Source organism: Nansenia antarctica (genome assembly GCF_963989245.1).
Source record: "Nansenia antarctica genome assembly, chromosome: 2".
NCBI classification, from domain to species: Eukaryota; Metazoa; Chordata; class Actinopteri; order Argentiniformes; family Microstomatidae; genus Nansenia; species Nansenia antarctica.
Window position 1 is genome coordinate 14,529,348 of NC_137675.1, and position 62,951 is coordinate 14,592,298.

Consider the following 62,951-nt stretch of genomic DNA (forward strand, 5'->3'; position numbering starts at 1 on the left):
AAATAATTAAATATAGTCGTTTCATAAACCTGTTGTTAAAATGGTACGCTGCAACTTAAGTTCCTCCCCGACAGGTAATGACTGTAACACAAGCGGTAGTCACGTCACATTTAAATCACGTTCATTTACGTTCATTTACGCACGCACGTCAGCTAGGCCTGTCAGTATACCGCAAAGATGGACAGATGGCTAAAACGACCAGCTACAGTAACGGTCAGATCAGAGGCAGATCAGACGGCCAGATCAGAGAAAGATCAGACGGTCAGATCAGAGAAAAAAAGAAAAAAAGGACCCCGCTATTATTTGGAAACATATGTTTTGTGGGGATTTACATGTACATCGGCTGATCCACCACAGCCACAGTGCTTTTTCTGCGGCGAAGTCCTGGCTAATAATTCAATGAAGCCAGCCCATTTACAGCGACACCAGAGCACCAAACACATAGCAACTGTTGGTAAAACTGACGACTTTTTCAAGCGAAAACTGTCAGAGTTCAAGTCAAGTCAGGCTACACTGAAAAAAGCGGCAAGTGTGTCAAGCAAAGCACTGGAGGCGTCCTATGCTGTTTCATTACTAGTGGCTAAGTCAAAAACCCCACATTCAATCGCCGAAGATCTGATTTTGCCTGCCGCTGTGATTTTGGCTCAAACTATGCTGGACAAGAAAGCAGCTGACACGCTCAAGTTGGTACCATTATCTAACAATACCGTCTCCCGTCGGATTGATGATATGTCCATAAATATTGTCGGACAAGTGGTGGATAAAATGAAGCAAGCAGGTCAGTTCGCTTTGCAATTAGATGAAATGACCTAGGTTAGTGGGGAGGCTCAGCTGCTGGCTTTTGTGCGTTATAAAGAAGAGTCGGACATAAATTAGCATATCTTGTTTTGCAAGACGCTGCCAGGAAAGACAACTGGCGAGGAAATATTTCTGATTATTGACAGCTTCTTCAAAGACAACGATCTGGAGTGGAAATCCTGCAGTCACATCTGTACCGATGGAGCGGCAGCAATAGGGTTGGGTATCGTTTGGGTTTTATCCGGTACCGGTTACTAACCGATACTTTAAAAACGGTACCGGTACCAAAACGGTACTTAATTCGGTACTTTTGATTTTTTTAAATGACATATATATATATATATATATAATAATAACACGGTCGACAACATTAAACAGCTTTTCACTTTTTTATTGCTGAGGCACAATAACCACAGTTACACCTACAACCACAGTTACACCTACAACCACATTTACAACAACTACAACCACAGTTACACCTACAACCACAGTTACACCTACAACCACAGTTACACCTACAACCACAGTTACACCTACAACCACAGTTACTCCTACAACCACAGTTACACCTACAACCACAGTACCACAGTTACACCTACAACCACAGTTACTCCTACAACCACAGTTACACCTACAACCACAGTTACACCTACAACCACAGTTACAACCACAGTTACAACCACAGTTACACCTACAACCACAGTTACTCCTACAACCACAGTTACACCTACAACCACAGTTACACCTACAACCACAGTTACACCTACAACCACAGTTACATTGTTGAGCCAACAATATAAACATCCCCCGTCCCTTTCCTGGTTAAATAAAACAAAACAAGAAATCATAGAGGGCGAATGTCCACTGTCCCCCTCTTTAAATAAATAAACGGAAACATTATTACTAACCTGAGGAAATGCTGTCATCATCATCCTCAATGGGAATGGCGATCTCCGCCTCCCCCTCTCCGGAGGTGCTTGCTGCTGCTGAGATGCTTGCCGCCGAAGGGCGGGTGAACTTGCGCAAGCTGTCAAACACGGAGCACCCTTCTACCCTTAAATGTATCGCGTGCGTTGTCAGGTGTTTCATCAAGTTCGATGTGTTGCCTGCTTTACACGCGAATGATTTAAAACATTTTGAGCACTTCGCGTTGTTTTCATCGAGTCGGGTGAAATGCAGCCACACTTTAGAACGCTTCATTGCGGTCTTCGGCATTCTCGGTGACCTCGTAGCTAGGCTAGCTAGCGAAATTAGATAATATGATTATGATTATTATGATGATAATAATAATATCAATACAATAATACAATCACTAACTATATTACTACACTTACTATAAACTCACTCTTCTTCTTCTCAACACAACTGCTCACCTCACTACCACGACACACACTGATTGGAAATTGGAAACAGGCGATGTCACTTACGTCACGACTCAAGTCACGTGTGGTTGCATGTCACCGGACACCAGGGGATTTTTTTTTGTTGAAAAGTACCGAAATGAGGAACCGAAATCTCCTTTGCGATTCGGTACGGGTACATACCGAATGTAAAGTAACCGGTACCTACCGGTACCGATTTTCGGTACCCAACCCTAGGCAGCAATGACGGGTAAGGTGCGTGGGCTGCTTGGGCGTGTGATGAAGGTGAACCCCGAAATTAAGTGGATATACTGTATTATTCACCGGGAGGCACTCGCCAGCAAAAGGATGAGCCCCGAGTTAAGTGCAGTTATGGATGACGCAGTTAAGGTGATTAACTTCATTCAGTCCCGGCCAATGAACCACAGACTGTTTCAAACTCTGTCATGACAGCGGGTCAGAGCATGAGCAGCTACTGCTTCTCACAGACGTTCGCTGGCTGTCTCGTGGCAAAACGCTGCTGCGGCTCTATGAATTGCGCATCGAGGTGTTTGCTTTCCTGACAGAAAACGACCACCCTCTTGCAGCCCTGTTTGAGGATGCAGTGTGGGTTGCGCAGCTGGCATATCTTGCTGATGTCTTCACTAAGCTGAATGAGCTCAACCTTTCACTTCAGGGCAAGTACTCACACATCCTTAACATGTATGACAAAGTGAATGGATTCATAAAGAAGGTTAAATTATGGGAGAGGAAATGTAAGGATGGAGATGTGAGCTGTTTCCCACTGCTTGATGGCCATCTCGCCACCACTGATGCTGACAGAGGTCCTGTGGTGAAAATAGTTAAAGCACATCTGTCCAAACTTGACACTGACTTCAACCAGTACTTTCATGACATTGAAACAAAGTCAGAAAAACTGGACTGGGTGAGGAACCCATTCAGAGTGAATGACAGGAGCAGCAGCAGCCTTCCTGCAAGCCTGCAGGAAAATCTGATGGACATGTCCTCTGATCGTGGGTTGAAGATGGCACATGCTGACAAGTCATTGACAGAGTTTTGGTGTGATGTTGAAAAGGAATATCCAGTGCTGGGAAAGTGTGCATTGAATGAACTTTTGCCTTTTGGATCTACATATGTGTGTGAAGTGACCTTCTCAGCTTTGACCCACATCAAAACCAAGCCAAGGAACAGACTGAGTGTGGAGAGCAGCCTGGTGACTGCTGTTGCCACACTGCCTCCAGAACTGTCAAAGATTATAAAAGAGAAGCAACCTCAAGTGTCTCATTAAAGCTCAACTGATGAAAAAAAGAATTGCAACTGCTACTGGGTGAGTCTATTTTTCACAATGGTGTAAATATCTATGTATTAAAGGGGAGTGGTTCAAATGATTTCATTAATAATCAGTAGAGCTAGATAAGAAGTTTAAGTGTGTGTGTGTGTGTGTGTGTGTGTGTGTGTGTGATAAGTTTTATCCTGTCTCATCTTGTCTGTTTCCTCTCCCCATCAGTCAAGACTCTGGGATGAGAAAAGGATGACATCACTGCACCTCAGACAGAAGCCAAAGAGGAGCAGGAGAAAGGGAAAAGAAACAGATATCAAATCAAATTCATTATTATTTATTATTTATTTTTCTATTTTCAGTGAGTGTGTGGGCATGTGGTAACAATTAACCATTGAGGTGGCCAGGTGGCACATGTATTGGCCAATTAGCTCATGTAGTCTAATTTTGAATGGCAATGTTTTGAAATGGCAAACATGTGACTTTATGTCAGATTGTTGTGTGCAGAAAACCGTGTTCAGTGCATTTAAAAAGTGCCATTTTGAATAGCAAAATGTGTGTAAAGCAGAAAATGTGTTTAGAGTTTTGGAGACATGAGAAGAGGTTTTGCTCTCTGTGTGTCAGTAATAAATGTTATATTTGCAAGTTAGAGTTTAATTGATTTTTTTTGGGAAATAATCAACACGCATGAGTGAGGGGGTACTTCTGGCATGGCAAAACAGCTCAAGGGGTACACAAGACAAAAAAGGTTGGGAACCACTACTCTAGACTACCTGCCTCTCTAACCTCTAGACTACCTGCCTCTCTAACCTCTAGACTACCTGCCTCTCTAACCTCTAGACTACCTGCCTCTCTAACCTCTAGGCTACCTGCCTCTCCAACCTCTAGGCTACCTGCCTCTCTAACCTCTAGACTACCTGCCTCTCTAACCTCTAGGCTACCTGCCTCTCTAACCTCTAGGCTACCTGCCTCTCTAACCTCTAGGCTACCTGCCTCTCTAACCTCTAGACTACCTGCCTCTCTAACCTCTAGACTACCTGCCTCTCTAACCTCTAGACTACCTGCCTCTCTAACCTCTAGACTACCTGCCTCTCTAACCTCTAGACTACCTGCCTCTCTAACCTCTAGACTACCTGCCTCTCTAACCTCTAGACTACCTGCCTCTCTAACCTCTAGACTACCTGCCTCTCTAACCTCTAGACTACCTGCCTCTCTAACCTCTAGACTACCGCCGCCTCTATTTATGCTAATGAGGCATTTTATTCTAATTCTCGAGAATAGCCCTAAGCTGAGAACACCTGCAAACGTTTACCGTCTCACACACTCTTCATCTTTGAGATAATTGCTGGAAGCCAGGAGACTAGCGTGCGACTGGCAGGCCATGCAGGTTTACTGAAGTTCCTGAAAGTTGCTCGGTAGGATTCCTTCTGGTTGAATATCGCGGGCAGTAAGTCAAAGCTGCTCCTCTAAGGCTACGCCGTGACAGCCACATAAATCCAGAGACTGTCACATACAGTAGAAACTAAGTACTTACATACAGCAGGTATTTTGATGAATGAATGGATGGATGTCACGAAAGCATTTTGAGTAGTACTCTCAAGCCTCTTTCAGATGTACCAAGGCCAACACCCTCCCAACATTTAAATTTAAACAGGCCCTCAAAACCAAACCCACCTCTTCAAGGTCGATGTTCACTAGCATGACTAGAATGTTGTCATGTTCACTAGCATGACTAGAATGTTGTCATGGTTCACTAGCATGACTAGAATGTTGTCATGGTTCACTAGCATGACTAGAATGTTGTCATGTTCACTAGCATGACTAGAATGTTGTCATGTTCACTAGCATGACTAGAATGTTGTCATGGTTCACTAGCATGACTAGAATGTTGTCATGGTTCACTAGCATGACTAGAATGTTGTCATGTTCACTAGCATGACTAGAATGTTGTCATGTTTACTAGCATGACTAGAATGTTGTCATGTTCACTAGCATGACTAGAATGTTGTCATGTTCACTAGCATGACTAGAATGTTGTCATGGTTCACTAGCATGACTAGAATGTTGTCATGGTTCACTAGCATGACTAGAATGTTGTCATGTTCACTAGCATGACTAGAATGTTGTCATGGTTCACTAGCATGACTAGAATGTTGTTATGTTCACTTGCATGACTAGAATGTTGTCATGGTTCACTAGCATGACTAGAATGTTGTCATGTTCACTAGCATGACTAGAATGTTGTCATGTTCACTAGCATGACTAGAATGTTGTCATGGTTCACTAGCATGACTAGAATGTTGTCATGTTCACTAGCATGACTAGAATGTTGTCGTGGTTCACTAGCATGACTAGAATGTTGTTGTGGTTCACTAGCATGACTAGAATGTTGTCATGTTCACTAGCATGACTAGAATGTTGTCATGTTCACTAGCATGACTAGAATGTTGTCATGTTCACTAGCATGACTAGAATGTTGTTGTGGTTCACTAGCATGACTAGAATGTTGTTATGGTTCACTAGCATGACTAGAATGTTGTCATGTTCACTAGCATCATTGATCATCAACATCAACATGGGAAATTGTGAATTAATGTAACAGGTTGTATTTATTAGTCAGTTGGGATTTATTAGTGTGAAATATGTAAATAACTTGAATCATTATTCTCTGTTCTATAAAATAAAGGGATCCTCTTGAACTCCCCCCCCCCAAAAAAATAAACAAATAAATAAATAAATAAATAAAAAATAAATAATAAGGCTATGCCTATGCTATGGCTAGTTGTGTTACCAAGTTGGCTAATTGAATTGTAATCATCTGCTTTTGTAGGTGCATTGTCTGAAAAAAACGGATGCTTCAACGTCAGCCGACACCTCACGACAAACAACCATTGGTGACACGCTGACTAAGAAGCTTACGGAAAGCAGAAAGCAAGCCATAAGCAAGGCTTTAGTTTCGTTTATTGCGGAAGACATGAGACCTATAAATATCGTGCAAGGGAAAGGGTTTAAACGCCTAATCGAAACACTGGAGCCAGCGTATACTTTGCCGACACGAGAGGCTCTCTCCTATGCACTTACAGATCAGCACAGATGCATACGGGATGAAGTGCGCAGCGACATTGAGAAGTGCTCTGCAATTAGTTTCACAACGGATATATGGACCAGTCTACAGATGGAAGCGTACATGACGGTGACAGCTCATATGATAAATAATGACTGGGGAATGAAGAACTGTGTGTTAGAGACCAAGTCAATGGAGGAGAGTCACACAGCTGAAAATATTGCACAGAGACTTGGAGAGGCGGTCGATGCATATGCTATACCTGCAGAGAAAAGAGTTGCAGTTGTGCACGACAATGCTGCTAATATGATTCTGTGCACTCAGAAGCTGCAGGAGGAGGAGGCGTGGGGGACTGTCAGGGGGGTGCGCTGTGCTGGACACACACTTCAGCTTTGCGTTAATGCAGCACTAAGACACGACCCTGTACACCGTACCGTGGCTGCTGCAAGGCGACTTGTGGCGCACTTTAAGAAAAGTGCGAAAGCAACTGCGGCGTTAAAAGAAAAACAGAACGTACAACAAGTTTCAAACCACAAACTCATCCAAGAAGTCGCAACACGCTGGAACTCGACGTGTTTCATGCTGGAGCGTCTTCTCGAACAACGGTGGCCCATTTCAGCTGTCCTGTCCTACCTAAAAACCCACACCACCCCCCTGATGGACACTTATCAATTTGCCTATCGTGCCAACAGATCTGTTGAGGATGCTGTCAATCTAGCTCTCCATCACACACTACTTCATCTGGAATCACCCAACACCTACGCCCGCATCCTATTCATTGACTTTAGCTCAGCCTTCAATACAATAGACCCGGTCAATCTTTTCAACAAACTGGTGGACATGAACATTGACCCCTGCATCTGCCACTGGATACGGAGCTTCCTGTGGAAAAGACGACAGTGGGTCAAGATGAACAGCCTTTCATCTCGACCCCTGACCCTCAGCACAGGCGCCCCCCAGGGATGCGTCCTCTCACCCTGGCTCTTCTCCCTCTACACCAACCACCTGATATCTCTCCACAGCTCAGTCACCTTTATGAAATATGCGGATGACACTACCATAATCGGACTCATAACAAACAATAATGAAGACCATTACCGCGAGCAGATTGCTTCACTTGGTGCCTCAACAACAACCTCCAGCTCAACTCATCAAAAACACAAGAAATCATCGTAGACTTCAGGCACAGCCCCCCCCCCCGCAAAAAAAACCATCAACATCCTTGGAGAACCCATAACCATAACGGACTCCTTCAAATTCCTTGGCACTCACATCAGCAACTCCCTCAAATGGAACACCAACACAGACTTCATCACCAAAAAAGCCCACCAACGACTATTCTTTCTCAGACAGCTCAAAAAATTCAAAGTAAAACAAAAACTCCTCCTTCAGTTCTACACCGCCATCATTGAGAGCATACTCACCTCATCCATCACAGTTTGGTACGGCAGCTCGGACAGTAAATCATGGAAAAAAACTACAGCGAATAGTAAGAAAATCATCTAAGATCATCGGCACCCCTCTCCCATCAGTTGAATCACTATATCTCAAACGCACCACAAATAGAGCACATAAAATTATCTCTGACCCCTCCCACCCTGCTCACCACCTGTTTCAACTGTTGCCCTCTGGACGGCGCTACCGATCCCTGGCCACCAAAACATCCCGCTTCAAAAACAGTTTTTTCCCCTCTGCCATAAGGACTCTCAACACCTGACTCACTGCACTGTATAAATTGTAAATTGTAAATATGTTCTGTCTTGTGGTTATGTGTGTTCATGTCATGTACAAGAGACGGAGGAGAAGAAAAGAAATGGGGAGTCAGACCACAGAACACACAGCAACACCTGAATCCACCAATAGGAGAGAAGAAGAAGGCACCGGCACTGCTGCGTTCTTGGATTGTAAGACTTCCTGTCGCACATTCCTCACGAGAGGTTACCGTGGGATCAACAGGAAGCTGGGAGGAGGAAGAGGAGGAAGTGGATGTAGTCGGGGTCAATAGCCCTTCCCCTGTCCCTTTCATCACGCTGCCTGGGGCCTGGGGGAAAGGGCTGAGTTCTGAGTTCTGAGGAGGAGGAGATTGATGTGATAGGTGGAGAGTTTGACCATGGTCCCTCCATTGCTACCCTGTCCTCTCTGCTGTGAGGGAGACAAATGCCTGCTGTAACGCCCGCCTGCCTCCCCAGTCACAGGAGAGAGTAGTTATTGACATGATGTTGATCCCAAGTGTTCACAAGGGAGCAATGTACATATTTGTCTGTTGACCCGTTCTGTATGTGTGTGTGTGATGCGTGATCAAGGCACAGGGTTATTACGTGTCTTTGTCTACGTGTCTAAAGTTACAAATACGGAGAGATCAACATGTTAACCTACAAAGACACATTTGGAACTCAAGAGCTGTTCACCCTTTTCAGCACTGTGGTTGTGTGTTTTACTCAGTATGTCAGTTGTTCAGTTTGTTCCAAATTCCTAATTATTATTATTATTAGTCTATGATGTGCTTCCAAGCCCGTCAAATCTGCACACATGGGCCATAGCAGAGACACCAGCATGCCAACTGTGTTCCAAGCGAGGAACCCTGGAACTCATCCTCAGCTGCTGTACAAGGGCCCTTGGAGATGGACAGTACAGGTGGAGGCATGACCAAGTCCTGAAGACCATTGCTGAAGCCATCAGCGCAGGACTTGTGTGGGCAAAGCAGTTCCGACCCTCCAAGAAAACCATCGCCTTTGTCAGAGCTGGGGAGCAGCCAACCCCTGCCAGGAAAACATCTGCAGGCATCTTGACCTCTGCAAGAGACTGGCAGCTGTTGGTTGACCTTGAACATCAGCTGAAGTTCCCCAGCCACATTGTAGTCACCACCCTGCGACCAGACATTGTTCTCTTGTCTGAGTCCACCAGGCAAGCAGTGCTGCTGGAACTGACAGTCCCGTGGGAAGACCGCTTGGAAGAAGCCTTTGAGAGGAAGCTCTTTTAGTGTTGACAGAAGCTTTATTCCCAGAGGCTTTGGTGAAATCACATCTGCACAGCTGCACCACTTTTGTGATGCTAGTGAAGTAGGTTATGGCGCCGTATCCTACCTCCAGCTCACAAACTGTAAGGATGAAGTCTGTGTGACCTTTGCCTTTGGAAAAGCCAAAGTAGCACCTCTTAAGTGTACAACCATCCCCAGAATGGAGCTGGCAGCAGCAGTCTTAGCTGCACGATTAGATCATATGTTGAAAGCAGAGTTGCAATTGTCATTAGCAAATTCCATCTTCTGGTCAGACAGTATGACAGTTCTGCAATATATTGCAAACACAAGTAAAAGATTCAAGACTTATGTGGCTAATCGAATCTCAGTGATTCGCTCTCTATCAAAGGTAGAGCAATGGAGGCACATCTCTTCTAAGGAGAACCCAGCTGATGCAGCTTCACGTGGCTTATCAGCCAAGGTCTTTCTTCAGACCAAAGCATGGATCAAAGGGCCGGAGTTCCTTTGTAAGCCCGCTCAATGGCCAAGTTCACCTGGAAAATTGGATGTCATTCTAGAAGATGACCCTGAAATAAAGCAGGAAGCTTCTGTTCATGTCACCTCTGTTCAGCCAGTGCAAGAGTCTTGTCCAACCAGTAAGCTGCTTTCGTACTTCTCCAAATGGACAGACCTGAAACGAGCAGTAGCATGGCTTTTAAGATTCAAACACGTACTTAAGCAGAGGGCCAATGAAAGGAAACAAGTACAGTATATCAGTGACCTATTTTGGAAACGATGGGTGAAGGAATACCTCCCCCTAATGCAAAAACGCCAAAAGTGGAATAGACCCCATCGAAACTCTTCAGTTGGCGATCTAGTCCTCATAGTTGATGAGTCTGCCCCCAGGAATTCATGGTCTATGGCAGTGGTTCCCAACCGGGGGTACGCGGACCCCTAGGGGTACGTGAGGGGATTGCAGGGGGTACGTGGAAATATTTTTAATTATAATTTATTTCCCCTTCCAAAAAAATAAATAAATATACAAGTCATTTCATAAACCTGTTGTTAAAATGGTACGCTGCAACTTAAGTTCCTCCCCGACAGGTGAGGACTGTAACACAAGTGGTAGTCACGTCACATTTAAATCATGTTCACGACCATTTTCGCGCGCAAGTCAGCTAGGCCTGTCAGTATACCGCAAAGATGGACAGATGGTTAAAACGACCAGCTACAGTAACGGTCAAGAAAACTGAGGCAAAAAAGAAAAAAGGACCCCGCTATTATCTGGAAACATATGTTTTGTGGGGATTTACATGTACACCGGCTGATCCACCACAGCCACAGTGCTTTTTCTGCGGCGAAGTCCTGGCTAATAATTCAATGAAGCCATCCCATTTACAGCGACACCAGAGCACCAAACACCTAGCAACTGTTGGTAAAACTGACGACTTTTTCAAGCGAAACTGTCAGAGTTCAAGTCAAGTCAGGCTACACTGAAGAAAGCGGCAAGTGTGTCAAGCAAAGCACTGGAGGCGTCCTATGCTGTTTCATTACTGGTGGCTAAGTAAAAAAACAAACATTCAATCGCCGAAGATCTGATTTTGCCTGCCGCTATGATTTTGGCTAAAACTATGCTGGACAAGAAAGCAGCTGACACGATCAAGTTGGTACCATTATCAAACAATACCGTCTCCCGTCGGATTGATGATATGTCCATAAATATTGTCGGACAAGTGGTGGATAAAATGAAGCAAGCAGGTCAGTTCGCTTTGCAATTAGATGAAATGACCGACGTTAGTGGGGAGGCTCAGCTGCTGACTTTTGTGCGTTATAAAGAAGAGTCGGACATAAATGAGCATATCTTGTTTTGCAAGACGCTGCCAGGAAAGACAACTGGCGAGGGAATATTTTTGATTATTGACAGCTTCTTCAAAGACAACGATCTGGAGTGGAAATCCTGCAGTCACATCTGTACCGATGGAGCGCCAGCAATGACGGGTAAGGTGCGTGGGCTGCTTGGGCGTGTGATGAAGGTGATCCCCGAAATTAAGTGGATATACTGTATTATTCACCAGGAGGCACTCGCCAGCAAAAGGATGAGCCCCGAGTTAAGTGCAGTTATGGATGACGCAGTTAAGGTGATTAACTTCATTCAGTCCCGGCCAATGAACCACAGACTGTTTCAAACTCTTTGTCATGGCAGCGGGTCAGAGCATGAGCAGCTACTGCTTCACACAGACGTTCGCTGGCTGTCTCGTGGCAGTGTGTGTGTGTGTGTGTGTGTGTCAGTGTGTGTGTATGTGTGTGTGTGTGTGTGTGTGTGTGTGTGTGTGTGGTGAATGAATTAACCATTGAGGTGTTTGGCCAGGTGGCACATGTATTGGCCAATTAGCTCATGTAGTCTAATTTTGAATGGCAGTGTTTTGAAATGGCAAACATGTGACTTTATGTCAGATTGTTGTGTCTTAGGCAGAGAACCGTGTTAAGTACATTTAAAAAGTGCCATTTTGAATAGCAAAATGTGTGTAAAGCAGAAAATGTGTTTAGAGTTTTGGAGACTTGAGAAGAGGTTTTGCTCTCTGTGTGTGTCTGTTTAAATAATTGTGCTATGCATGTCATTTTATTGTGTTAGCAATTTGAAAAAACTGTAATAGCACACATGTGCTGTGGACAGATAGGCTAGTTAAAAGTCCCAGTGCTGTTATACTGTATATCGGCACTCATGGAATGCCTCTTGTCCAATCAAATTACTTGGTCGGAACTAACTGTTGTATAATAAATGTTATATTTGCAAGTTAGTGTTTAATTGAACATTTTTGGAAATAATCAACACGCATGAGTGAGGGGGTACTTCTGGCATGGCAAAACAGCTCAAGGGGTACACAAGACAAAAAAGGTTGGGAACCACTGGTCTATGGGACGCATTACAGACACTACAAAGGATTCTAGGGGTTGTGCGTAAAGTGCGTGTTAAGACGCAAACAAATGAATTAGAAAGGCCTATTACAAAATTATGCCTTTTGCTTGAAGCAGAATAAATTGCTCTTCAGTTATTGTTTTTGGAATTTGTAGTTAAGAATATTAAAATAAAAAATAAAAAAAGAAATTTGTTTGTAAGCACATTTGAATTAATCCTGTATGCAGGGCCGCCCCTAGGCATAGGCGAACTAGGCCTACAGAGCATTAGTGAATGGAGAGAAAATCAAGAGAAGCTGGGTTGTATATTCCAAGAAAAAAAATAGTCTTTACTGCTTCTGCTGCAAGCTGTTCTCACAAAAAGAATACAAACTCAACAGTGATGGACTTGATGACTGGAAGATGTAGGTCCGCTGCATCAAAAAAGGAAACAATGACAGCGAAAAAGAAACTGATATGACTTTCAGAAAAGTAATGAGATTGCTGAAACTCAAAAAAGAGGAGACTTCAGAAAGGCCAGAACCACAACAGAAGATGAAAACCTTAATCAAGTGAACTCGATTCAAGTCAAGTTTGAGGAGAGCTAGGGATCTAGACCTTCAATCAAACAAACAAGAACTAACATAAATAAAAGGGAAAGTACCAAGCTTTCTTTTTCTCTCTCGAATATTGTGGGTGCAATACACTGGGTCTGTGCTTGATACATGCAACTACACACACTTCTCCTAGGTGTAATTGTTATGCACTTAGAGGTATAAATAGGTTAGAAGTCACAATTCAATTCCAATTCAAACAATTGAATTGTTTGACGGAAATGTGACGGAATTATATACAGTACACGGAATTATTCAAAACAATTATTAGTAGGTGCTGTACAATATAGTACAGTCCTACTAGTACACCTACTATAGTAGTACAGTACACCAATACACTTGTACACTGTACACTTGTACTTGTATTTAAATAAAAATTAAAGGAGCATTACATGCTTGAAATACAATTAATTGTTTAATAATAATACAATAACAATAATTTTGTCCAGTCCATTTTTGGAGTTCTGTGTGGAATGAATCATATCAGATTTGGCTTTTCTGTGTTGTTCCAATGTAAACAAAATAAATAAACATGTGAATACCAAAGCATTTGTAATTGCAACAATTTTCGGGGAGAAGTGGTGCACATTACATTATTAACTGTACATAGCTCATAACTGTATATACCTCTAAACTACCGTACACACCTTACTGTACCTATCACTAGTTTGAATTGGTGTACACTAGTACAATTGTACAGTACAATATAGTACAGTCCTGCACTGTACTATATTAATATTAACGAAATGTTTCCGTCACAATTCAATTCCAATTCAAACTTTTGGAGAAAAAAAAAATGGGGGGGGGCATCAAATCATACTCTCGCCTAGGGCACCTGAATGCCTAGGGGCGGCCCTGCCTGTATGTAAAAGAAATGATGTACAGTAGATCAGACATTGGAATGTTATATTATTTTGGAAATGGACAAATTTGTGCTTAAATGTTTATGTTGAAATCGTTTTGCCTCATTCTAGGCATGTGCTAGTATGGACATTCTACTGGAAGATATTTTTTAGTTTTTCACCCCCTCTTTTTTGATCAAACTCTCTTGGACTATGCACATACAAATGGACTTTTATTATAAAAAACAAAAAAATACTGTACAATGATATGATATGTTCTAATTGAGAATTATGTGTAATAACAATGTATGATGGCATTTGTTTGGTAGATAGCCATAACGTAGGACTTAATAATTTTCAGTTTTACAAAAATTAGGGGCCGGAATGTTATGGCCAATTTTACTTTAGGCTTTTATTTTGGGTGATTTGCGTTTAATGTTTTGAGTTATATTTATATTTCATGATTAATGTTTATTTTATGTTTTTGGTTATTTATGTAAAGAATAGCCTTATGTTTTTGGTTATAGAAGTATTAATGTTTTAGTCTTAATTGAGTGTCACGTGGTCAGGTGGCCCAGGTGTATTTATGGAGTCAATTAGCAGCACCTGGGTGGATGGAAATAGGTTAGACTGGCAACACCATTATTTTGACCACGACCACTCCTTTCTGTAATTACAGAATTTACCGTTCGCTTTAAGACTTTTCGTTTCGTTTGAATACTTTGGATTACTTTTGGACAATACATATTTTACATTTTTACAACTTACAAGGAAAGCGTGGCGTGCGTGATTATCCAGCCCAGACTATTACTGTTTTCATTCGCATGGTGGAATTGGCGGCTACAGCTGAAGAACAGATATCAAGCCTTGCAAGATCTAAGCAGGGACGAAGAAGACCAGCAAGACCAATGGGAAAGGATAAGGGAAACCCTCATAACAACATGTAAGGAAGTGATTGGAATAAAGAAGAGAAACCATAAAGAGTGGATATCAGCAGAAACACTACGCAACAGGAGAGGAGACAGAAAAAGACAGAAGTTAACAACAGCAGGTATCTCTTCCATCAACGCACTACCCTGGAGCGTCATTTGTACCGCTGGACTAAGTTCGATGTTTCTGCGCTCGACTATTCCGAGTCAAGCCTAGCCAGCGCAGTTGTGGCCACTTCGCCGCTAGCACCCAGCATCAAAGTCAATACTCTCCGTGTATAAAGCACCGACAGCATCCCAGAGGAGCCAAGTACTTTCTTTTCTCGACACTCAGCTTCAACCAGGCTCCACCAACAACAGTCAACCAGGCTCCACCAACAACAGTCAACCAGGCTCCACCAACAACAGTCAACCAGGAGCCCCCAGCAGCCCCCAGCAGGTGACCAGGAGCCAGTGGGTGTCTAGGCCCAGCGTCCAGCCCGTGTCTACCAGCACCATGCAGCCAGCGGCCAGTGACGCTGACAAGGTCCAGTCAGTGACTCCTGAAACGGTCAGCGGGAACACTGAGGTGGCGACCAACACAGATCAGCCAGAGACCATCAAGTCTGAGCAGCCTGCTGAGTCTCAGAGTAAAGTCATGGTGAGAGTGAAGACCCCAGACTCCCGGGTGGTGGGTGATGACAGAGCCGCTCCCCAGAGACGTGGCCAGCCACAGGCTAGGACGGTGATCCAGCAGTGCTCCCAGGCCAAGCTGAAGGTCAAACCTCCAGGGAGGGGGGCTGAGGACTTGCCTGAGGAATGGGTGGAGATTCAAGAAGGAATGGTGATCTACGTGTGTTTCTTCAAAGACGCCACGAAAGACATCGTTCCAAAAATGGTGGACACTCTACTCAACACCAAGCTGTTCCGTGACGCCCGGATGCGGCAGGCGTCTGTGCTGGAGCTCCCAGGCAGCGTGCTCATCCTCCCCCAGGACTAGGGTTGGGTATCGTTTGGGTTTTATCCGGTACCGGTTACTAACCGATACTTTAAAAACGGTACCGGTACCAAAACGGTACTTAATTCGGTACTTTTGATTTTTTTAAATGACATATATATATATATATATATATAATAATAACACGGTCGACAACATTAAACAGCTTTTCACTTTTTTATTGCTGAGGCACAATAACCACAGTTACACCTACAACCACAGTTACACCTACAACCACATTTACAACAACTACAACCACAGTTACACCTACAACCACAGTTACACCTACAACCACAGTTACACCTACAACCACAGTTACACCTACAACCACAGTTACTCCTACAACCACAGTTACACCTACAACCACAGTACCACAGTTACACCTACAACCACAGTTACTCCTACAACCACAGTTACACCTACAACCACAGTTACACCTACAACCACAGTTACAACCACAGTTACAACCACAGTTACACCTACAACCACAGTTACTCCTACAACCACAGTTACACCTACAACCACAGTTACACCTACAACCACAGTTACACCTACAACCACAGTTACATTGTTGAGCCAACAATATAAACATCCCCCGTCCCTTTCCTGGTTAAATAAAACAAAACAAGAAATCATAGAGGGCGAATGTCCACTGTCCCCCTCTTTAAATAAATAAACGGAAACATTATTACTAACCTGAGGAAATGCTGTCATCATCATCCTCAATGGGAATGGCGATCTCCGCCTCCCCCTCTCCGGAGGTGCTTGCTGCTGCTGAGATGCTTGCCGCCGAAGGGCGGGTGAACTTGCGCAAGCTGTCAAACACGGAGCACCCTTCTACCCTTAAATGTATCGCGTGCGTTGTCAGGTGTTTCATCAAGTTCGATGTGTTGCCTGCTTTACACGCGAATGATTTAAAACATTTTGAGCACTTCGCGTTGTTTTCATCGAGTCGGGTGAAATGCAGCCACACTTTAGAACGCTTCATTGCGGTCTTCGGCATTCTCGGTGACCTCGTAGCTAGGCTAGCTAGCGAAATTAGATAATATGATTATGATTATTATGATGATAATAATAATATCAATACAATAATACAATCACTAACTATATTACTACACTTACTATAAACTCACTCTTCTTCTTCTCAACACAACTGCTCACCTCACTACCACGACACACACTGATTGGAAATTGGAAACAGGCGATGTCACTTACGTCACGACTCAAGTCACGTGTGGTTGCATGTCACCGGACACCAGGGGATTTTTTTTTGTTGAAAAGTACCGAAATGAGGAACCGAAATCTCCTTTGCGATTCGGTACGGGTACATACCGAATGTAAAGTAACCGGTACCTACCGGTACCGATTTTCGGTACCCAACCCTACCCAGGACACCCTGAGAGGAGAGCCCGCCGACAGGAAGAAGATGACCTACCCGGACATCGCTGAGAAGCAGTGGGGGGCGCAGCTCTACACCAACTTTGTCTCGGGCTGTGAGAAGATGCTGGGGGCCTCTAGTAGGTGTGTCAGTGCTGGGTGCACGATCCAACATGGCAGCTATGGAAGGAGACAGGAGATCTGCCTAAACTCCAAAGCACCTTTCACACACCTGGTTGAGTTTTGATGCTAGTTTGGATGTGGATGGTCAAAGTTGTGTCTGAGTTGTTATTTAAATACCAAGACCCACCAAATATTGTAAATGCAACTGTTTTTTGTTAGTTTAATTATATATATATTTTTTTTTAATGCAAATTACACATTTTGTTATAAAATGAGAAAGATGTTATGAACATGTAAAGGTGGCACAGGAGGAGTTTTACAATGTAAATGTACTGTTTAAAGGGGAGGCTCGTGGAGGCAGAGATCCGAGGACGGACTCATTGTAATGCATGGAACATTCCTCACCGTTTCATGCATTGCAATGAGGCCGTCCTTTGATGTCTGCCTCTACTAGCCTCCCCTGATTGTTTACTGCTTCCAAACCTGATCTTGACATGACAGAGATGTTTTATATTACTTGAAAAAAGCTTTTATACAACAGGGGGAATGCCCGTTCTAAATTCTACCTTTGTTTATGCCATGCTCAAATACGGTGGCTGAAATGATTCTATTTTTATGACACAAGTTTGTGATGTTGTTATTTGTGTTTGTCACAGTTTGTTGGTTTGAATCAAACTAAATTAAAACAGTGGTTTTCCTACACAAAAAAAAAAAAAAAAAAAAAAAAGGAGTTAACAGCCGAACAAGGGCAACCAAGGTAAAAGCCCAAAGCGAGTACACTGAGGCAAATAGAAAGGTCAAAAGAAATGCCAAGAAGGACAAGCGAAACTACATCGACAACCTGGCTAAAGAAGCAGAAGAGGCAGCAGCAAAAGGAAACATGAAGGAACTGTATGACACCAAGAAACTGTCCGGAAAGTTCAGCAGACCAGAATGACCAATCAAAAACAAGGACTTGTCCTTTGGTACATTCATCACAGATGTATTGTCTGCTTGTTACAGTTTGGAAATGAAAGTCTCAGCATAAAACTTGAGGAACAGATCGGTGACAATGCTGATCTTAGGAACAAGTATGTATAGTATTTGATTTTGTGTGAAATTAATATTTTGAACAAGGACAATGCTGCCATGGAGGCCAGCAATGACGTGACATTGCCTCTGAGATCCATGGATGTGGCCAGAGCTGAAGAAGACGTAGTCTAACTTAATATCCTCTCGACCGAGTTCACACTCAGTTGATGTATCAATGTAGTCAATGAGATCATGTTCATCTCCAATGACAGAAACAGCAGAAATGCGAGTCATTTTGAATTAAGCTGTATAGCAATCTATCACAGTATTCACAAAAACCTACACAGTATCACTTCCCCATTTCCATTTACCTCCATTATCTAACAATGCATTATAAGCATAGTATGACCAGAATAAGAGGCACTTTGTGTGATATGTGGAAGCATGGAGTTTACTGCATTTAACTGCTCTGCAAAATGTTGATATTATATTGTTTAATAAGGCACTATTTAAGGTGAATTAGGCTGTTGTTTTTTGCATTTGTGTTCAATCATATGCAGGTAGTTTATGTGTTAATATGTTAAATATCTCTTCAGCAATGCTCATTTGCAGTGCAATGTCTCCAAACATGACTGCAAATGTTTTCTGTGAAAGCACTTAATGGTTATTATAGTATTCTTATACGGTTTAATTAATCCCTTAAAAAATAATCACACTGCCATTTTCTATTAAACTATTGTTTATCTCAGACTATTTCAGGCAACCTTCAGGACTTTCAACATCATCCTGGAGGAAATTGTTTGCACATTATATTGCAAGATGATGTATTTTTTTTTGCTGAGGATGTGTTTTGTGCACAGTAACTTTGAACATATGCCAGATATAAACATGTTAAGCTTGCACTGAATATCTTTTAGACCTTGAAACTTTTAATTCTGAATTTAAAAGTTTGCTCCAATTGTAATACAGGAGCATTAGAACCAGCATTCTTGATCTTGATGAGCAGACCAAGACCTAGGTCATCATTATTTTTCAAATGCTCTAGGGGTTTATTGTGGGACTGTTGGTATTAGCAAATCTAAGATCATGTGCATGTGTTTCATTGTACATATTTGTGTCCATTAAATGGTGACCATAATGTTTTCACCAAAACATCATGGAATGATGAAATCATATGAAGGTGTTTATAGCCAAACAAGGATAAGGCAGCAGTGTATACAATAGAACATAAATGCATTTATAAATAAAACAAATTTGTAAACAAGTAAAATGTATTATTTGCATCTGCTCTGGTCTGTAAATACAAATTCTGTCTGGCCTTAGGGTGGGAGAAAAGGAAAGACCATCACAAGACTGGACCAACAGCAAGAGGGATGGGCAGAGTATTTTGAAGAACTCCTGAATAGACCGACACCACATAACCCCCCGGACATTCAACCTGCGGAGACTGACAGTCATCAACTGTGGAAAGCCCAGCAAGCAGGAAATCCAACAGGCCATTGCACAACTAAAGAATAGTAAGGCAGCAGGACCAGACAACATCCCTGCCGAGGCACTGAAGGCAGACATAGACACCTCGGTGGAGATGCTACACCCCCTGTTCGAGAAGATATGGGAGGAAGAGGAAGGGCCAACAGATTGGAAAGAAGGCTACTTGGTCAAAATACCTAAGAAAGGAGACCTCAGCCAATGCCACAACTACAGAGGAATCATGCTTTTATCAGTGCCAGGAAAAATCTTCAACAGAATCCTCCTCGAGCGAATAAAGAAAGTGGTGGATCCGCAGCTAAGAGACCAGCAGGCAGGCTTCCGACCCAATAGATCATGTGTAGACCAGATTGCAACCCTCCGAATCATAGTTGAGCAATCATTGGAATGGAACTCTCCATTATACATCAACTTTGTAGACTACGAGAAGGCATTTGACAGTCTCCACAGAAACACCCTCTGGAAATTGCTTCGACACTACGGCATACCAGAAAAGCTTGTCAACATCATGAGGAACTCCTATGAAGGAATGACCTGCAGAGTCATACACAGCGGGCAGCTCACACGAAGCTTCCAAGTGAAGACCGGAGTAAGGCAAGGCGATATACTGTCCCCCTTCCTCTTCCTCCTGGCCATCGACTGGATATTGAAGACCACAACGGCACAGAGGAGAAACGGGATCCAGTGGACACTCACAACACAACTGGACGACCTAGACTTCGCAGACGACCTTGCCTTACTATCCCACAGTCGACAACAGATGCAGGAGAAGACGAACATACTGGCAGACACCTCAACCAGGGTTTCCGTTAACCGGTAATTACCGGTCTTTGTCCGGTAAAATTTGTTGAAGTCCGACAAACTGAAAACTCGTCTGACATAATGTCCTGTGAAAATAATTCCCTCTAAGCACAATTTGAATACAATTCGCTAAAGTTCACATTCTGATTCCTTCTATTTTTAAAAAGACGAATATATAGGCTATGTATTTCTTTTATTATGATATGATTTGACACCGGCATGATGATGACTCCTAATGTGTAGGCTGGCCTATGCGAAACAGCGGTAATACTCAGATTGATGCCAGATGGGATTACAGCCTAACCAGTCTATTACCGCTTAAACCCAGTAGCCCATTCGGCGATAACCCTGCCCATCTGGCAACCCTGCCAACCCGGCCACCATAATAATACGCAAACGTTGCAGCTCAAAGTGCACCATAGCGAGCGATTAAATTAATGTAAACATGGCAAAACAAAGTAAGCTTAGCAATTACTTCATGAAACCAAGCAACAATGAGTCTGAGGAGAAGTCTGACTCTGAAGAGATGGAGGCGGCTGACGCCGTCGTGGCTCCTCCAGCCAAGAAGTCTCGTGGGTTCAGAGTTGAATGGAAAGAAACGTTCCCCTGGCTGCGTTTAGATGAGGAAGGAAAAATGTTCTGCTCACCGTGCGAAAAATCGGGGAGGAATAACGGATTCACGAGAGGAGCAACGCATATGAGAATGTCGGCTCTCACTGATCACAGTCGGTGCAGTGACCACATATCGGCGGTCAGTTTGAGGCAACAGCAAACCGCTATGCAAGGCCACTGTGAGCAGGCTAATGCAACGGCTAACAATAAGCTGCACTCTCAGCTACAAGTTGCATTTCACATGGCAAAAAATGGCATCGCATGTCATCAGTATGTGGGACTGACTGAGCTACTGAAAGCAGTTAAGGCTCCAGATTTTGTCTTGAGTGAGGGCATTTACCGCCACAGCGACTCCGTTGATGACATGGAAAGGGCACTGGAAGACGTTGTGATGGATCAGCTGGATGAAAAGCTAAAGGGGAGTGACTTCATTGGAATTATCATTGATGAGACAGTAAATATCACCGTGGACAAGAAGCTGATTATATACGTGAAGTTGGAAATAAAAGGAAGAGTTGAGACATGTTTTCTGGGCAATTATGATGTGCACTCCGGGACCGCACAGTGTATATTTGACAAAGTGGTGGAGGTGCTCCGCGAGAGAGGTGTGGAGCTGTCCCGCATCATTGGCCTGGGCTCGGATGGGGCCAGTGTAATGATGGGGAAGCGTGCTGGAGTTGGTGCTCTTCTGAAGAAACAGAGTGCGTTTTCCATTCAGGTGCACTGTGGTGTCCACCGAGTTGCGCTGGCCGCGCTAGATGCTGCAAAGGCTGTTGACCAGGTAGGAGCCTACAAGCGCACAGCTGCTTCTGTGTACTCCTTTTACAAGCACTCAGCCAGCAGGACCAATCGCCTCCATCAGGTGACAGCAGCTCTCAGCGACGAAGACATGACGAGCCTAAAGCAGCCGTGCGCTGTCCGCTGGCTATCCTTGCACAGGGCAGTGGAGGGTATAAAACGTAACTGGCCTGCTCTGGTGATGGAGCTAAATGAAGAGGCTGTGGGAGGAAATGCCCAAGCCCAAGGCATCCTAGGTCAAATCCAGCCGTATAGCTTTATCGCCTGGACTCACGCACTGGCTGATGTGCTACCGGTGATGACCAAACTGAACTTGGTTTTCCAGAAAGACGACGTCAATCTGGCCATGATCCGACCAATGGTTCACGCATCCGTAGCGGCACTAACACAGCTACGAGATGCCCCAGGCCCAGAAGAAGTGAAGTTCCAGGCGGACTGCCAAGACGGCCTGTACAATGATGTCAGAGTGACACATGTAGGTGACCGGTCCGTTCAGGCGTTTAAAAATGCCCGAGCACGCTACATCCAGCATCTAGTAGATGCACTACACGAGCGATTCCCCGAAGATTCCCTAGATGTACTGAACAGCTTCGACATCCTTCTGAACCCCTCCCAATACCCACAGACGCAGGATGGTAAGTAGAAGCTAGGCCTGTTTAATTAAGTTGGTTGCAAAATGCATAGTATAATTCTTAGGCCTATCCTTTTTGAATAACCTAAAATGCTTGTCTAAATTGCGAAATGTAGACTATGGCCGCCGCCCATCATAGGCTAATAATAATTATCATCATAATAACAATAATAATTATTAGGCTATAATAACAACAATGATGAAAACAACAGGATAACATTTAAACCTTCCTACTTTTCAGTTAATCTGGCTGTTGATGTCATTTTGTCATAAAAAAAATAGGCCATCACTGATTCATTATCACTCATTCCGTCCCCTCAGCGCTTGAAGAATATGCCAAACCGGCCATCCAGACCATCATTGGTCATTTTGGCCAAGAAATGACCAGCGATGATGACTCGGCACCAGCCCCGGTCATCGATGCCACAAACGTGCAACGAGATGCCATCGGTGTCATGACAGCGCTTCGTGGTTATGGGGGCTTGCGTTTCTCAACAGCCTGCGAAGTCCTCATCCGAGACTTCAGCGAAATTTACCCAGAGTGGGCCACACTGGCCAAGATAGCCTGCTTGATTCCCGTCTCCAGTGTGCCTGCAGAGAGAGGATTCTCTCTGCAGAACCGAATTAAAACTACGGACCGAAGTCGCCTTGGGGAGGGCAAGGTCACACGGCTAATGCGCATTGCAAGTTGCGGAGAGACACTTTGCACCTTTGATTTCAAGTCCGCAGCTGCACGCTTCAATGCTGCCAAAAAGCGACGTAGGCCTAATAAGTAGCTGAATGATATGAGCAGCCATTGTTATTTTTTTTTTAGAGTTTTTACTCTAGGCTATTTTATTTAAGGCTATCCCCTATCTATCCGAGAAAAGGCATAGGCCTAGGCTGTAACATCGAACGGAAATTAGCCTATACGCATTGCAAGTTAATTTAAAGCCTATTTATTTTCAAAGAGTTTTATTCTATTTTATTTTATCTGATAAAAGGCATATGAACGGAAATTAGGCTAGCCGTGTCACGCCAGAAGCCTACATGCTTGCACTGTTCAATAAAATGTTATACATCTAGACATTGTGGTATTTCTTTATATACGTATCCCAGCCTGCCTATCAATTGTTTCTCAATAAACAGTTATGTTCTCCTCATTGTCATACTCCCGAGTCCGATTAAGTATGATTTGACAGGCAGCTAAACGAAATGCCTTCCCAACCAGCGAGACCTGGTTATAGAAATGACGTTGTTTTATTGATAAAAAAAGGGTAAAACTGGAAAGAGAAAATAGAAAACTCACATTAATCCCAAACAATTTAACAAACTTCAGTTAACGTAATGTGGAGTCCGTTCATTGATCGATGCTGTCTGTTCAGTTCCCAGTGAGGCGCCCGTTCAGCGCTGGACATAATGGCATAGCGCGCATGCGAATCATGTTATATTATTATATAGCTCGCATCTAATCGTATCGGATGAGAAATAGACATTAAATGGCATATATAGGCCGCTACACAACAGTAATCACCGCGACAAACAGCTATATTATATTTTAATATGATGACCGGAATATCTCACGTTTGTCCGGGACACGATGTCCGGCGGCAATTTTTTCTAACGGAAACCCTGACCTCAACACAACTAGGCCTCAACATCCACCAAGCAAAGACCAAAATACTAAAGATCAACACAAACAACGAAGAACCAGTAAACCTGGAGGGAACAGCACTCGAGGAAGTAGAATCCTTCACCTACCTAGGTAGCATCATAGACAAGAAGGGTGGCAAGGAGGCAGATGTCAGAGCAAGAATCAGCAAGGCAAGGGCCTCATACATCCAACTAAAGAACATCTGGAGCTCCAAGGTAATCAGTCAGCGGACAAAGATCAGACTCTTCAAATCCAACATCAAGCCAGTACTCCTATACGGATCAGAGACGTGGAGGACAACCAAGATCACAATGACTAGAGTGCAGTCATTCATCAACAGATGCCTGAGGCGGATCCTGAACATCCACTGGCCAGATACCATCAGTAACAACGATCTCTGGCAGAGAACGGGCGAACAACCAGTGGAAGAACAAATCAAGAGAAGAAGGTGGGGATGGATCGGCCACACACTACGCAAACCAAACACCAGCACCACCAGACAGGCCCTGAGATGGAACCCCCAAGGCAAAAGGAAGAGGCCGGCCCAAGAACACCTGGCGCAGGGACTTGGAGACAGACATCACACAGAGTGGACTAACATGGAAACAGCTGGAAAGCAAAGCACAGGACAGAGGACCCTGGCGAACTGTTGTCGACGGCCTATGCTCCTCCAAAAGGCCTATGCTCCTCCAAAACTCCCACACTCCCCCTCGGTCACATCATCCGCCAATTCAACCTGGACTTCCACTGCTACGCCGATGACACCCAGATTTACATCACCACAAACTCCACCCAGAACCCACCCCTCACTCACATCGAAAACTGCATTTCAGCAATAAAAACCTGGCTCACACACAACTTCCTCAAACTCAACAGTGAAAAGACCGAAGTCATCCTCATCGGCACCAAATCCACCCTCAATAAAACCGGACCCATCTTGTCCCCAGGGGGAAATTCTTTTTCACACCACTGTACAGTATACATATATACATACAACACCGTATAACACAGACAACAACAGACAGTACTACACATGACAGTACACACACTCAGCGCGGCCTATTTCTCATTCCATTCCCATGTGTTACAATGAGCCCTGTCCTCCCATTTCTGCCTCCGCCAGCCTCCCCTGCTACCCACCCTGCTTCAGTACCGTTGTCAGTGCATTTCCCGCCTTCGTGGGAATGCGAGAGACTCACGATGTCAGCTCCTGCTTACGCTGTATAGTTTTACCTTACACTTGTGTGTGTGAGCGCCGTTGAGCTGTTAGTTATCGAGTTTTAGTTCTTTGTCGACTGTGTGTTTATATATTTCCCCAACGACGTGTGTTTTTATGTCATTGTTGCTCCAAAAATATGTTTTTTGTATGAGCTACTGTTTGTTTTTTACCGTTTATGTATTTTAAATGTTCGGTGTCATGAAGAATCCATGACTGAGTTCACCATTGTTCTGGAAAAATATGTGTGTTGTGTGAATTACTTACAGTTCTGTGTTTGCTTTCTATAAACATTAACCGACTGAAAAGAAAAGAAAAAAATAATAAAAGAAAAAAAATAAACGGACCCATCACACTCACCATTGATGACACTACCATCACCCCCTCCCCCCTGGCTCGCAACCTCGGCTTCATCCTGGACCCCACCCTCTCATTTGATCCCCACGTCAGCTCCATCGTCAAGACCTCCTACTTCCACCTCCGCAACATAGCAAAAATCAGACACTGCCTCGCCCCGCCCGCTGCTGAATCCCTCATCCACGCCTTCATCTCCTCCCGCCTTGACTACTGCAACTCCCTACTCACCGGCATCACCTCCCGCTCCCTCCATAGACTCCAGATGGTACAAAACTCTGCTGCACGCCTCCTTTCAAACACCCGCTCCCGTGACCACATCACTCCTGTCCTCCACTCTCTCCACTGGCTCCCCATCAAAGAACGCATCCAATTCAAAGCCTATACAAAGCCCTCCATAGCCTGGCCCCCCCTTACCTGACTGACCTCCTTCTCCCCCACCACCCTACCCGTACCCTCCGATCCTCATCCATTGTTCCCCTCACTGTCCCACCCTCAAAACTCAAAGGCTTCGGTCACCGTGCCTTTTCACGAGCTGCACCACGCCTCTGGAACTCTCTCCCCCAACCACTCATAGGGCTTTCACACCGGCAAAGAACCATGCCGGTTCGCGTTCGCGTTCGGAAACCTCTGAACCTTGGTGCTGTCTGGCGAACGAGCCCGCGTTCATACCAGTGTAACCTGAACCATCCGCGTCATCAACGCTGGGTGATGAAGGGGCAGGATAAACAAAACAATTCACAACTAGATGGCAGCTACTTCACTGGAAAAGAGGATAATATCTTCCACTACTACAGTATCTGAAATAAACACAATTTTCTGTGAAACAAAACAAAAGACACTTTCTATATGCGTTCTTTTACTAAACAGCTGCTCCATTACAGGAATAGAAATGGCTTACGAAATTCGCGTTCGCGCATGTCCGCGAGCGTGTGCGTGTGTGCTGAGCATGTGAGGAAGATAGAGAGAATAATGACACTTTTGATATTGTTTTTGATCACTAATGATTAGATTTAGATTAGATTACATTGTCTACTTCCTCCTTGCTGGTCTCTGCAGCCTAGAATAGGACACACCCACTGACGACGTGACTGTTCTACGTTTTGGTTCGCGCTTGAGAACCACTATTTTTTGGTGCCTGCTGCGAACCAACTTTTCAGGTTCCGAACCAATTGAGCTTCGGTCTGAACGCGCCGGCCGGTTCCAGACTTGGTTCGCGAACGCGAACCGGCACGGTTCTTTGCCGGTGTGAAAGCCCTATCAGAGACTCACCCTCACTCCTCACTTTTGAATGAATGAATGAATGGTCTTTATTGTCATTGCTATAGTACAGGTACCAAACAACGAAATTTGGGAGGGGTGGCTCCCCTGGTGCTAGGAAAGAAAAAAAAACTAAAAAAACAAGAAGGGAAAGGAGCTGGTTTACATAAATAAAGGCTATGTACACTATCCACTATACTATACTGTACAGATAAGACGACTAGGGTTGTCATATTGTACATAGTGTTATTGCACATTCATTTAAAGTGTCGCAGTTTGCAGGCTTGAAATGTACACATTTGTGCCTCAGCACTACACCTGATTTTTTTCAATCCAGCAGCTGCCATCAATCCGTCCAGACTGTCCAGGGCCCAGAACCTAGGTCTTTGCTGTGTTCAGGGCCTGAAAATCCCACCTCAAAACCTACCTGTTCTCCCATGCCTACAGCCTCCCCTACCCATCTCCCCCATCCCGGCGCCCCCGCCCCCCCCCCTTGACACGCATACAACCTCCCCTACCCCTACCCATCTCCCCTAACCCTGCCACCCCCCTGATATGCATACAGCCTCCCCTACCCCTAACCACCTCCCCTGTCCCTACCACCCCCCCCCCCTCCCCGTTCGCTGACTGTGTTCCATGTTACTTGTTGTTTTTGTGTTTTCCTTATCCCCTATTGTCAGCGTCTTTGAGCCTCGGAAAAGCGCTATATAAATTCAATGAATTATTATTATTATTATTACAACTAGAATTGGAAGGCAAATCAACATTACTTGGCTGATTATCAATAGCTGGATTATCTGCATTAGCATCAAAGTTAGCGTTTAACAAAATTGGACAGTCTCCTGCATGTGACTTGTTCAAATGCTTCCTAAAGCCTGAAAAGGTACCAAATACACGACAACAATCTGCTTGACCACATTTTAGTCTAAGAGTTCTACCAGGGCACATTCCATGTACCAACTTGAGACGCCTCACAAGCAAGTTGGTACTTCCATGAGTAGCATGGCAAACAAAACATATAACAGGCATCAGTGCAGTTTACCTCTAAGGCATTAGTGCAGGAGTTTGGCTCTAAGCTCAGCAACCCTTGGAGTTTCCTTCACCTTCCCCATGTCTATGTTGTACACAGTTGTCTGGATAAAGGTGTACATGCTGCGCAGAGATGTATTGTAAGCAGTACAAAAAACGAAGTGAATCTTGAACTCATCGAAAGCACCAAGAGCACTTGTTGACTTTAACGGCAAGGCTCGCCTGTCCAGGATGATGAAGTACGCATGGATGATGCTCCTCCTGGTCCCCACTGCTAGAAGATATGGTTGTTGGCTCTGGTCAATCGCATCAAGGTGCTGCTGGATACTGGTTCCTGCCTGAAGATGACAAACATGAAGACCATCATTAGTTCATAATAACGGCAGCAGCACAACCTATCTATCTATCTATAAGAATGGCAACACAAACCTTTTGGAATTTTACAAGATGCTGCTCAGCTTGGGATGCAGACATCTTTCCTGGTCTTTTGCAGCCTTGTGATGCAGGAGGAATCAAATGGAGCAGGAGAAGGATAGAGGAAAGGTCACTGTCCCATCCTAAACAAAGAAGATATCCTGAGTAAAATGGTTCATTCCCATCATCAGTGACATTAACATTTCAGAGTCATTTTAAATAATAATATAAATGATCATTTTTAATCATCTAACCATCAGCATTTGTGTCAGCTCCCTCATCAACTGTAGATTCAGCCATCTCGATCAGCTCCTGAAGTTCAGCTCCCTGACTGGCAAGGGTCTTGCTTAGCGTGATGATCTTTTGCTTGAATGTAGTTGGCCACCTCTCCAAAAACTTGGCTGATGTCTCCTCTCCAAACAGCAGCACAAAATCCTGTTCAATCTGAAAAAAATCAGGTGGTGAAGTAAGCAGTACAGGCTCTACTTGCCTTCTGCTGTTTTGCAACAGTATTGCCATGCTACGAACGGACAGAGATGGACACATGACACGTATAGAAGCAGCTGCACAGCATAAAAATAAGACAAGACAACAAACAAAACATTTGTTTTGAGTTTCAAGTCAATTTCTTTCTCACAAAATATTTAACTTTTTCTCAAACACCGTTTTGGAGGCCAATCACCAGGATACACATGAATCGAACAACTACTATTACGGAAGTATTGTCTTTGTTTACATTTACTGGCCAACCTGAATTGGCATCTAGAGATTAAACGCAATGTATACAATTTAAAACTGTTCTTTAAAAAAGTCTTACCAAGCCCTTCACATCCAGAAAGCGGTTAAAAATTCGGTTAGGATGGTGGAGCATTTAATCGGGTTGTGGGTCATCTTCTTCCTGTACTCAAAGGTCGATTTCATCTTCTGTTTGACCGTTTCTTCATCAGAAGAATGCTTCATAAGAGAAATGGCCTCTCTGCACTGGTCTTCACTCAGGGTAACCGAAGTGGATGGACTGGACTCCCTCTCAGCAGTTGGCCCTCCAGAGTATAGTTGAGTGGGTCGTTTGAATGGTTTTGATTCTATTTGCGAGGTATCCATCTCCACTCTTGGGATCGAAATAATGTTCCTTAAGAAGATGAACGTGGTTACTAATCTTAAAGAAAAAGTTAACCAAGTCTCATTTGCTCAGATACCATACCAGACAAATTAAAAATTAAATTACAAATTAAACACAGATGCTCTTTATCAGTTGTAATATATACTTGCATATCCATTTTCGGTGTAGGGATCCTTCAAGTATGGGAACAAGGAGACGATGCCTCGTGCAAACGTTTCCCTCACACTGCGCGGTGGTGCTGTCCTGAAATGAATATACACAAGCAGCATTCCTACTCTGTCAGCTATATATCAGGAGTGATTTTAGAAGCTGTATCATGACAATCGAGTTTGATACAAGTGAAATCTTCTCCCAATAGCAGTGGATGGCCAGCAGTAGCCTAACCAATTATTTGACTGAGATACGGATACAGAAATCATTCTTAACAAACAGCAGAGCAAGTACTGCTCTACAATTTTCATTATGAATCTTTCCTTTCAACTTACCCACGAGTCTCTGTCATCTCTGAAACAAGAATGTTGATCATCATTCGTCTGGTGCTGTCAGTGAGGCTTTTAGATTTGGAGTATTCCTTGATGACAACCTCTCCACCAGGTTTCTTATTGAGTATGCTCTCTATCAGCTGTAAGAAAACAGCAGTGTTGAAGGGTTAGTTTACTATTTTGAACGTTAGACCCCATTTGCGGTCCCTCTATGAACCTGAAACAAAGAGAGCTTTTCTGCAGGGCTACAATAGAAGTCAATGGTAGCAGTAGCAGCCATGTCAGGAAACTCACCGAGTGGTCACTGGTGTCCGTTGATGTTCTGACAAAAAAAGCATGCTTCTTATCAGGTTTTATGTATCATTTAGCATTCAGTCGCAGTACAGCCATATGCTTCCACTGAAAATAGTTCCATGCTAAATGATACATAAAACCTGATAAGCATACTTTGCGGAGATTTTCTTTGTCAGGACATCAACGGACACCAGTGACCACTCTGAGTTTCGTGACTTTGAAAACGAGAGTTTAATTTTGAGTTTGGTAGTGGCTGCTACTGGTACCATTGACTTCTATTGTAGCCCTGCAGAAAAGCTGTTGCTAACTCAATAATGGAGCGATCAGTGAAATGATGGTCTCTATGTTTCAGGTTCATGGTAGAGGAACCGCAAATAGGGTCTAATGTTCAAAATAGTGAACTAACCCTTTAAAATCCATTTTCTGGCACATGAATTGCAGAATGAATTACAAACATACATTTTTTGCTTCGTCATCAGATCTTTGACCTTTTCTTGAAGGGCTTCCATCCTCGCTCAAAATTATTGTATCACTCAAGGCCTGAGGCATTCATCTCAGAACCGGCAGAGGAAGGACTCATCAGGGGAGATGCTAAAATACACAATACACACAAATGTTATATTGAAAGTAATGCCACAAGTGACCAAGACTTGAAAACATAGATGGTTCCCACCCTATAGTTCCAACCACTATATCCTGTTTTTACAGTTCATACATTTATGCAGTTTGAACTTCACACACTACACTGAACCGGCACCACCATAGCCCTGGACTGATGCTGCAGAAGCTAGAGAGGGAGAGGAAGGTGGGCATCGCTGCCTTCATACGCACGATAAGACTGAGTCGTCCCCTGGTGGTTCAGACTGAGGTAAAGACTGACTCCAGACTTAACCCCTGTCAGACTGACTCTAACCCCTACCAGACTGAGGTAAAGACTGACTCCAGACTAACCCCTATCAGACTGGTAAAGACTGACTCCAGACTCACCTCTATCAGACCAGCACATGCCTTCATTGCCCAGTGTGAGCTTGAACACACCAAGGTCTGGCTCTTTCACCACCTCCTCAAACACATCCCCATCAACTTCAGATCCAGATCCATCATACAGCTTTGCATCTGATAAACTGGTAAGTGGTAACTGGGATTCCAAATTTCAGGAAAGCTGTGACAAACATTAAAACAACAGCCTACAATTAGATTTGCAATCATAATGGTAAAAGTAATCAGACTAAATCGCAAATTAAAAGCTTACCTTCAGTCAAAAGGTTGTCAAGTGTCAGGTCAATGATCTTGACATATTTTTGTTCACCATTGAACCTCACCTTGATCAGCATCTGGAAGTAGTGATACAAGATAGGCCACAGTGGATGAAAAAGCATTACATTTGTATTTCAATCATGACACATTACAAGAGAGACAACTAACTTCTTCACCAATACTCATTTACTTAGCTATGGTAATTTCACAGTACAATATATAATAAAGACTGACTGCAGGGAGAGGAGCGAGCTAGCTAGTTCAGTGTTGCCAGATTGGATTGATTGGCGCGAGATCACTTCGACACCTCCCCACACAATGCAATGCAGTCTTTGCTCTTTCACTGGAATCTATGAACGTTAGCTACGTTAGGCTAGATAAAGAATACAACAGTAACCCTCCAATTAGCTAGTTTAATGTCGCTCATTTACATCTTCTGTGATGATGCTAACGCTAATCGTTGTAGGATTCCCCGCACACATGTTAAGTAAACTAGCCATTCAAGCTAATATTAGCTATGTTAGCCAACTCCCCACACGTGCACGTTGTTAACGTATTTTACTGGAATCGAGAGACATTACAAAAAAGACAACACAATCACCCCTCTACACTCTGTTAAGAACGTTAACTTTACCTCTACTGACATTGTCTAGTTAGACGTTAGCTAACTTGCCTTAATTCTCTTAATGTGAACACTTGCACATGGTCGGTGACGTTAGCCCTTTGGAAACCAGTATTTTAAGATATAAGATCAGCTGGAGTGTATGGTGAACAACAATATAAAGTTATTCTAAAATGCTGCTTCTATTGAAATGCCAAAGTATCCGTTTAATTAATAGATGATTAGGAGAAACTTACCGGAGTTGTTCGAAGTCACTCGAAAATGGCATTCAGTGAAATGGCGCTGTGAAAACATTCTGCTTGAAGAAACCACGTGACTGAAGAAACCAGGTGGGACTGATTGAAAAATGATGGGCGGGGCTTTCCAGAGTGCGTCTGACACCGTGTCAATGAACTCCTTGAATTATCACCAACACTGGAGGGAATATTACTCTAGCTGTTGTTGTAATAACTCGGAAAGAGTCAATGTATTTTTACACTGCATATTTAACACTGGGGAATTTACTGTGTAGTGAGCAGTGATTTGCAGTGGGTTTCTTTACTATACACTTTCACTGATATTCCATTTCGAATCAGATTTATATTTTCAATAAAAGTTAGAATTTGTAGACCTTAATTAAAATAATAATGTCATAATTCTCACCTGAAAAGAAATCGTCCTCCATTATGTCACATTTCAGATAGCTGTCTAAAAAACAAATACAAAATGATTGCAATTAAGTTATCCGTAAAGCTGCGTCTTGGTTGTCTCGCAAAGAAGGGCTGGGGTGACCAGAGGGGAGAGGAGAGGGCTGGGGTGACCAGAGGGGAGAGGAGGGGGCTGGGGTGACCAGAGGGGAGAGGAGAGGGCTGGGGTGACCAGAGGGGAGAGGAGAGGGCTGGGGTGACCAGAGGGGAGAGGAGGGGGCTGGGGTGACCAGAGGGAAGAGGAGAGGGCTGGGGTGACCAGAGGGGAGAGGAGGGGGCTGGGGTGACCAGAGGGGAGAGGAGAGGGCTGGGGTGACCAGATGGGAGAGGAGAGGGCTGGGGTGACCAGAGGGGAGAGGAGGGGGCTGGGGTGACCAGAGGGAAGAGGAGAGGGCTGGGGTGACCAGAGGGGAGAGGAGGGGGCTGGGGTGACCAGAGGGGAGAGGAGAGGGCTGGGGTGACCTCCAGGGCCTGAGCAGGGAACTGCTGTGCTGGAGCGAGGTCAGTCAGTGCTTACAGCCGAGCACAGCCAGTTGGAGAGGCATGATAGTGGCCTTCATGTCCAGCCTGTCGCCTTCCTACCGCACAGCAGGGACACTGGGAAGGGACACTGGACACATCCGAGGAGGAACACTAATGCTTAATTAATGACATGGGTATCTGTGATGTGAAACCAAAGGTAGCATGTTGCAAATTTAAAGTCAAGTTGAACTGCTTTCCAGTGTAACAAAAAAAAACTGATGGTCATTAGGCTACATGTAGAATGCTGATAGTGTATGTGTTTATGGTGGTATATTTGACTCACAGTAGACAATGTGGTATGTATGCTATTGTGTGAATTACTACTATTGCAAATTTCATTAAAAAAATAAATAAGTAAACCATTGAGCCAACAAACAACAAAGGACACAAGTGTACGCTTGCAAACAAAATAACAAGAACACACACACACACACACACACACACACACAGTGGAGTGAGAACTTGAGTCACTTCAATCTAAAGGAACTCTGGCAGTCAACAACCAGAGAATAAAAGAAACAATTTACATGCAAATCAAAGTTTATCAGCTCAATCTCTTTATGCCCGTTTCCCCTGCAAATTTGCATTCATATGCACAAAGGCATTCACTTAGCTGTAACCCAAGTTTACACATCTCAGCATTTCCCATTTGGAGAGGCAGACGCGTGCATTTAATGCGAAGCCACTCAGCTCCACGGCTCTTGTGAGGGATCGCTCCGTGTCAGTCTGAGGAGATAGCAGCATGTGTCAAGTGCATAAAATAAAGCCCTGTGCCAAAGTGACAGGGCCAGGGTATGGTAGGCAAATGGCTGTTCACACTCACTCTGCAGCCACATACAGCCAGGCTAAGAAACATTAACTGCACTCTTGGCTTAAAGTGAGGGGTTTGTGAGAAGCAATTGGTTTGTGAGATGTGTGCTGCAAAAAAAAGAAATACTGTTTGTGAGCTGTGCATCGTCTGTCAGATCTCGGTGCAAAGTATTGTGGATTTTCTCTATCAAAGAGTCCTCATTCATATTCTGTCAGGGGTAATCTGCGGTGAGTGGGAAACAAAGACATGTCAAAGGGAGTTAAGAGAAATCCTGAGTCTATGTGCTAGCCTACTGTATATGAGCTCCTTATAAGAGGTAGGTGCATGGCTTAGTATAACCACCAGAGGGCGATGATACACAGACTGCAAACTACTAACTCAAGCAGTTGAATTTGAGAAAATACGATCTACTGCACAAACAAGGGCTAGTGGAGGTAGACATTAAGACACAGGTGAAAGGTGACATGACAGATCATCTGTAAAGTCTACAGTCTACTACTAAAACTCACTATGATTCACATTTGACTGTGATAATTTCTCGTCTTTATTGTATTAATAATGTCAGAACGTAATGGCTTTTACATTCCATGACCACTTGATGTCACCCTTCCCCCTCAAATACTGCATCTGTTAGGAAGTGCATAATCCTCATTCTGAGGACCGCTGTGTCTACTGGTTTTGTCTGTAGATTGCCTATGAGTGTCTTTGATGGGGTTTTCAAAGTCGGTATGCATTGAAAAGCAACAAAGATCAGCAGACAGGTATTCCCTTGTAGATATATTGCTGTGACATCGCCATCACATTTTAGTTAGGGGTTCCTAATGGAGAATTACGTTATTTAAATGAAAGTATTATTTGGTCCAATGGATCTAATCCCATTTTCACAGCTGCAGTATTATCTTTACTCTTGTCCACTTACTTTCTAAATGACACCTTCTTTGCCATCATACCGGCAGATTTTCTAAGAAGCAATAGAAAATATTCTGAAGCTGTGGGTAAAAACATTTTACCTACAATTAGACCTAGACACTCTACACAGAGCGGACCGGACGCTGCTTAGTGAGAAGACGCGAGGAGGCGGCCTCATTATATCTACGAAGGACAGCTGGTGCTTAAACACGAAAACTTTAAGTAGCCACTGCTCCCCAGACCTGGAATACTTGACTGTTAAATGCCGACCCACATACCTCCCGAGGGAATTCAACACGGTGTACATAACATCTGTTTACATCGCACCTAACGGAGATGCTAGCTTAGCATTGGCGTGGCTACATGACGTCATCAGTGGTGGACAGAGCGCAGACCCACAGGCAGTACATATAATCGCCGGGGACTTTAATCATGCTGACCTGAAGGTAGTACTACCCAAGTTCTATCAGCATGTTAAATGTGCAACAAGAGGAGAAAAAACACTGGACAAGGTATACACCAACATCAAGCTTGCTTACAAGGCTAGACCGCTAGCTCATCTAGGCATGTCTGACCACGTGTCAATCCTCCTGATCCCAGCCTACACTCCCATGAGGAAAAGTGCTCCCATCACCACTAAGACTGTCAGAACCTGGCCAGCAGGGTCCGCTCCACTGCAGATCTGCCTGAATGACACCTCATGGCAGGAATATGAGCATGAGGACCTGGAACAGTTCACGTCGTCGGTTCTGAACCACATAGTGAACTGCACCAACTCAGCCACCGTGGACAAACGTGTCCGGGTCTACCCCAACACGAAGCCATGGATGACTGGGAAGGTCCAAAAACTGCTCAAGGAGAGGGACAACGCCTACTCAGCGAAGGACACACTGCTGTACAGCACCACCAGGGCTAACCTAAAGCGTGGCATCCGGGAGGCCAAGGCAGACCACAGAGAGAAGATTGAGGAATGCTTCCTGAGCAACGACTCCAGGTGGGTGTGGCAGGGGGTTCAGCACATGACAAACTTCAGAGCCAACAGGCTCACAGCCGCGGAGGACGACCCCCTGCTGGCGGAAAAGCTGAACTCCTTCTACGCCCGGTTCGACGAGGGGCGAACGGAGGTAACCACAACACAAACACCACTCTCTCCAGCTCTCAGCAGCCTCACCCTCACAGAGCATGAAGTGAGACGGGTGCTGAAGGCGGTGGACCCCAGAAAAGCCTCAGGGCCGGATGGCGTCCTGGGACGGGTGCTGAGGGACTGCGCCGACCAGCTGGCCGGGGTTTTCACCAACATCTTCAACCAGTCCCTGTCCCAGGCCACCATCCCACCCTGCCTGAAAACCTCAACTATCATCCCAGTCCCGAAGAAAAGCACGGTGAGCTGCCTAAACGATTACCGCCCGGTGGCACTCACACCAATCATCATGAAGTGCTTCGAGAAACTAGTCCGGGCCTACATAGTCACACGCCTCCCGCCCAACCTGGATCCATACCAGTTCGCCTACAGAGCCCACAGGTCCACAGAGGACGCCATCGCGACGACTCTCCACTCCACTCTATCCCACCTGGAGAGGGGGAACAGCTACGCGAGACTGCTCTTTGTGGACTTCAGCTCTGCCTTCAACACCATCCTTCCAGACAGGCTAGTGACCAAACTACTAGACCTGGGACTATCACACTCAATCTGTGCATGGATCAAGGACTTCCTGTCTGACCGCCCCCAGAGGGTGCGGGTGGGCTCCCACACCTCCACAGCCCTCAGACTCAGCACTGGGTCCCACCAGGGCTGCGTGCTAAGCCCCATCCTCTACAACCTCTGAACCTCTACACCTACGACTTCACCCCCGTCCACCCCAGCAACTCCATCGTAAAGTTTGCAGACGACACCACCGTGGTGGGCTGCATCTCGGGGGGGGACGAGGCGGCGTACAGGGATGAGGTGGAGCAGCTGGGCAAGGTTAACAACCTGCTGCTGAACCAGTCAAAGACCCAGGAAATCATCGTGGACTTCAGGAGGAAAAAATCTGAGGTCCAGCCCCTGCTCGTCGATGGAGGGAGCGTGGAGAGAGTCTCAACCCTCCGATTCCTGGGGGTGCACATACAGGATGACCTGTCCTGGAAGACCAACACAGCAGCCATCATCAAGAAGGCACAACAGCGGCTCTACTTCCTGAGAGTCCTCAGGAAATACCACATCGGACAGGAGCTGCTTGAGACCTTCTACCGCTGCGCAGTGGAGAGCATCCTCACCTACTGCATCTGCGTGTGGTTCTCCAGCTGCACAGCCGCAGAGAGGAAAGCGCTACAGAGAGTCGTGAGATCGGCCCAGAAGATCACCGGCGCCCCCCTCCCCTCTCTGGAAGAGCTGTACAACACACGCTGCCTCAGGAAGGCCTCCAAGATCTCCAGAGACCCATCCCACCCTGGGAACGAACACTTTGTTCGGCTGCCCTCGGACAGGCGGTTCAGGACCATGTTCGCAAGGACAAATAGACTGAAGCTCAGCTTCTACCCCAGGGCCATTCAGGCCCTGAACACAGCAAAGACCTAGGTTCTAGGCCCTGGACAATCTAGACAATTGGCAGCTACTAGATTGTAATCAAGTGCAATACTGAAACACAACTGTGAACATTTCAAACCTGCAAACTGCGACACTTTAAATGAATGTGCAATAACACTATGTGCAATATGACAACCCTCGGGTACATAAGGTTCAGAGATAGGAAATGTTAGAATAGGTATAGCATAGCATAGAGTACAGCACAGTGTTTTATTTGTATAGTATAGTATAGTGGATAGTGTACATAGCCTTTATTTATGTAAACCAGCTCTTTTCCCTTCTTGTTTTTAGTTTTTTTTTCCTAGCACCAGGGGAGCCCCCCCCTCCCAAATGTCGTTGTATGGTACCCAGGGCTGGACTGGGACAAAAATTAGGCCCTGCCATGTGGCTCAGACCGGCCCAACACAATCGGTCCGACACCGCCGATCAACATGCTGGCAGTCTGTTGAATATACCATTTGTAAAAACCCCTATAGAGCGGAGTAAGTGACATGGACAGCAAGTATACCAATGCAAGTGTGAACCAGTGTACTCACTCACTGTTGACGTACTCCACGGTGATGAGACATGGCTGCTGTGCTGAGCAAACAATACCCATACTCAATACTGTTAAGTAGTTGTATAACAAAAAGCTCGGCAGTCATAGGAATAATTACAATTATTTATTAACATTCTAATACTGTTAAGTAGTACAATTATTTATTAACATTTTAAATACAAACAATATCAAATATCACTCAATATAACACCACTGTAAAAAATTTGCAGACAATGCAATAGGGAAGAGAGAGAAAGACACACACACACACACACACAAGAGAAATGTGAGACATGGTACAGCAACACATGTAAAAGATGGCTATAGCTGAAAAGATTGGATACTCACCCAGTTCCGAAAGGCTCAGCCCTTTCAATCTCCACCTGGACAATTAATGGCCATATCCGAAAAGATAGTGAGAGGAACAGAGTAAAGGGAGGGGCAGAGATAAAAAGACAAGGAGTGAGAAGACATGATAAGTGATTACATAACTGATTCAGATCAGAATCTTCTGGGAATCAAAAAACTGATTTGCAGCATGTCTATATAGTGTATACTCACCAAGTCAAAACGCTGCCTGTGAACTCCAGATCAACCAACACAAACGGAAAAAAGTGAGGGACCCTCTACCTTTTGTTCCACAGGATGCATGCAATTCTTTGCTCTTTTTAATGCACTCCTCAAGATGCTCTTTGAGGCTAACATTGCACTTTCCTATTATAAGGATGAGCTCCAAAAAGTTGCCATGATCCAGGGTACTGTCGTCCCACTTGTATGCTGCCTCGTTCTCCACATGCCTGTAGCTCAAGCCCCTCTTGCCTATCACCTTCACCACATCCACAACACACTCCAAAACCTGGCGTTTCTTTCTTACTTGCTGCCTATGAGCAGACATCTGACTGCCAGCAAACTTGCTCTGGATATCTCCTTTTCTACTTCTTAGAAAATAGGCTTCAGCACACTTTCGGTGTGTAGCACTCTTTTCATGCTCCTCCACATTCTGTTGCGCACATCTCCATCCTGTCATTCCAGTAATACATTTTCTGGGGTCAGTGCTATTGCCAAATGCCATACAGACAAAACAAAACAATGTATGCTGTTCTTCGCAAAAATGTGAGCCACTTCCTACTGGTGCCATCTGCACATGTGAAATACTTTTGTGCCGCTGTATTTCTGATTCTCTGCTGAGGACATATCACTAAAAAGTGATCTAGCATGGAAGGCTCAGGACAGGCAAAGTAATTGAAGTCCTTAACGTGGCACTCTGTTTCCTCTGTTTCATCTTTTTCTCTCTCCTTTTCCTCTCTTTCCCTGACACTCTGCTTTTCTGGGGAGGGCAGCAGCAGCTCAACCTGGTTCAACAAGACATGGACAGAGAAGTAAACTAACTGGTTGTCAAAATCAGCAAAGTTCTCATTTACATGTACACACAGGCTGCATGATTGCATTATGTTACACCAGAAGCCCAGTCATTTCAAATGGAAGGTTGCAAGACAACATTATTGGGTTGCAGACTGCATGAGTTTTATTTCTCCATGCAATAAAAAGCATTCATTAGTTCTGAACTAGGCTAGTGTAGATTTTTTTTTAAAATATTTTTATTTTCAAATAAAAAGTATTATTAACACCCATTGTTGGTATTGCATTTATGTCAGTGACAGTGATACCTCAACTTGCTAGCTAGCAACAAAATAGAAAGTCACAAAATGCAGAACACCCCCATCTAACGTTAGCTATAGAGTCCACAGCCAAGCAGCACTAACGTTACACCACGAGAGAGATCACTGTGTGTGCATGAATTCCAGCCAAGTCCTGGTGAAGCGCAATGCAATCATGCTGCCTGTACGGGTTAGCATAAGTCATAAGACATTCTCTGCTGCTGCTCCCTTAATCTGGCCAATGCAAGCGACTAACATAACTTTGCTTTTGTAAAACCAAGTAACAACATTGCTTACCTCTCTAGCTGTGTCCTCTGTCTCCTCCTCAATTGCTAACGGCACATCAGTGCTAACGTTTGTTAGCGGTAAAGATGTTGCTGTGGCAGCCGCAGCTGTAGTAGGCCTAGCCCCCACAGTCGATGCAGAGAACATATCTGTCAGTTTCTGACATTTTGAGGCATCCTCTGCTAGCTTCTTACTTTTTTTCTCCCTAATTTTCTGGGCACCCCCTTTCACTATCTTATCTACGAACATGACACTGTACTTGGGTTGTCGGCCGAGGGATCAGAGTGGGAGAGGGGGCCGATGGACAGCAGGGCCTAAGCATGTGATTGGGCCAGCCCATGTGTTAGTATAAACGGGGGCCGCCGCTTGATTCAGCGCTAGTTGATGCCGCGCTATTTTGGGCCGCGCTAGTTTTTGTTTTGTTTTTTGGGGGGGGGGGTCAGGTGGCCCGACCGGCCCAAAACTAGCGCGGCCCATCTGCCAGCGGGCAGAAAGATTGTACCTGTACTATATCAATGACAATAAAGACCATTCATTCATTCATTCATTCATTCATTCATTCATTCATTCATTCATTCATTCATTCATTCATTCATTCATTCATTCATTCATTCATTCATTCATTCATTCATAGATAAAGTTTACAAAGTAAGACAAGTCGTCATGTTCCCTGGCACATGCTCCTCAACTCAGGGCCGGAGTGTGAACTCTCTCTGCGGTTGTTTAGGGCTACGGCCGCTAGAGGGGGCTACACGTGATTTTGGCGCAAAGTACCACCCGTCAATCAAAAACCCCGCCCCTTTTTTTAAAAAAAGAAAAAAAACTGGATCAGCCCTGCAACCTGTGCATGCGGTGAGGTCGCGAGAGCTGACGTACGTACGCACTCGGAAGTGGCCGGTGGAGTCGGGAGATTGCAGGCGGGATTTTTGAATCGTGGACGCTGGTTTTGACAACTGTCAGAGAGCGAACGCTGGTTTTGACAGCTGTCAGAGAGCGATCGCTAAGTGGAATCCTTTCGTGAACTGTATATTGTCCGTATACTAAATCGGAGCTCCTATATTAGTTCAGGATAGGAACAAGCCGCATTGTAAGAGGAGGACAATTGTGAACACTATTTATGGCTACGGCCAGGGGAGGGGAGGGGGGGTTGAAAGTTGGAAGTAAGCGAAGCTCCTCAGTAGAGGACGTGCCTGGAGGGAAAATGAGGAAGACAGCTGACAGCGCTGAGTTTAAAGTACTGGTAGTGTTTAAACTGAAGGACCCAAATGGAACGGGGGGGTTTAGAGCAGTTAATCCTCTTAAAATTGCAGAATCACTGAAGAGTGTTGGTGAAATAGATGCAAGAATACTAGCTAATGGCATGCTCATGGTGATGTGCACAAGTGCAGAAACACAAAAGAAAGTGCTTGGTGTAAAAAAAATAGCTGGGCTAAAAGTAGAAGCTGCTATCTCAAACAAAAATGACGGAATCAAAGGAGTGATCTATGGTGTCTGTGCAGACATATCTGAGAAAGAAATGAGGGAGCAAATCAAGGGGGGGAAAGTTAAAGAAGTGAGGAGATTTAAAGCACGGATGGGTGGCAACCTGAACGCTCCGGTTATGATAACGTTTGAAGGTGATAGCCTGCCGCCCAGGGTTTTCTTTGGGTGCTTGTCGTTCCAAGTGAGAAAGTATGAGAGGCCCCCGCTTAGATGCTTCAAATGTCAGAGATTTGGCCACGTAGCTGCGTCATGTCGCGGCAATCAAAGATGTTCAAAATGTGGGGGGGGTCATGATCTACTAAACTGCGAAATGACCGATAATGAGCCGAAATGTTGTAATTGCGGGGGCGCCCATATGGCATCCTTTCGGGGATGCCCTCACTTTGAGAGGGCGAAACGTGTTCAGGACGTTAAAGAGCAGCATAATATTTCGTATGCGGAGGCTGTAAAGAAAGTAGACGGGAAAAGCGACAGGGGGGCTGTGTATGTTGGCTCATCTCAGATGTCCCCATCAGCAACCCCGTGGGCCCCTCCCCCCTCGGTACCAGCAGATTCAATTGTGGTTAAAAAAGAAAGCTTAATAGCACTCATAGTCGATGTGGTGGTGTGTACAAAGGATAAGGAGTTAAGCAAGTCAGACATCTTGAGGGCGGTGGTTGAGGCAGCGGGGAGGTTCTTGGGAACGGGGCCATGTGATCCCGCAGCACTGCATAAGTACATGAACATCATGAATAGCCCTTTGACAGGCAGTCAGGGAAAGGCTCCTCCTATTTCTAAGGCACGGCAGAGGGAGGTAGAGGAAATTGAGGTTGATCATGCGTTGGTTTTTGATGAAGATGATACTTAAGCTAATCATTATGTTTTGTATTCTACAATGGAATGCAAGGAGCCTTATTGATTGATTGATTGATTGAGAATGTTTATTTTGGTCCCCTATACAATTCACAATACAGATATAAGAAAATGTACATAGTCACAATTTATAACATCAGGGCCAAAAAGGTGTAGGCTGAAGCCGTGGCTTATTGCGCCTACCCTTGTTACATGTATGCATGTCCCCCCATGAATGCATAATCAAAACATTGAAACTTTTATAAACAAAATGTCACTTACGCATGTCAACAAAAAGTTCAAAAAATAAAATAAAAATACCAAACAAAAACTATATTTAAACCTCTGTTTTATACTTGTTAATCATCTTATTTTTAAATAATTTTTTAAATCCTTTTAATGTACTACACATTTTCATTTCCTTTTCAAAAGCATTCCATAAATTAACTCCTTTAACTGTTATACATCTTTGTTTTGCATTTGTTCTAATCTTTGTTTTCATAAACATACATATTCCTCTGAGTTCATAATTACTCTGTCTAACTTGAAATAGTCTCTGGATACAGTCTGGAAGCATCTTATTTTTTACTTTATACATGACTTGTGCCATTTTGAAGTCCACCAATTCTTTAAATTTGAGATCATAGGTGTTTATGAATAATTTGTTAGTTGGTTCTTGATAGGCAGCTCTGTTTATAATTCGTATAGCTCTTTTCTGTAGTAAATAAATTGGATTTGTGATTGTTTTGTATGTGTTTCCCCACACTTCCACACAGTAGGTTATGTATGGAACTATTAGGGAGCGGTACAATATGTGTAATGAATTTGGATTAAGTATGTCTTTTGTTTTATGCAGTATTGCAATAGACTTTGATATTTTAGTCTTTAAGTAGTTTATGTGTGTTTTCCAACATAGTTTGTGGTCTATAACAACTCCCAAAAATTTGTTTTCATAAACTCTTTCAATTTCAACATTATCTATCTTGATTTGTACTTGATTATTTATTTTTCGATTTCCAAATATCATAAGTTTAGTTTTTTCTAAGTTCAATGACAACTTGTTTGTGTCAAACCATCGTTTTATAGTTTTTAGTTCCGTTTCCACTGTATCCAGAAGCTGCTCCAAATCTTTGCCAGAACAAAATAAATTAGTATCATCTGCAAACAAAACAAAATTTAACAACTTGGACACATTGCAAATATCATTGATGTATAGAATAAACAGCTTTGGACCCAGCACTGAACCTTGTGGGACCCCACATGTGACCCTTAGCAGTTCAGATTTATCATTGTTTATTTGTACATACTGGTGTCTATTATCAAGATAGTTTCTAATCCATAAATTTGCTAACCCTCTAATTCCATATCTATCAAGTTTTCTTTTTAATAATCTATGATCAATAGTATCAAATGCTTTCTTTAGATCTATGAATATCCCTACAGTATAATCTTTACTTTCAATTTTTGTGGATATTTTTTCAATCAATTCCATCACTGCCATTGTAGTGGATCGATTTGCTCTAAATCCAAATTGATGGTCACTCAGTAGGTTTTGTTTTTCTATAAAATCGTCCAGTCTTACTACAAACAGTTTTTCTAATATTTTTGAGAACTGAGGAAGGAGAGAAATTGGTCTATAATTGGAGAAACTGTGCTTGTTTCCATTTTTGTAGATAGGAATGACCTTTGCTATTTTCATTTGGTTGGGAAATATGCCGGTTTGAAATGATTGGTTACAGATATGAGTCAGTGGCTTTGCAATATATTCTATAATATTTTTTACTAGTCTCATATCTATGTCATTACAATCTGTAGATTTTTTATTCTTAAATTTGGTTACCACATCAATTATTGCAAATGGACAGGAACTTAAGAAATGTGTGGACATTGGAGAAGATAAGCCTGATTTAATATGTATACAAGAGACTTGGCTGAAGCCGTGTCTAGACTTTGTTATACCAGGTTATGAAGGTATAAGGAAGGATAGGGGAGAAGGAACAGGTGGTGGGTGTGCAGTGTTCATCAAAACAGGGATTCAGTACAAGGCAGTTGACATACAGTCTAGCCTTGAATGTGTTTTAACAGAGATATGGAGTTCACAGGGGAAAGTCACTGTAGTCAATTTTTATAATCCATGCAAGGTGTTAACACTTGAAGAGCTAGACGCCATTATGGAGCAAGTCAGCTCCCCAGTCATTTGGGTGGGGGACTTCAACGCCCACAACCCGTTGTGGGGAAGTGAAAAGAGGGATAGGAATGGAATCACGTTGGAGGAGTTTCTAGAAAGGCACGGGTTGATAGTTATGAACGATGGCAGGCCCACTAGGATTCAGATAGAGACAGGAAAACTGTCATGCATAGACCTAACACTTGCATCCCCAGCGCTGGCCAGAGTTGGGGAGTGGGAAACCATAGAGGAAAACACAATGGGCAGTGACCATTTTCCTATACTGAGTGGGTTTGGCAGGGCTTTGACAAAGGAAGTGGAGGGCAGGCCCAAAGTATTTAATTTCACCCGCGCAGAGTGGGAAAAGTTTGAAGAAGAGACAGCAGCCCTAGTGGGGGAAGTTGAAAGTGATGGAACAATTGACGCCTTTAATGAGTCATTAAGCTCAATGATACTCACTGCAGCACAAAACTCAATCCCCATAAGGCAGAGCCCGAAAGACAGAGTAGCTGTCCCGTGGTGGAATAAGGAATCTGATGTAGCCTTAAAAGATAGAAATAGAGCATACCGTAAACTAAGGAAGTTTCAGTCACAGATTAATGCAATTGATTACAAGAGACTAAGAGCAGTTGCAAGGAAAACTATTAAGGAAGCCAAGAGGAATTGTTGGAGGAAATATTGTGGCACAATAGGCCCTGACACCCCCCTTAGGGAAGTGTGGTCAAGAGTCCATAGAATGTCAGGAAAATTTAGGAGTTACACAATGCCAGTTTTGAATGACGGGGTAAGGGAGGCTGTAAGCAACGGAGAGAAGGCGAGCATGTGTGTCAGAGTATTCCAGGCTGTGCATAACTCAACCGCCTTGGGGGAAGAAGGGGTGAGGAAAAGAGCTGAAGTGCTGAGGAACGAACAATGGAAGCTTAACCACTGCCATGAAAATAGTAACCCTTTTAATTTGCTTTTCTCTCTCAAGGAACTGAGAGATGCTATTCAGGCCGGGGCCAACACTGCCCCAGGAAGAGATAGACTGAGCTATGAGATGTTCAAACATTTAAATGACCTTGTGCTGGATGAGATACTAGCGCTGTTTAATGCGATATGGGAGGCAGGTAGTTTGCCAGCAGAGTGGAAGCACGCAGTCATAATCCCAATACTGAAGCCAGGTAAAAATGCATCAAGGCCTGACTCATATCGCCCCATAGCTTTGACATCAGTAGTGTGCAAAATAATGGAGCGTATGGTAACCAACAGGCTGGTGTACTTTTTAGAAACTAGAGGAGTGTTTGTTGACTACCAAAATGGGTTCAGAATAGGAAGAGGTACAATGGACTCTGTAGCAGTCTTGGACTTAGAGATCAGAAAGGCTATAGCTAACAAGGAAGCCATGATAGGAGTGTTTATAGACATTGAAAAGGCCTACGACTCTATGTGGAAGGAGGGAGTACTAATTAATCTGCATGATGCAGGGGTAAAGGGGAGGATGTTCAACTGGATCAAGGATTTTCTCATGGCTAGAACAATCCAGGTGAGAGTGGGTGGGGCCTACTCCGAAACAGTCCATATAGAGAATGGCACCCCTCAGGGTTCAGTAATCAGCCCAGTACTATTTAATGTTATGATCAATGACATCTTTAAAAATATAGGGCAAGGATTTGGCAGGTCTCTGTTTGCGGATGATGGGGCCATCTGGTGGAGAGGCAGGAATGTGGAATTCCTTTTTTAAAAAATTCAAGAAGGGCTAAAGGCAATAGAAGAGTGGGCAGATAGGTGGAGCTTTAAAATTTCGGTGCCAAAGAGCAAGTTCATGGTGTTTGGGCTAAAACGGAAAATACCACAGGTACAGCTAAAACTATATGGGGCTCCCCTAGAGCGAGTCAAGGAATTCAAATTCCTTGGAATGTGGTTGGATGAAAGGCTAACATGGAGAGTCCACATAGGGAAAGTGAGAAGCAAATGTGAAAAAGTAATTAACGTCCTCCGGAGCCTGGCTGGATGTGAATGGGGAGCTGAGAGGGGGACAATGTTAATGATTTATCAGGCAATGGTCAGGTCAGCAATAGACTATGGGAGCTTTGTCTATGGATCCGCTGCAAAGTCCACTTTGGACAAACTAGACGCAGTGCAATCAAGAGCTCTAAGAACTTGCTGTGGGGCGTTTAGAACGACTCCCATCCCAGCCCTGCTTGTGGAAACGGGAGAGTGGCCACTTAGAATTAGGCGCAGCAAGCTAGGACTGCATTATTGGGCCAAACTGAAAGGTTCTAGTCTGAGTCTTTCAGCCAAGTGCCTAGTGAATAAGAGTTGGGAGTTTGCTGATGGGAAGAAGAAAGGAAATTTCCTAGCTGGCGCTGGAGAGTTGGCTGAAAGAGTGGGAGTAGACAAAAATAAAGTGGGCCTAGTACATGCATTCTGGTCAGCGGTGCCAGTGTGGCTACTCCCAGAGCCCACTGTAGATCTAACTCTGTTAGACTGGAAGCAGGAGGGAGGCATCACAAGCTCGCGGGTAGAAGGATACCTAAATACGGCATGGGGGACGCACATGCAGGTCTTCACAGACGGGTCTAAGGACCCAGTTAGCCAAAGGGCAGGGTGTGGAATCTACCTGGTGGGGCCCCAAGTCCAGCAAGGCTTGCGAGTCACAGACGGAGCATCTGTTTTTGCCACAGAGCTAATGGCAATCATTTGGGCACTCTGGTGGATTGAACAAGTTAAACCAAGCAAAGTCATAATCTGCTCTGACTCAGCTGCCGCCTTGATGGCCTTGAGGAGTGGGTCATCTAGAGCTAGAGCCGACCTGGTGAATGAGGCCATGATAAGCATGTATAGGTCACAGAAAGTGGGGGTCGATATAGGCTTCCTTTGGGTCCCAGGGCATGCAGGGGTAGAGGGGAACGAAATAGCTGACAAGTTGGCCAGAATGTCACTCAAGAGGCAGCACATAGATGTGGGAATCCTGCTGGGCAAACCTGAGTTCTACTGTTCCATAAAGGAGGGGCTTGAGAAACAGTGGCAAGAGGAGTGGAATAATGAAGAGAGAAGGAGGCTGTATTTCTCAGCGCAGGCATCTGTCAAAAGGGGGAGCGTGTGCACGGAAGGTGACAGAAGAGATTCAGTCAAACTGACTCGGCTAAGACTTGGGCACTGCGGGCTAGCCAGTTGCCTGAGAGTAGTGGGAAAACACCCGGATGGCCTGTGTGAATGTGGAAGAGCAGAGACTGTTGTCCACGTCCTATTTGAGTGTGAGAAATACAGGACAGAAAGAGCTCAGCTATGTGAGGAACTAGCCAATATTGGGATACCCACTGTGGAGTACAAGTCCCTGTTCAGCCGGGGAAAGGAGCAGCATGCTGTGAAGAGAAGTGTCCTGTCCTTCCTCCACAAGACAGACCTCTATAAGCAGGGGTGCACATAACTGGTGCGCCAGTGCGCATGCGTCGCCAAAATGCATGCTGCGCGGCAGATCAGCGGCATGAAGGCGCTTTTGCGCACCAACAGCTGGGTCCAAGAAGCAAGCCCCACCAAGTAAGTAACTATTTGCCGTCCCCAAATAAGTAATCCATCACGACGACCACGGCGACTCCCCTCACAAAAACATTCGGAAAGTATTGTAACTCGTACTTTCATTCCGCGTATCGCGTATCGCATATCGCATGGTTATCACGGTTATCACGCCGACACGTGAAAATTCAGTCCCGAACGACTCGTCGCTAAAAGGAAAAACAACACCAAGGGACTTCACGTTTCTTTTCTCTGAAGCTTTCAAACGTTCAGACGTTTGTTTTACAGCTTCATTATCGCACCTCGACCCCTGACCCAGGGAATATGGTTGGGAATTCTATTAGAAAAAATGAAAAAAAGACTTTGTTGCACAATCAAAATAATGAGCTATTTAAAGTGATGGCCTGCCCTACAACATCCTCTACCATGGTTGAAATTGAGGACAGTATTAACAGCAGTCAAGAGAGTAGTGATGATGATGATTAAGCGTGTAGCATAAATAAATACTTAGGCTGTAACTTTTTGTTGAAAAGTTGATTTCAGTGTTTACAGAACAGAGCAGTGCTTAAAGAGATGTCAGTTGATTTCATTGTGTTTAAAGAACAGACATTCAGTTAGTGCTTAAAGAGATGTCAGTTGATTTCATTGTGTTTAAAGGAGTCTGACAGACTTTCATGCTTAAAGAGCAGTCATTTGATTTTGCATTTGTTTATTTTGTTTTGCACACAATCATTTGTTCGTTCATCTTTATTTATGAATAAATGTCGTTTTGCTAATATAAGTTATCCATGTATCCCTTTTTCATCCATCCTGTGGGACGGGTCGTGACTCGCGAGCTCGGGGAGCACCAAGCAGCATCCCTAGGTGCTCCTCTGAGCACTGGCCCCAAAAAGTTATGTGCGTCTATGTGTGTCTATAAGAGGATATAGAGTGCAGAGCGGAGTATCACTCTGAACTGTAGAGGGCAGTAATGCGCGAAAGCGTCTACACTGCCGGAAATTCGAGAAGAAGAAGAAGAAGAAGAACCTGTGCATGCAGTACAATTTGAGACGTTGGACCCGAAAACACGTCACGACTTAACAAGCGGATTGACCCTCAAGGTAAATCTGTACAAGGTAAGCTGAAGAAGGAGCTAAACACCACATGTTTCTAAATGCAATTTGCTTGACGTTTGTAAAAGAAAAACTCGAAACAAGAATAAAGTCACCTGGTAAAGTGTCTGTTCCTTCAGGTCAGGAGATGATGGCACCGATCATGTCCGCGGTCACGCGTGCAGAGACGAAGCAGCATCCAGACCTGTTCAATGTCACTAAGAGAAAACTCGTCTGCAAGTTGGTGGTCTTGGAGAACGCCAGGACCACACTGGAAAGACAGCTCCAGGAACTCTCTCAAAAGGTAAGTTAGGGCTAAAAGAGTAAAAAAAATATAATAGGCTACAGGCTATTTGCTTGCATGGCAATCTGTGGTGGACTAGCCGGTGGCTGCAGCAGTTGGCTCGTTAGATCTGTTCCGTGTATGCACCGGGAAGGGTGGACTACTAGATGCCTACCTAATAATAATGTCTGTGTGTTATAACCAACGAGGTAGATTAGCAAAACGTAACTTAATGGTGCACGTAAACCTCTGTCATGCATTCAGGCTTTGCTACCTGTTACTTTTTTTTTTCTTTTCCCTGTACTGCAGGTAAACGTGGAGGTTCAAGGCTTTCTGGACTTACCTCACCCTGCCAATGGACAGGACTGTGACATCATTCTGGGAGCCGTAGAGGCCAAATGCAATGCAGTGGAGCACCTTTTGTCTACATTCAAAAACCTAATGACTTGTAAGAGAGTTTTGTGTGTTTGTACCTTGTAGCCAAGTGTATTAACTTGTGCATGAGCATTCGGATATGTGGTGAATGTGAATGCTTTTCTCTTTCCTCAATTGTATTTTTACAGATCCACAAAACGGTGTCAAAAGCCCTGCAGAGGCCACAAAATCCACAATTCAGCCAGAACTGTCCAGAGACAAAAGTATCATGACGTCAGATGTTCTGAAATTTGGGCCGATGTTACAGAACGTTGTTCTGGCCGGATCCATAAGAAAAGCAGTGCAGATGGTTGGATCAATGCTGTCCCTCCGTCAACTGAACCTTTTGGTTACCTCGCAAGATGCCGTTAAACATGTTGAAAATGAAGAAAAAAAAAAAGAAAAAAAAAAACATGTTGAAAATGATGTTTTCATCTGCAACATCTCATCCAGCCAAAACACCGTTTTAGAGGCACCCAGCTCATCCTGTCCGGATCTGACCAAGAACAAGGAAGCAAATGATGTTATTATTTGTGAGGAGAAAACACAGCAAAATACAGTGGTGAAGCCTCAACAAAACAACACCAAAAGTCTGCCTCAAAATGAGCTCAGAGTGATGAGTAACCCTATCCCCGGGAGAACACCAATGTCTCCACTCACTCTGAGTCTGGAACTTGGAAGTGATATACAAGTGCTGCAACACCCAAAGCAAACCTCCTCTCAGCTCGTGCAGTTCCTCAGAGAACAGCACAGCAAAATCCAAAGGCCCCAGGTTACAGAGGAAGACCCGAAGCTGGATGTCAACAACAGTCACCCTCAGAGTGTTCAGAACTCTCGAAAAAATGTTAGTATTCCGGAGTTCCAGATCCAGAGGTTTGCGGAGATGCCGGTGGTGGTGACCCACATGACCAGTCCTGGGAACTTCTACATCCAGCATGCAGACTCCAACCTGCAGCAGAAGTTAGTCATCACAGAGTAAGTCATAGATTACATGATTACAAAAAATTAAGTACATTTGTGTCCCCCAGTGGCTCCTTTCAAAATTGTTTGATTGTCTCATATAGAAGCTGGAAAGGAATGATTTCTTATGCTGAGCTGAAGAGCATACCAGACATTGGGACCCTCGTGATGGGCTGGTTCCCCCAACAAAAGCAGTGGTGCCGTGCCCAAGTGGTCAAGATATGTGGGATGAGTGGAGGTGTTATTACATATTATTTTTTTACAATGCTCCCACTAATGTTAACCACTAGATGGTAGTATGTCACAATGATTGGTATCGACAATAGCCCTGGACACTGAGAATAATTGTACACTGTAGGCCGCTTAAAACAACTGTAATGCTTATGGTATTTATACCTACTGAAACTCTACTTCCATCTCTGATAAAATGTATGAAGGATATGTTTCTCTCTTATCTTTAAGACAACAATCCCTCTGACAGTACTGATGGCATGGCTAACATTGTGGTGGAGGTGAGGAGGCTGGACTATGGAGACACTGCCTGTATCTCTCTCTGTAATGTCAAGGAGCTCAGCACAGAGATGACCACCCTTCCTCTCCAGGCCATACAGGTCTCTCTGGTCAACGTGAGTTGCTCTGTAGTGGCAGAACATGTTGTTGTTGTTGTTGCTGATATTGTATCTGTCATACTGTTAGCTATACCCCAACCTTTTCAAAACTATAACCATAAATGAAGTCCACGATGTTAATATGTTTTCTCAAGGGTCTCGTACAAAGATTTTTTTATTTTTATTTTTTATTATCTCAATGAGACTAATCCGGATACATTCAGCATATTTCCTTATGATTATCACACTGTTTTCTTTGAAGAGGGTTGATGAATCATTAATCGTATCACAATGCCAACATGATCTGTCGTCCGTCCCCCCGTCCCCCCAGGTGACTCCGGTGGACGGTAAGGACTGGTCCCAGGAAGCAGTGGGTTGGTTCACCAACATGGTGGACAACAGGATTCTTTATGCCAGGCTGTACCCAAAGGCGGACAAAGTAATGGTCGAGCTATTCTTGGAGAGAGGAAAGATGGGAGCAATGAGGTAGTTGTTTTCTGAATCACCGTGATTATATGCATCACTTCATTTCAAGTTCAGTTCATTTGTGGATTCAAATGATTGGTAGTTTTGTTTTTCTGTAAATGTTTAATGAATGTAATGTGTCCATTTTAGGAGAGGTGACTCCCTGTCTCTGAGACTGGCTAAGAATGGACACGCAAAGCATAACAAACTGAGAAATGTGGGCATAAAACTAAGTAGGTGCCATTTCTGCTTTTTGTTTATTCTGCATTTGACCGTCAGAGGGTAGCCTCTGTAAGAAACCAGAACACTCATTCGATCCTCCCTGTGTTCCTTCAGGTCATGCCCAGGAACGAACCAGAAAACAGGAGTCTGCCTGGGAGAAGTATCTAATTTCAAAAATCACCCGTAGAAACTGGTCCTATCACCCGTAGAAACTGGTCCTATTTGAGATGCTACGTTCCAAGTGATATTTCGCAAGTCTCTCCCATCTGTTGATTGTTTTGGGGAGACACCCTGTTAGAGTTCTCCAATAGTGCATCCAGAAGCGGTGTGGTTTCCAATGCGATGGGAAAGAATGTTGTTTTATCTTGTCGTTTGTTTGGTTTTTGGGAGTTGTGTTTTTTCATGGATGTTTTTTCATGGATGTTGTGTGAATTCGCTGTTATTCAATGTCATACATACCTGTTTAGCCATTACCATACTATAGAACAGTGCATTTCTGTTTTCCAGAGAGAGAATTCAGCTTTAAAATGATTAAAAGGGTTTTTCTTTATGCAAGATCTTTGTACTGACTACTAATATTCTCTAAGGGCAATGGATATGTCATTGATTGAAATGACCACCAATATACATATGCTGGCATTAAATGCACAATCCATCTGGGATTCATTTCGATTCGTGATAACCATCAATAGGAAAACCTAGGATACTCAAGGGATATGATTTAAAAGATTACCCATGTTAGTCCCTAGTAGTGGTGATTTGGAATCACCCTAGAGACCCTATGGTGGTGGGCCAGTGTCAGTAAACCCTGGCCGTCACGCTAGAAAGTGGATTCAAACTATTTAGAAATTGGTGCACATGAACAATCGATTGGATGTGCGTATGAAGTGCAGTGTTTTAAACATACAATCATACAAACATACAACACATTGGGGGTCACAGGAAATTATTGATGTCAATTTGGTGTCTTTTAGACAAAGACATTTGGGAACCCCAGGAAATCTAAAGTGATAGAACAGTCTAGACGCCTACTTTCCTGCAGGGATTAAATCTTGTATCCCTCGCGCATGTGCCATTTTTTGTCTATATTTACAAGCTTGGTGTCTGGACCGACCGTCACCCCTACAGTACATTTTTACACATCCATGCATGTGCAAAGATAACTTATTGGTGTGCAGTGTAAATATATAGCCTACATTTCTCTCAAGGGCGACTTGGGCATGACAAATCTTGTGGACCGGTCTCCGGTTACATTTCCCCCGACCTGGAGATTGCGCAGTGAGTCTGTACAGTTTCTGTTGAGTCTCAAGGAGCGAGCGTCAAAATAATGCCTGTGCAAGCAGGACTGAACTAAGTGAGTTCCCGAAGTTGGGGTGCAGGATGTCCCGTTAAGGAACACATAACGGATCAGAGGAGGCTGGTAGGACTTCAGCGCAGCGCGCACGGCACTTATCCCATACCGATTACCTACATAGCGGGTTGTTTTCGGGGGCAAATATGAGGCGCGACACGATCTTTAGTGTTCGACACGTTGTCCTCAAAGTGTTTTTGCTACAGTTCATCGCTTTTCTGAAAGTATGTAGGTCAATAACCTATCGTCACCATATTTCCGCAGTTTTGCGTTGTTTATTATTATTATTATTATTCACCAAGAACATGCTAGATGTCTCACAAGAAAGGGACATTGGAGCAAACACATCTGTGTGTGTGTAAAACGTGCGTAATGGTGCACCTCAGGGAATCGTCTGAGCCCACTGTGGACTCCACGAAGGTGTGTTTTATCGAGACATACTTGGAACTCCCACGTCCCTGGGAACAATATAATTTCGAGACAGGTCTTGGTCTTCGAAATGGCATACATAAGACGTGCTGGAGGTCAAGGGGAAGGTTATAGGAAGCAGATTTACATATTAAGAAGCATTTTTGGCAATGTAACCTATAGGGACTGGGTTGAAATCTTATGAACAACCTCTAAGCAGCAGGCAACAGGTAATAATGCCAGTCAGTGTATATTCACACTCTTATGCTAAACAATAGGAGTTAGTGAACAGAACCTCCACATGAAGAAAACACAGAGAAAAGATTTGTTTTTATCATACTTTATTTCATAGGGGAACCACAGGTACTTTTAAAAGAAGGTTAAACAGCGCTGTACATACGGGAGCAGTATTCACAGACATGATAGCCATGTCTTCTCCCTTTAAATACTATTATTTATTCTCTATAATTTCATGATACAATGATACAATAAAAGCTTGTGTAACTGGTCCTGCAGCTTTTTTGTTGATATGTTGATGTTTGAGGATGACGTTGTTGGGATTTTATTTATTTCTTTTCCAAAAAAGGAAAATAAAAGAGTAATAATCAAACATGTGACAGGCACTGACTGCCAGCCTGCAATGCTGTATGATGACTCCCAATTCACTCACACAATAGAGAAAGATAGAGAGACAGAAAGAAAGAAAGAGAGAAAAGAGAGAGAGATACAAGTTCCATGGTCTTATTGAGTGGTCATGTTTGGAGAAGGGCGTCAGTTCATGGTAAGGTGCTGAGAACTTGAGTCCCGGCAACCTTCTCTTCCTCTGCCCGACCCTTGACGCCCCCCCTATCCCTCACTTCCAGAGCTGTGTGCTGAGGGTCTGGCCGGAGGGAGCTGCGGCCCAGCCCCCCATGGCCGAGGCGGGCTGACCGAAGGCCATTTGCCCCCCAGCACCGTTCAGAGCCATCCCTGACATCTGCTGGTTCATCTGAGAAAAGGACAGAGATGGGGAGGAGTGTGAGACAAACACTTCAAGGAACTAGGGGTCCAGCCCAGACACAATCCCTGGCACCCCCTGGTTCCCCCTTTTCTTGGACTCTGCTAATCTCCCTTCCTGAAGAGTGAAGAGACCCAGCAAGCCCAGTCAGTCAGTCAACCTGCTAGGCCTTGGTAAGAGCAGTCAGTCAGTCAACCTGCTAGGCCTTGGTAAGAGCAGTCAGTCAGTCAGTCAACCTGCTAGGCCTTGGTAAGAGCAGTCAGTCAGTCAGTCAGTCAGTCAACCTGCTAGGCCTTGGTAAGACCAGTCAGTCAGTCAGTCAACCTGCTAGGCCTTGATGAGCCCAGTCAGTCAGTCAGTCAGTCAGTCAGTTTGAATAAGAAAGAATACACACTTACGCAACAACAACCCGCCTTCCTCCTCCGGTCCCACCTAAGAAAACCCCTATGCTCGGTCCATGTCCATAAACCTCCCTTTTATAGTCAGTCTACTGATCTCATACATAACAATACCCACTCCTGGAGCTCCATAAATCCCACTGCAAAACTCATAGTCATGCTACCATATCTCACTCATAACACAAGACAACAAAACTCACTAGTGCAAGTAAAAGTGCAAACCATCAATATGCCCGATATTCTGCAATGAGGACGTGACTTTGAGAGAGAGAGAGAGAGACAGAGACAGAGACAGTCCATCCATACCTGTCCCATGTTCCACTGGCCCTGCTGCCCGGGCTGAATGGCGTACATGCCCTGAGCTGGCACCATGCCCGCGGGCATAGCACCCCCCTGTGGTCCCATCATCCTGGGGGCCATGCCCATCACTCCAGCCGCCGGCGCGTTCCCCATGAAGCCGTTGGGCATCGTCATGCCCACCATCATGCCCGTGTTGGGCCCCATCATGGTGGCGCCGCTCTGAGCCATCATGGCGCCCATGACTGTGGTGGGGGGCATGGCCGTGCCCATGCCGGGGAAGGCCTGGTAGCCGGCGGGGGCTTGGACAGGAAACTGCATCTGGGAGGGGCCCATGAACATCCCGGCTGGGGGGGCGGGGGAGAGAAGAGAGACACACGGGTGGGTAACGCTGCAAACGTTCGTCTCTGTCAAAGGAGCATTCTCTATCCACCTTGAGTGTTTTCCATGGTTGGTTGGTAGTTGATACACAAATAACTTGTGTAGTGTGTGTGTGTGTGTGTGTGTGTGTGTGTTAGAGAGTCTGTATGTAGTTCAGAGCTATTGGTGAGCAGAAGAGGGCCTCTGTGTGTGTGTGCGTGTGTGTGTCTGTATCCATGTGTATGCACATGTTCTCGCTCGTGTTCCATGCATATCTCTTTACCTGCTGGAGCTTGCTGTTGCATGCTGCTCATACTGCTGGTGCCGTAGAGGGACAAGATGGAGTCCTTGGAGAGAGGTTTCTTGGCTGTGTCCTCTCCCTTATTGCTGCCGCCACCACCACCACCACTCTCACTGAAGAGGTCCAGGTCCCCCTGGCCAGACCCAGAGCCCACAGCTGGAGCTGCTGCTGCTGCGGTCGGGGTGCTGGCAGGGACACTGGAGCCAGCCTGGATACATTTGGTTAGATTTGATTTGACTTGATTTGGGATAAGAAAAACAAACAAGCATCATCAAGACGCATCTGATCCCTGAGGATATATACTAAATATAAATTAATTAATTAAAAAATACTAAAAAGAGAGGGTATGAATGCCAGAGTGGGGTACAATTTGTTTCTTAAATTCAATAAGGAAAAAAAGCAACACTATCAAATAGAACATGAATATGCTCACAGAACTGATCTATCCTTTAAAGTACAACACGAAAGCTGTCTTTCAAACCTTGAATTGTGCTGACACAGGTGTGGCTGTGTCACAATCCTTTAAAAAATGCCAACATGAATGCATATACAGGGTTTTTCCTGCATTGAAAAGGCTTAGGTGTCCCGCCTAAGGCTTTTTATCACCCCGCCTAAGCCTTCTAGGAGAAATCACGCAGGAAAAAAACTGTAGAAAATAGTCCATACACATGTATTGCTGCAATTCGGTCATCCCAGCAGCAGGTGCAGCTAGACTATCGTTACATTATAGAAACAATACCCGTGGAAGACTCATTTGAGCGGAGCCATTTACCCATTTAAATAGTCTGGCTGGTTTTGGATACTGCATCATTACGAAGGTCACAAAATAACGTTTTAATTCTAATTCTAATAATTAAATGGATTCCAAAAAAATCCTGCGCACGTACTTCAGTTACACTTCTAGGCCCTAAGCCTTATTTTGAGCCAGGAAAAACCCTGGTATGGTAATGTGATGATCTCATGCTTTCAAGCAGTGTGTGTGCACAATAGTACAGTAGCAACGGTGGAACTGGAGAGTCAAGGTACGGGGTTACCTGAGAGAACTGAGCTGTGGAAGCGGGGAGGGGGTTGGACACCATGGGGCCAAAGATATCCAGGTCATCACTGCTCTGAGCGCTGCTAGCGGCGCCACTGTTAGCTGAGGCGGCTGCTGGAGCATCTAGAATAAAGAGAGAGGAAGGAAAAACACGACAGGTGAAAAACTGGTTATACCGGGTTTGGGGGGGGGGGCAGGTTGTTAGTACACACGATACAGGTGTATTATTTGTTATTCGGACTGACTGCCTGGTCTTACCAAGGCTTAGCAGGTTGACTGACTGACTGACCGACTGACGGACCAAGGCCTAGCAGGTTGACTGACTGACTGACTGACTGACTGACTAAGGCCTAGCAGGTTGACTGACTGACTGACTGGTCTTACCAAGGCCTAGCAGGTTGACTGACTGACTGGTCTTACCAAGGCCTAGCAGGTTGACTGAAGGTTCTGAGGGCTTCACTGGGCTGGCTTTGGGGCTTGCCGGGTCTCTTCACTCTTCAGGAAGGGAGATTAGCAGAGTCCAAGAAAAGGGAACCACAAACAATGAAGTATTAGTTACAGACAACAGCACGTTGATGTCCATAGGACGTCATAAGTAGAGGCCTATTAAAATCGTCAGGTCTGTACATACACAGACATTTGTTTTGTATATTAAATACTAGTGACAGCTCCTCCCAATGCTCATTTAGATTACATTCTTAGTTATTCTTCTATATTTTAGAGTGCTGGTAGGCTATAGCATTTACTTATGAGCCCCTCCTACTCCCAACCAGCTAAAACCAAACAAGCCTGGGGGTGTTGACAGGCGGGTGGGCAGTTGGCTAATCTGTCTAACTTTTCAGTGGTAGAAAGCAGGTTTTCTTATCATTCTTTTCTTACCATGTCGTCTATGGTGTGTATGTGTTTATTCTTGGTCATGCTGTACTGTTTCTTGTAGTTTGTGTTTGTTTGTTATGAAGGAAAAACATACAGGGCATATTCAGTCCATAAAGACTTTGTATGTATGTCCAATAAACACATTTCAAACACAAACTTTTCAGTGGTGCTACTCCATGAATTTGAATTCCAGCCAAAACACCGTTTTAGAGGCACCCAGCTCATCCTGTCCGGATCTGACCAAGAACAAGGAAGCAAATGATGTTATTATTTGTGAGGAGAAAACACAGCAAAATACAGTGGTGAAGCCTCAACAAAACAACACCAAAAGTCTGCCTCAAAATGAGCTCAGAGTGATGAGTCACCCTATCCCTGGGAGAACACCAATGTCTCCACTCACTCTGAGTCTGGAACTTGGAAGTGATATACAAGTGCTGCAACACCCAAAGCAAACCTCCTCTCAGCTTGTGCAGTTCCTCAGAGAACATGAAAAGAAGAAGTATTGTGACAAGGAGATCACCTTGTTTGCCATGAGAAACTACATGCAGTTTCATACCCAGAGTTGTTTACCGACACACGTTTTAAAGAAGGAGCTGTTCACAGACATGGATAATCAAGCCCCTGTCTTCAAGGTAAAGCAAGTCGAGGGAGGTGGTTCCCCAATCTACAGCTATATGCTTGCCACCAAGACTGAGCTGTGGGATGCTGGGAGCGTCTTCACAGAGGTGAGACACAGTCCTTCAGAAATGAGCGCCTCAGAAAAGGAACAGGAGACTCATTTTAACATCTCCACTTCGAATCCCCAGCACAGCAAAATCCAAAGGCCCCAGGTTACAGAGGAAGACCCGAAGCTGGATGTCAACAACAGTCACCCTCAGAGTGTTCAGAACTCTCGAAAAAATGTTAGTATTCCGGAGTTCCAGATCCAGAGGTTTGCGGAGATGCCGGTGGTGGTGACCCACATGACCAGTCCTGGGAACTTCTACATCCAGCATGCAGACTCCAACCTGCAGCAGAAGTTAGTCATCACAGAGTAAGTCATAGATTACATGATTACAAAAAATTAAGTACATTTGTGTCCCCCAGTGGCTCCTTTCAAAATTGTTTGATTGTCTCATATAGAAGCTGGAAAGGAATGATTTCTTATGCTGAGCTGAAGAGCATACCAGACATTGGGACCCTCGTGATGGGCTGGCTCCCCCAACAAAAGCAGTGGTGCCGTGCCCAAGTGGTCAAGATATGTGGGATGAGTGGAGGTGTTATTACATTTTTTTTTTTTACAATGCTCCCACTAGATGGTAGTATGTCACAATGATTGGTATCGACAATAGCCCTGGACACTGAGAATAATTGTACACTGTAGGCCGCTTAAAACAACTGTAATGCTTATGGTATTTATACCTACTGAAACTCTACTTCCATCTCTGATAAAATGTATGAAGGATATGTTTCTCTCTTATCTTTAAGACAACAATCCCTCTGACAGTACTGATGGCATGGCTAACATTGTGGTGGAGGTGAGGAGGCTGGACTATGGAGACACTGCCTGTATCTCTCTCTGTAATGTCAAGGAGCTCAGCACAGAGATGACCACCCTTCCTCTCCAGGCCATACAGGTCTCTCTGGTCAACGTGAGTTGCTCTGTAGTGGCAGAACATGTTGTTGTTGTTGCTGATATTGTATCTGTCATACTGTTAGCTATACCCTAACCTTTTCAAAACTATAACCATAAATGAAGTCCACGATGTTAATATGTTTTCTCAAGGGTCTCGTACAAAGATTTATTGTTTTTGTTTTTTTATCTCAATGAGACTAATCCGGATACGTTCAGCATATTTCCTTATGATTATCACACTGTTTTCTTTGAAGAGGGTTGATGAATCATTAATCGTATCACAATGCCAACATGATCTGTCGTCCGTCCGTCCGTCCGTCCCCCCCCGTCCCCCCAGGTGACTCCGGTGGACGGTAAGGACTGGTCCCAGGAAGCAGTGGGTTGGTTCACCGACATGGTGGACAACAGGATTCTTTATGCCAGGCTGTACCCAAAGGCGGACAAAGTAATGGTCGAGCTATTCTTGGAGAGAGGAAAGATGGGAGCAATGAGGTAGTTGTTTTCTGAATCACCGTGATTACATGCATTACTTCATTTCAAGTTCAGTTCATTTGTGGATTCAAATGATTGGTAGTTTTGTTTTTCTGTAAATGTTTAATGAATGTATGTAATGTGTCCATTTTAGGAGAGGTGACTCCCTGTCTCTGAGACTGGCTCAGAATGGACACGCAAAGCATAACAAACTGAGAAATGTGGGCATAAAACTAAGTAGGTGCCATTTCTGCTTTTTGTTTATTCTGCATTTGACCGTCAGAGGGTAGCCTCTGTAAGAAACCAGAACACTCATTCGATCCTCCCTGTGTTCCTTCAGGTCATGCCCAGGAACAAACCAGAAAACAGGAGTCTGCCTGGGAGAAGTATCTAATTTCACGGATTAGGATGCTACGTTCCAAGTGATATTTCGCAAGTCTCTCCCATCTGTTGATTGGTTTGGGGAGACACCCTGTTAGAGTTCTCCAATAGTGCATCCAGAAGCGGTGTGGTTTCCAATGCGATGGGAAAGAATGTTGTTTTATCTTGTCGTTTGTTTGGTTTTTGGGAGTTGTGTTTTTTCATGGATGTTTTTTCATGGATGTTGTGTGAATTCGCTGTTATTCAATGTCATACATACCTGTTTAGCCATTACCGTACTATAGAACAGTGCATTTCTGTTTTCCAGAGAGAGAATTCAGCTTTAAAATGATTAAAAGGGTTTTTCTTTATGCAAGATCTTTGTACTGACTACTAATATTCTCTAAGGGCAATGGATATGTCATTGATTGAAATGACCACCAATATACATATGCTGGCATTAAATGCACAATCCATCTGGGATTCATTTTGATTCGTGATAACCATCAATAGGAAAACCTAGGATACTCAAGGGATATGATTTAAAAGATTACCCATGTTAGTCCCTAGTAGTGGTGATTTGGAATCACCCTAGAGACCCTATGGTGGTGGGCCAGTGTCAGTAAACCCTGGCCGTCACGCTAGAAAGTGGATTCAAACTATTTAGAAATTGGTGCACATGAACAATCGATTGGATGTGCGTATGAAGTGCAGTGTTTTAAACATACAATCATACAAACATACAACACATTGGGGGTCACAGGAAATTATTGATGTCAATTTGGTGTCTTTTAGACAAAGACATTTGGGAACCCCAGGAAATCTAAAGTGATAGAACAGTCTAGACGCCTACTTTCCTGCAGGGAATTAAATCTTGTATCCCTCGCGCATGTGCCATTTTTTGCCTATATTTACAAGTTGGTGTCTGGACCGACCGTCACCCCTACAGTACATTTTTACACATCCATGCATGTGCAAAGATAACTTATTGGTGTGCAGTGTAAATATATAGCCTACATTTCTCTCAAGGGCGACTTGGGCATGACAAATCTTGTGGACCGGTCTCCGGTTACATTTCCCCCGACCTGGAGATTGCGCAGTGAGTCTGTACAGTTTCTGTTGAGTCTCAAGGAGCGAGCGTCAAAAAAATGCCTGCGCAAGCAGGACTGAACTAAGTGAGTTCCCGAAGTTGGGGTGCAGGATGTTCCGTTAAGGAACACATAACGGATCAGAGGAGGCTGGTAGGACTTCAGCGCAGCGCGCACGGCACTTATCCAATACCGATTACCTACATAGCGGGTTGTTTTCGGGGGCAAATATGAGGCGCGACACGATCTTTAGTGTTCGACACGTTGTCCTCAAAGTGTTTTTGCTACAGTTCATCGCTTTTCTGAAAGTATGTTGGTCAATAACCTATCGTCACCATATTTCCGCAGTTTTGCGTTGTTTATTATTATTATTATTATTCACCAAGAACATGCTAGATGCCTCACAAGAAAGGGACATTGGAGCAAACACATCTGTGTGTGTGTAAAACGTGCGTAATGGTGCACCTCAGGGAATCGTCTGAGCCCACTGTGGACTCCACGAAGGTGTGTTTTATCGAGACATACTTGGAACTCCCACGTCCCTGGGAACAATATAATTTCGAGACAGGTCTTGGTCTTCGAAATGGCATACATAAGACGTGCTGTGAGGTCAAGGGAAGGTTATAGGGAAGCAGATTTACATATTAAGAAGCATTTTTGGCAATGTAACCTATAGGGACTGGGGTTGAAATCTTATGAACAACCTCTAAGCAGCAGGCAACAGGTAATAATGCCAGTCAGTGTATATTCACACTCTTATGCTAAACAATAGGAGTTAGTGAACAGAACCTCCACATGAAGAAAACACAGAGAAAAGATTTGTTTTTATCATACTTTATTTCATAGGGGAACCACAGGTACTTTTAAAAGAAGGTTAAACAGCGCTGTACATACGGGAGCAGTATTCACAGACATGATAGCCATGTCTTCTCCCTTTAAATACTATTATTTATTCTCTATAATTTCATGATACAATGATACAATAAAAGCTTGTGTAACTGGTCCTGCAGCTTTTTTGTTGATATGTTGATGTTTGAGGATGACGTTGTTGGGATTTTATTTATTTCTTTTCCAAAAAAGGAAAATAAAAGAGTAATAATCAAACATGTGACAGGCACTGACTGCCAGCCTGCAATGCTGTATGATGACTCCCAATTCACT

The 62,951-nt window shown here is 44.3% G+C and overlaps 1 protein-coding gene and 1 pseudogene across 2 annotated transcripts; one reads left to right on the forward strand and one right to left on the reverse strand.

Annotated features, from left to right (window-relative positions):
- Positions 1-50,623: 50,623 nt before the first annotated feature.
- LOC308149848 (tudor and KH domain-containing protein-like) lies at positions 50,624-52,715 on the forward strand (the record flags this gene model as incomplete). The annotated part of the gene is made up of 6 exons (XM_080522733.1): positions 50,624-50,952; positions 51,042-51,175; positions 51,400-51,563; positions 51,877-52,031; positions 52,161-52,243; positions 52,347-52,715. The coding sequence occupies 6 exons, from the start codon at positions 50,624-50,626 to the stop codon at positions 52,439-52,441; spliced, it is 960 nt and encodes a 319-aa protein (XP_080378859.1). The 3' UTR covers positions 52,442-52,715.
- A 1,622-nt stretch (positions 52,716-54,337) lies between these two features.
- LOC308149849 (stromal membrane-associated protein 1-like) lies at positions 54,338-58,298 on the reverse strand (annotated as a pseudogene). Its single transcript, XR_013938007.1, has 6 exons — positions 58,260-58,298; positions 57,801-57,875; positions 57,379-57,503; positions 56,327-56,552; positions 55,693-56,030; positions 54,338-54,979 (listed from the first exon to the last, which is right to left on the reverse strand). The product of XR_013938007.1 is annotated as a stromal membrane-associated protein 1-like (transcript).
- Between the last annotated feature and the right edge of the window lie 4,653 nt (positions 58,299-62,951).